General features: G+C 36.4%; 2 protein-coding genes across 3 annotated transcripts in view; both read left to right on the forward strand.

Moving 5' to 3' along the window:
- The window catches only part of edc4 (enhancer of mRNA decapping 4), a 37,943-nt gene extending 33,170 nt beyond the window's left edge, over positions 1-4,773 (forward strand). For both annotated transcript variants that reach the window (XM_073850759.1, XM_073850760.1), the window contains exon 29: positions 2,563-4,773. In XM_073850759.1, coding sequence (XP_073706860.1) covers positions 2,563-2,746 — 184 coding nt within the window. In that variant the 3' untranslated portion in view covers positions 2,747-4,773. The remainder of the gene's footprint in view (positions 1-2,562) is intronic.
- A 2,637-nt stretch (positions 4,774-7,410) lies between these two features.
- Positions 7,411-44,544, forward strand: nrn1la (neuritin 1-like a). Its single transcript, XM_073850666.1, has 3 exons — positions 7,411-7,544; positions 40,535-40,685; positions 44,145-44,544. The coding sequence occupies exons 1-3, from the start codon at positions 7,433-7,435 to the stop codon at positions 44,422-44,424; spliced, it is 543 nt and encodes a 180-aa protein (XP_073706767.1). The 5' UTR covers positions 7,411-7,432; the 3' UTR covers positions 44,425-44,544.
- Positions 44,545-72,089: the final 27,545 nt, after the last annotated feature.

A 72,089-nucleotide genomic window follows, 5' to 3' on the forward strand; every position in this document is an offset into this window, starting at 1 on the left:
TTTATATTAAAGCGTGAAGTAGACTACAAGCTCGCTTGTCGGATCCGCTTCACATTCAGCAGTGGCAGCTCTTAAAGTAATAGCAGCCAAATAAGCTAATAGCCCAGCTGCTGTGATGTCTATTAACCAAAGAACAAAAGAAAAAAGGAAATCAATACACTTTGTAGTTATAAAGGGTTAGTTCACCCAAAAATGAAAATTAGCCCATTATTTACTCACCCTCAAACTTGATCCTGGAGGGCCGGTGTCCTGCAGAGTTTAGCTCCAACTTGCCTTAACACACCTGCCTGGAAGTTTCAAGTATACCTATTAAGACCTTGATTAGCTGGTTCAGGTGTGTTTGATTAGGGTTGGAGCTAAACTCTGTAGGACACCGGCCCTCCAGGAACGAGTGTGTTGACCCCTGCTCTAGGCATCCTAGGTGTATATGACTTCCTTTTTTCTGATGAAAAAAGAGCCGTGTGAGCCAGAGCCATGTGAGGCACTTTTTATTATGGATGGATGCACTTTATTGAACTTGTTTTGGACTGATGAAGAGAAACACCCATCCATGCCGTTCTAAAGCTTGGAAATGCCAAGATGGTTTTTAATATAACTCTGATTGGATTCATCTGAAAAAAGGAAGTCATATACACCTAAGATGCCTGGAGGGTGATTAAATAATGGGCTAATTTTCATTTTTTAGTGAACTAACCCTTTAATGATTCATTTATATTTAGTTTAGTATTTAGTGTTTGATAACTGTATATTTCCTACTTGCTCATGTGCACGGGTGAATAAATAATAGGTTTATGTGAAGATTGTTTTAAGTTGACTGAAGATTTAAAGTCTAAATGTTAAAATTAATAGCTCTCAATTATACTGTAATGTTGAATGAATGTAGTCAATAGTCAAATATTAAAAAGAACAATAACCTAGAGACATCAGTAGTATTGGTATCAGTGATACTCACCTTCAGTCATAAACTCCATTAAACCAGTAATAAAATATACCAACTTTGAATTTGAAGATTGAATGTGACATTTTTGCAATTAATTGCGATTAATTCTTTTTAATCGATTGACAGCACTAATTTTTATTCATTAAGGATTTAAAAGATGTTTATGTTTACCTCATCTTTTAAAATCTGTATATTAGAATGGTTTCTGAAGGGTCATGTGACACTAAAGACTGAAGTAATGGCTGCTCAAAATTCAGCTTTGAAAAGCTCAGACCTCTTGCACTTTTTGAATTTAATATTAATACATTGTTAGAGGTCTGGCCCGGCGCAAAGTGCTTCTAATATTAATGAGAATTGGCTTCAAAGCAAACTGGTGATCGTAACAGGAGAGATTAAAGGAACTTAGCCTCCCTGCCAAAACACTTTGATAAAATAAATGATGTAAACGGTGCCTCCAGTTGAATCAAAGTCTGATGCGAGCAAAAACATTTGCTCCTTTATGACGCAGATGATTGCACGATGCTTGCGATGATGTTAGCAGGTATTTTACACTCGGACGGAAAGAAACTGTAAATACCTGGAGAAAGCAACTTTTGGCTTACATTCGTTTCAAAGGCAATTGTTCGGAAATGGGCAATTTGAAATCTGCCAGTTTTGCTCATAGAACCTCATTCACAATCCTTTTCAGTGATGTAAAAAGCTATTGAAAGGGGAAAATGTACATTTTGTCCTTTTAAAAGGAGAAGTTCACTACCAGAATAAAAATGTACAGATAATTTACTCACCCCCTTGTCATCCAAGATGTTCACGTCTTTCTTTCTTCAGTCAATAATTTCTCTCCATATAATGGACTTCAATGGTGCCTGCGAGTTTGAACTTCCAAAATGCAGTTTAAATGCAGCTTCAAAGAGCTCTAAATGATCCCAGCTGAGGAAGAACTGTCTTATCTAGCCAAATGATCGGTCATTTTCTAAATAAATTGACAATTTATATACTTTTTAACCTCAAATGCTCATCTTATCTAGCTCTGCATGAACTCTTGTGTTTTCTGGTTCTACAGGTAGGGTAGGTCGAAAAACATTTAATTTTCTCCTCCAACTTCTCCTACATTGCTGGAGAAGTACCAGCCCAGTGTTTACAAAGTGAACATGCAAAGAAGATCAAACGCCCCTTAATAAAAAAAAAAGGTAAAACGGTGATATACGCGATTTTGAAGTTGGAGAAGAAAATGAGATGAGAGTATTTTACCTACCCTAACTTTCTTGAACCAGAATACACAGCTAGACAAGACGAGCATTTGAGGTTCGAAAGTATTATTTCACTAGATAAAACCCTTCTTCCTCGTCTAGGATCAATTAGAGCCCTTTAAAGCTGCATTGAAACTGCATTTTAAAAGTTCAAACTCTGGGGCACCATAGAAGAGAGAAATCCTAAAATGTTTTTCTCAAAAAACATAATTTCTTTACGACGGAAGAAAGAAAGACATGAATATCTTGGATGGCAAATGGGGTGAGTAAATTATCTGTAAATTTTTGTTCTGAAAATGAACTTCTCCTTTAAGATCCACTGAAATGTTTTAGATTCAACGCATGACCTCTTTCTTCTCTCTCTTCCTTGCGTAGCTATCTTGAAGATGCTGTAATGAACCTGGACCATGGCGATCCAGTCACCAGAGACCACATGTCTGCAGTGCTGACCCAGGTACGACAAAAGCTCTTACACTTCCTGCAGCAAGACGCCCACAGCCCTCTGAGCAAGCGCGCACGCCGCCTCATGATGATGCTGCAAGGCCTGGTCAACCACTAGAGCCCCTCCGGACGGCGCAGCTGACATCTTCACAACCCCTCCGCCATCGTTCTGCAGTCTCGTAGACGACCATCATGACCTCATCCCACCCTGCTGTTCACTTGCTTTAGCAGCGTATCAACTCTCTCAGAAGCACTAGTGGGAGTTGTAGTTCAAGTTTGGACTTAGGATATATTGGACTACATCTTCCATCCTTCCCTCCCTCCCTCCTTGATTTCATTTCTCTGTGAAAGATCCTGTTTGTATGCACCATCATGAATGCAGAACGGGTCATGGGCTACTTCGGTTTTTTCATTATGCGTTCAATACCAGGAGACGTTTTTTGTTTGTTTTTTCGCTTTCATTCTTGACACATCAAGAACAAGACTGGAGAGCGTAAGAGTATGAAAACTATAATGTGAACACTCCAAATGGTTTCCTGGCTGCTCTGCTTCTTTTCCCTTCTGTTTTGCGTGAACACCGCAGACATGAAGACGTTATCATCACCTCATAAACCGATGTAGGTTGTATTTAGGCCACTTATCTGATATACTAAAATAATTTGGCCACGTTGCTGCTTTTTCACGCCATGCGGAGCATCATATATGCTTCTGAAATATTTGTTAATTGCAAAGTCGACCCATACAGTTAAAACCATGTTTTTCAATCAAAAGAGCTCTGTAAAATATGTAAGAGGGCTTATGTTACCAAGAAATGCTATTTAGAATTTCTTCAAAAGAACCTTGAGTTTATAGCTTGCAGTACGTCTGTAAGTCTCTAGAGGGCAGGCGTTTATGTATCTTCTTTCTAATTTTATATGCCGCTTCTGTGATTTTTCAGTTCGTCTGCAGAACACTACAAGGCTTTTCTCTTTTCTTTTCTTTTTTTCAATTGTTAGTTTCTCTATCGCAGCACCCAAATATTTGAAAGTGTTGGAGAAAGTGGCTGGGAAATGGCTATTTTCTGCTCCGTTCTACTTAGTCTGAGATTGCCAACACTTGTTATTCATTACGAGGGACTATTTGGTCATGCCCTCTGATAAAGGAAGAACAAAAAGAAAGTGCCTTATCAGACTATTGCGTATCGGATATTGGAAATCAGGTCATCTGACCCTACTTTGGGCGCCACGTCGGTGGCAAGCAAATTTTCTTTTCACTAAAGCGGAATTGAAGTTAGGAATGGACAGGTTTGTTACTGAAACGTTGTAAACTGTGATCTGAGTTGATTTTTTTTTTTTTTTTCAACCATTATTCCTCACAAGTTTCATGCTAATGCGAGGAGGAAGTGCCGGCCCCATTGATTGTGTTTGTGTTAACACATTATTTGTTCCCCTGTCGTCTTTATTTTTAGAGCTGTGCATATTATATCCATAGCCATTTGCAGCAGTCAGTGTGGCTCATTAGGACATTCTTACAGGGTGTAGGCAATGTGTCTTCTTTTGCTTTTTTCCCCTCATATGTATAAAAAAAAGCTCTTTAACAGACATGAGCCTGCTGCGCAGTTGAGGGTAAATCTGAGGCGCTAATAAGGATATATTAAACTCAGCATGCTTGCATGCTAATGGTGAGAGCCATGTATTCAAACATAGTTAACCTGTTTTTACCAATTCAACACCCCACTTTTGTTCAAGCTCTGTATTAATCTTTTCATTTTCATTTCTTCTTTTTTTGTATAGTATAGAGTCCAGCAAAGACGACCCGTGATCGGATAGCTTGTCTGATTCAGTTTTATGTTACGTCAGGTTGAAAACGTCCTCTTGTCAGTTTTAAGATTTTGTTGCAGTGCAAGGTTAATTGGTTTTGGATGCTGTTTTAGACACGTCTGATAATGTCGGGGTTACTATACTAATACACAATGCCTTTTGTTTTTGAGGCGTGCAAACATTATTTTTTTTTTTTCGTCGAGAGATTCGCATTGCAGGTTGTGTATGACAATAATTGTAATTTTTTTCCATTGTGTTTTGATTTTTGTTCCATGTGTTTGGAATTCTGTTGTATATTTTACACATTTCTTTCATCCTAGACGTTTTGGAATAAAAAACGAAAACATTGTTCAATGTTCAGTAAGACTTTGTGTGTTTTTTATATATATATATATATATATATATATGAATAAAATCAATTGAAGTTAACATGCAGAGATGAAAGTATAAATGCTTGAGGAAAAAACATCAATGTGCTAAATATTTAAGATGCTCAAATCTGCATTAGGGTTAGTTGCATGTACCTATGCATAATTTACTTTTATTACCATGGTAAATGCATAATGTGTAACAAGGACACTGTTATAAAGTATTACCATGGTTTGGTTCAATATTTAGTATTTAGACCAAATGATAAAAAAAGAAAAAGATAATTTAAAAAATGATCATTTAAAACTGCATTAGGGTTAGTTGAATGTAATTATGCATAATTTACTGTTACTACCATAGTAAATACATGTAATATGTGCAAAAAGGACATTATAACAAAATAAATATTCAAGATATATAAAACTAAAAAATGATCATTTAAAAACTGCATTAGAGTTAGTTGCATTTAATTATGCATAATTTACTGCTATTACCATAGTAAATACATGTAATATGTGTAACAGGAACACTGAAATAAAGTGTTATCATAGTTTGGTACAATATTTAGTACATCAATGTACTAAAAATTTAAGATGTATAAAACTAAAAAATGATCATTTAAAAACTGCAGTAGGTTAGTTGTGTGTAATTATGCATAATTTACTGTTATTACCATAGTAAAGACATGTAATATGTGTAACAAGGACACTAAAATAAACTATTACCATAGTTTGATACCATTAGTCCATCAGTGTACTAAATATTTAAATTTGCAAAAAAAAAAAAAAAGGATCATTTATAAACTGTATTAGGGTTACTTGCATGTAATTATGCATAATTTACTGCTATTACATAGTAAAGACATGTAATATGTGTAACAAGGACACTAAAATAAAGTATTAGCATAGTTTGGTACAATATTTAGTACATCAATGTACTAAATATTGAAGATGCATAAAACTAAAAAAATTATCATTTAAAAACTGCATTAGGTTTAGTTGCATGTAATCATACATAATTTACTGTTATTACCATAGTAAATACATGTAATATGTGTAACAAGGCACTGTCAGATAAAATATTACCATAGTTTGGTACAATATTTAGTACATCAATGTACTAAATATTTAGGATGCATAAAACTTTGAAAAATTTTCTTTTAAAAACTGCATTAGGATAGCTGCATGTAATTGTGCATAATTATGCTATTACCATAGTAAATACATGTAATATTTGTAACAAGGACACTAAAATAAAGTATTACCATAGTTTGATACCATATTTAGTACTGTCACAGCACAGAGGGAAGCAGAGACGGAGGTGAGAGTATAAGATAAAAGGTAAGTTTATTAACAGGTTTGGTAAGTATATTGAAGCAGGTATTGAGGTGATAGTTCTTATCTGAGATGTCCAGCGTTCAGGTAAGTAAATCCAACTAAGGAACCAGGAAACCATAGCGTCCACGGGAAGAGCATGCAGGGGTGTGATCGGTAGATCAGACAAGGAGGAATGATTCAGTCCGGGTATATAAAGGGGAGCTGATTGGATCCAGGTGAGTAATTAGTAATCAGGTGACAGTGAACGTGTGTGTGTGTGTGTGTGTGTGTGTGTGTGTGTGTGTGTGTGTGTGTGTGTGTGTGTGTGTGTGTGTGTGTCTTCAGGGGGCGTGGCTGGTGGATCTTGCTGTGGTAGAACTCTGACAAGTACATCAGTGTATTAAATATTTAAATTTGCCAAAAAAAGGATCATTTATAAACTGCATTAGGGTTACTTGCATGTAATTATGCATAATTTACTGCTATTACATAGTAAAGACATGTAATATGTGTAACAAGGACACTAAAATAGTTTGGTACAATATTTACATCAATGTACTAAATATTTAAGACTAAATAATACATAACACTAAATAATGTTCATTTAAAATGCATTTGGGTTAGTTGCATGTAATTATTCATGATTTACTGTTATTACCATAGTAAATACATGCAATATGTGTAACAAGGACACTGTAAAATAAAATATTACCATAGTTTGGTACAATATTAAGTACATCAATGTCTACAAAACTATCATTTAAAAAATGCAGTAAAGCATTTTTTTCTAAGTTACATTTAATAGCAAATTGCCTTTGTGAGTTTAAAAAACCTTAAACGTGATATCTAAATAATAATTCATAATATTATAATTAACAATTAATAATATATTAACATTAAGCAGTATACAGCTTAAATGTAGTATAATTACATCGACTGTAACATTAAAATAAAGTGTAACCGAATGTAACTTAAGTGTAATAACTATTAGTGTCACTGTACCACATTTTATTACAGAGCATTAGTCGATATACAGTCAAGTAGTTAAATATATATTTTCAAATATTAATGTGTATGTACGTGGGCTACTGACGTTACCATTATGTAATGTTTGCTGATGACTTATTAATGAAAGTGTATGTAGACCAGCGTGTAGTAATGCGTGAGTGAAATGAAAAGTTGTGCTTGAAACAAACCTCCTCTGAGCAGTCAAGTCAGTCGTGTTCCCGCAGCCTCCTCCCCTTTACTACAAGATACGAGCGCTAGTGAATCATTCATCACTCCAGCGCAATGCGAGCTGAAGCTCTGAGTTTCTATTAAATGAACACACATCTGACTGAACTCCCTTCAGTTTCTGTGCACTGGGATCTGTTCAGGATGACACCTCTCCTCTGCAACGCCTGCCTCATCTTGCCTGTTGCTTTACATCTGCGTAAGTTGATGCTAATACATTTACTAACCCGCTTTTCTTTTAAAAACAGAAATGCGGACTTCTAATCAAATGGTTTAGAGGTTGCTCGCTCTTTCTAATCAGGGTACACCTGAGTCAAACCGCATTTCTGTTTTATTTAGGCTGCGATGAATCAGCGTCAGATAGCCTATTATGACAAACACAGATTAGGAGAGGTTACTTTATCGGATTATGTTATTGTACACGAGCTGTTTACTCTATTTTAAATGAGATAAATGTGTAAAACAACAGATAGGAAGACATACTGGTGTATATAAGTGTGCTGCAGAGTTCAGGCTCCATCGCTGGAGGAGTTGAGTCGAGCTCTGGATGTTGCCGGGGCACCGCTGACGTTTGGCTGTTTCTTTGGAGTCAATGCAAATGTTGATGTGACTTATTTCCCCTGAGGATTGAATCTGTGTGTGGGAGAAAAAAACAACAACGATAGTTACAAATCATGAATAAAAGCAGCTGTTCTGCAACTCACAGCTCTTCTCTCCGGAGAGTAACCCCCTTTTGCCCATTTACGGACGATGTAATCAGTCATAACGTGTGTGAAGGAGGAAAAGGTGTTAAAGCCGTGTGTAGGATTTTAAATGATACGCAAGTGAATTGTGATTCTTTTTAACGATTCTGGTTCATTAATTGTTACATTGTCGGTTCTTTTTGTACTTTAAAAGAAGAAATGTTTTAATTAGCCTATATTAAAAAAGTATGAAAGGAAAGAAAAAATATAAAGAAATTGATTAATTCATTATTTGACATTAAGATTTCAACAGAAAAGATTTACCAAATTAGAAATGCGTGTTAATTTTATAAGGTGGGCTTTTTAATGACTTTACAGAGACTTTTAAAGGCTGTATAAATGTAATTTATATATATATATATATATATTACATACATTTGTAATTTATATAAGTATATGTTTTTGTTTTGTTTTGTTTTTTTTACTAAATTTTACTGATTGATCTAACAATGCGTACAAATGTCATATGAACAACTCAGTCTTACAAGCTTTAAATGCAACATAACACACGTCTGGGTTCATTTCAATTCAGACGTCACGAAAGCAAGCAATAAACTGCGGTTCAGTGAGTCAGATTACATCAATACCGCGGCTCCGACTGATTCATAAATGTTTTGATTCACAAAAAAGTGAACCGACTCAAAAGAGTCATTCGTTCGTTCAGAAATCGAACTGCCCTTGTTGCATACTTTGTGGTTTTGCTTCACTAAAAAGAACCGACTCAGAAGAGTCATTCGCTCGGGATTCGAACTATCTGCTTGCGCTGTATGTAAAGAACCGGTGTCGTGACTCACCGGCTCAAAAGAATCATTTGTTGTGACTGCTTTAGTAGATTCACTAGCAGTTCAAATGGAGTGAGTCTTTTTCATGAATAATCCCACTAAGCATTATGCGTATTATATTATCACATGACTTTTGTTTATACAGGCTCCACTTCACAACAAGCCACAGCAATTGTTTATTTATGAGTTTTATTAAACAGGACAGTAGGTAGGTTCTGGGAAAAAGAGGGATGGAACTTTTTATTGCTGTTCTCTAGTCTACAGAATAGCAGGAGAAGAAACTTTACATAGACTTTTTTATACGTAAGATAGGCCTATATTAAAAAACAAAAATCTGAGAATCTGTATCTGAGCTGTTTTCTTGCTTTTTGTTACAAACCTGTGCACTACTGGCTGCACCACAGCTCCTGCTGAGCCAGCCCATTTATTATTAATTTATAATGCTATAAAATATGAGCAAACTGTTCCTATATAACATATCAAACTTATGCAGCAAGTCTAATATAGACCGTCCACTTGATTAAAAACAATCATTATTCTAGGATGTAAAACCACACTGTTTTCAGGGCTACATTCTCACACAGTGTGCATTTAACCTGATGTTTTGTTAGATCATAATTTAGAAACAAATAGTTTAATGAAAAGAATATGAAGCTAAAAAGATACCGTGCATGATTAGACCACAAAACAAATCCACAATAATGGCTATAATGAATTACAACACCTATTTTTAGCATGTCTGTCACATTGCCACACTGTAGAAGGACATATTTTGTTGCTTCAGATGAGTTGAGAGTGAACACAAGGGACTTGTAGAGCAAGTGTGGAAGTGGTTATTTATGTATATACACAAGTGAATCAATGTTGAGTGTGAGATCTAGAGTTAAATGAATAATGAAGAGAAGCGTCTTTGTTGGATGTGACTGCAGAGTCAGCTGTATTGACAGTTATTGTGAGTTCACCCCACCACTGCGGATGGACAAGGTCATGGTTTCGATTCTCAGAGAACACAGTCGCTTTGAATAAAAGCGTCTGTCTTGCTGTTTCCTATTAATGAAGTGACAAAATGCCATAAATAAGAAAATCCTGCATACTGATAATAAACATTGACTTTCACATACAATTATCCTTCTTGAAGATTCCACAAGTAAGACTTGCAGACCAAAGCACTATTCAGTCCCAATGTGCAATTCAGTTGTTTACAGAAAAGACAGGATTTTGTAGTTATAAGTTGTACATTTAAGCAGTTCCTGAACTGTTTTTAAATACCTCACACTGGGTGGTGAGAATTTTTGATTTAAGTTTAAATAGAATAATTTATATTTCGGTTGATTTTAGGGGTAGAAGAGAAAATCCTTCTCAATCTTTTTTGCGCTCTCGGTCTCTCCCCACATCACTTTCATATTCATACGCTTTTGGTTTGAACATTTAAAGCGTGCTCTGTAGACAGTTTGCCGCATTGAAAGGAGCAGACACGACTTCTGAGTAAAGATAGTTTTAAGACTCCTTGAAAACTAGGACACTAATGTTTACCGCCAAGGATATCATTCTATGTAATGTTCGTTTCTGCAACAGTAATTACTCAGTAAATAGGAAGTGGTCTGATTTGCGGATAGACAGAAAGAATACTGTTGATGTAGTGTATGAAGTGCCAAGGTCTTTCACTCTGATGCTTTTACCGAGTGTGTGGCGACTTTTAAAATGTGTTTGAGACGTCAGGCTTTTATTTAATGCATATACGTAGTGGGGTCCACAATTTGAGGCCTCATTGAAAATCAAAGATGAAAAAAATTGAATTTTAAATACACTACCAGTCAAAAGTTTTTGAACAGTAAAAGGTTTCTTCTGCTCACCAAGCCTGCATTTATTTGATTCAGTGTCACATGATCCTTCAGAAATCATTCTAATATTTGCTGTTTAAGAAACATTTTTATTACTATTATTATCAATATTTAAAACAGTAATTTTTTCCAGGATTCAACATTATACACTAAACCATTCAAAAGCTTGGATTTAGTATAATTTTTGAGAAAGAATTGATAGAAATGAATACTTTTATATAGCAAGGATGCTTTAAATTGATTTCTGAAGGACCATGTGATAAAAACAAAATGAAATCACAGGAATAAATCACATTTTAAAATATATTCAAATAGAAAAATTGAATATTTTGAATAATTGAACATTTTTTTAATTGTAAAAACATTTCTAAATTTTGCTGTTTTTTCTGTATCAAATAAATACAGGTTTGGTGAGCAGAAGAGACTTCTTTAAAAAAACATTAAAAATCGTACTGTTCAAAAACTTTTGACTGTTATTGTAAGTAAACAAAAAGGTTCAGCATTTTGAAGAATCAGAACAATTAAAAAAATCTAAATAATTAAATAATATAACAAAATAAAAAATACAATATATATATATATAACATTTACATGTAAAATATGTATAAATAAAAATGTTTATGGTATAATATCAGATTAATATTTGTTAGCCTATATATTGTTATACAGTACTTCTAAAAATACTTCATATTAGAAATCATATTAGAAATCCTAATCAGCTCATCAAAACTTTTTTATTACTTTTTATTACTTTTTTTTACATTAATTAATTCATTTAAAAAAAATATCGCATCTAGTCTGTAGTGTTTTTGATTCACCAAAAAGAACCAGTTCATATGAATCATTTGTTCTTGAATCAGACTACACTGCATTGTTGCATTGAGTTACAGGGCTTTTTTTAATCGCTTAAAAAAAATATACGAAAGATTTGCCAATTTTGTAATCACCCCAAAACATAGACTAACATTGTTTTGTTTTTTCTCATCATATCATATTAAATTAGTAATCATCTCAGACTTTGCTATTTACTTTACTATATACAAATCGACCTTGTCTGAGAAGGTGTCTGGTCTTTCGTTATAGGCTCTGTATATAGCTTAGTCCCCAAATAAGCGCTGTGAAATGAACCAGCAGCTGAGGCTTGACATCCCCTCGACTCCCCACCCCTGTGACACCGGGAATGAATATTCATGAGAAAAGTGACTTACTTCTATTGAAGTTACAGGAACTTGTGTCCTCTAGAACTAATGAATCCTGAGTGATTCAGTGGTGTGAGCATTTGTGTGCATGTGGTTAATGTGTGTGTGTGTGCAGGAGAAAGAGAGAGATGGAGGGAAAGACAATGACCCAACTTGCAGGGTAATTAAAGGCAGCAGAGTTGGACGCAGACTCTGCAGTGCATGGGGAACATTGGAGTTTTAACCGAAAATCCAAGGTCACTGCAGTCCATCTCCCAGGTGGTAAATTTTGTGTGGGTTGCATATCTGCATCAGAGGTAAGAGGCTCGTTGATTCCCTCGGGACATTCTGAGGCTAAATGTGCAGCCAAATACGGTCATCATCCTTTTTTTTGCTATTTTTCAAACTAAAGACTTCTGGAGGAAAGTCAACTGGTACTTTTAAGTAGTGTATTTGACTGACTCAGTGTCTGGTACATACCAAAGTGATTGTGATTACTCTAAGGGAACATCATGTTGTTACAATACAAACACACGGATGAAGTGCAGTTTCAGTTGAGCTGTTGCTGTTTGTTATTATTAGAAAAAATACATCAGCTATCTGAGTGAAAGGACCAAACAGTCCTTTAGGTTTGTCTTTTCTGTTTCAGTGGTGCTGTGGAGGTGGACATAAGGAAAGATTAATATGGCTGTCAGGTTTGTTTGATCACGGTTGACTGACTGTTCCCTCAATGGCTAACCCTTTGAACCAGTTGAGCTGAGACACAGACACTCAGTGTGATTTTCTGTAATTTCAGCCATTATGTGACAAGCATGGATAGTTTGACAGAGATGATCTGAAGTGAGAGGAACACCATAAAACAGGTATCACAGGACGGGGAAAACAACACGCAGGTTGACAGAGAGGAAAAAAAGGGAGTATAGTTGTGAGCAGAATACAAAAATAAAGGAATACAAAATAAGAGATGAGATGAGAAGAGACAAAGTAAGATGAAAGCAAAGAAAGACGAAATGAGAGAAGGGAGGAAGTAGGGTGAAACTAGGCAAAATAAAAAAAGATGAGACAAGAGATGAAAATAGATGAGACAAGATGAGATTAGAAATGAAATGAGAAAAGTCAAGATGAGGAGAAAAGAGACAATAAGGCAAGGCAAGGAGAGAAGAGACAAGATGAGAGAAGGATACAAGAGAAGAGATGAGACGAAATGAGATGAAAAGAGATGAGACTAGAAAAAAATTATGAAAAAGAAAGAAAAATGACGAGGCAAGTGGAGAGAGGAGACAGAATGAGAGAATTCAAGACATGAGGAGACATGACAAGATGAGACAAGATGAGAGAAGAAATTAATCAAGATGAAATGAAATGAGCCATCACAAAGAGAAATGAGTAATGATGAGACAATGAGACAAAATAAGAGAAGAGACAAGATGAGAAAATAAATGAAGTTCCAAACATAGGTTCGGGAGGAGCCTAATCATTCAGTCCTGTCAATCATCATTACGAGCCTATATAAGCAGCTCTCACTGCACTGTCCCGGTGTCAATTTTTCCGGCATCCCTTCACCTCCCCTTCTCTTTCTCTATTTCTGCTATTCTTCCTCTAGGTAATACCGCAATGGGGGGTTGAACTTGCACTCAAGCCGAGCCTCAGGTTTGAGTCTCCATTAAGGACAGCAAGCCAAGTTTAATTACCATTATCCATCTGGACTGGATGGGCAGGTGAACTCGTGAAAAGAGAAAGAAGATATAAGAAAAGAGATAAGACAAGACTAGGTCAAATGAAAGGGCAAGAGACAGATAAAATAAGAAATGAAATTTGAAGAGTCAAGATGAGAAGAAATGAGAAATGATGAGACAAGAAGACAAGGCGAGGAGAGGAGCGACAAGATGAGAGAAGTGAAGAGATGAGGAGACAATAGAAAAGACTAAATGAGATGAGACATGACTAGACAAAATGAAAAGAGATGAGAAAAGTTGAGATGAAAGAAAAAAAATTAAATATGAAATAAGATGCGTCCAGACAAGAAGAAATCAAAGATAAGGCAAGTGGAGAGAGGAGACAAGATGAGAGAATTCAAGACATGAGGAGACAAGATATGAAACTGGACAAGTAAAAAAAAAAAGATGAGACAAGATGAGATGAACAGCTGAGTCAAAGAGACAAGATAAGAGAAGAAATGAATCAAGATGAAATGAGCCATCACAAAGAGAAATGAGTAATGACGAGACAATGAGACAAAATAAGAGAAGAGACTAAATGAGAAAATAAATGAAGTTCCAAACATAGGTTCTGGAGGAGCCTAATCATTCAGTCCTGTCAATCATCATTACGAGCTTATATAAGCAGCTCTCACTGCACCGTCCCAGTGTCAATTCTTCCGGCATCCCTCTACCTCCCCTTATCCTCCTTTATTTCTGCTATTCTTCCTCTAGGTAATACCACAATGGGGGGGTTGAACTTGCACTCAAGCCGAGCCTCAGGTTTGAGTCTCCATTAAGGACAGCAAGCCAAGTTTTATTACCATTATCCATCTGGACTGGATGGGTAGGTGAACTTGTGAAAAGAGATGAAGAAGGTAAAATGAAAGGGCAAGAGACAGATAAAATAAGAAATTAAATTAGAAGAGTCAAGATGAGAAGAAATGAGAAATGATGAGACAAGAAGACAAGGCGAGGAGAGGAGAGACAAGATGAGAATATTGAAGAGATGAGGAGACAAGAGAAGAGACTAAATGAGATGAGACATGACTAGGCAAAATGAAAAGAGATGAGAAAAGTCGAGATGAAAGAAAAAATTTAAATATGAAATAAGATGCGTCCAGACAAGAAGAAATCAAAGATAAGGCAAGTGGAGAGAGGAGACAAGATGAGAGAATTTCAGACATGAGGAGACAAGAGAAGAGACTAAATGAGATGAGACATGACTAGGCAAAATGAAAAGAGATGAGAAAAACGAGATGAAAGAAAAAAATTAAATATGAAATAAGATGCGTCCAGACAAGAAGAAATCAAAGATAAGGCAAGTGGAGAGATGAGACAAGATAAGAGAATTTCAGACTTGAGGAGACAAGACAAAAAACTGGATGAGTAGAAACTAGGAAAAATAAAAAGAGATGAGACCAGATGAGATGAAAAGAGATAAGAATCGAGATCAGAGAAAAAATAAAACAAATATATAATGAGATGAGTCAAGACAAGTAGGAATCAATAATAATGAGGCAAGTGGAGAGAGGAGACAAGATGAGAGAATTCAAGACATGAGGAGACAAGGCAAGAAACTGGACCAGTAAAAACTAAAATAATACAAGACTAGTCAAAATGAAAAGAGATGAGACATAATGAAACAAGAAATGAAATGAGATGAGTCAACACAAAGAGAAATTAGTCATGATGAGACAATGAAATGAGACAAGGAGAAAAGAGACAAGATTAGAGAACTAAAGAGATGGGGTTATAAGAGAATAGATGAGCAAAAGGAGATGAGACAAGAAGACAAGAGGAAGAGAAATGAGTAATGAAAAGTCAAGGAGAAAAGACATGGAGAGAAGAGACAAGGTGAGAGAACTAAAGAGATGAAGATATGAGAGAATAAAAGCAAAAGGAGATGAGACAAAGAGACTAGATGAGATAAAAATGAAGAGACAGGCAGACACAACATGAGGAGAAAAGAGACAAAGAGAGAGGAGACAAGATGAAAGAAGTGAAGAGATGAGAAGACTAGACAAGGTAAAATGAAAAAAGGAGAGACAAAATGAGATAAGAAATTAGATGAGTCAACACAAAGAGAAATGAGTAGAGATGAGACAAGGAGACAAGAGGAGAGAAGATGAGAAAATAAAATAGATGATGATATAAGAGGAAAGAGGAGACAAGACTACGTAATTAGACAAGAGAACAAGACCAGAGGAGAGAAGAGACAAGATGAGACAAGTGAAGTGATAGAAATGAGATCAAATGAGCCAAGAAGGGAAGAAATAAGTAATGAGGAGACAACTAAAGAAATGAGGATATGAGAAAATAGACGGGATGAGCAAAAGGAGACAAGACAAGAAGAAAATATGAGATCAAAAGAGATGAGACAAGGAGTCAAGACATGAGGAGAAAAGAGGCAAGGAGAGACGAGACAACATGAGAAAAGTGAAGAGATGAGAAGACAAGAGAAGAGAAGAGATGAAAGAATACAAGACTAGGTAAAGAGATGAGACAAGAAATGAAATAAGATGTACCAACAGAGAAATAAGTAAAGATGAGACAAGGAGACAAGAGGAGAGAATATAAGAAAATAAAAGAGATGAAGATATAAGAAAAAAGATGAGACAAGGCTAGGTCAAATGAAAAGACAAGAGACAAGATAAGATAAAAAGTGATGAGAAAAGGATGAGAGAAAAGGTGAGAGAAAAGATAGAATGAATTAGATGAGTCAATAAAAGAGAAATAAGTATGGATTAGACAAGAAGACAAGACCAGAGAAGAGAAGAGACAAGATGAGACAAGTGAAGAGATGAGAATACAGAAGAGGAAATAAGATGAAATGAGGAGAGAACTAAAGAGATGAGGATATGAGAAAATAGATTAGATGAGCAAAAGGAGACGAGACAAGAAGAAAAGATTAGATCAAAAGAGATGAGACAAGAAGTCAAGAGGAAGAGAAATGAGTAATGAAGAGACAAGGAGACAAGACATGAGGAGAAAAGAGACAAGGAGAGACCAGACAACATGAGAGAAGTGAAGAGATGAGAAGACAAGACAAGAAAAGAGATGAAAGAATACAAGACTAGGTCAAATAAGAAAAAAGATTAGACGAGAAATGAAACGAAATGAGTCAACACAGAGAAATAAAGATGAGACAAAGAGACAAGACGACAGAAGATGAGAAAATAAAAGAGATGAAGATATAAGAGAAAAGATGAAAAGATAAAAAGTGATGAGAAAAGGAGACAAGATGAGAGAAAAGACAGAATGAATCAAATGAATCAATATAAGGAGAAATAAGTATGGATTAGACAAGAAGACAAGATCAGAGGAGAGAAGAAACAAGATGAAACAAGTGAAGAGATGAGGTGAGATGACAGGAGAAAAAATTAAATAAGCTAAAATGATTTAAGAGGAGAAGAAATGAGTAATGATGAGAGAACTAAAGATACGAGGATATGGGAGAATAAAAGGAGATTAGACAAGAAGACAAGTTGAGATAAAAAGAGATGAGACAAGAAGACAAGACATGAGGAGAAAAGAGACAAGGAGAGACAAGACAACATGAGAGAAGTGAAGATATGAGAAGACAAGACAAGAAAAGAGATGAAAGAATACAAGACTAGGTCAAATAAGAAAAAAGATTAGACAAGATATGAAAAAATGAGTCAACAGAGAAATAAGTAAAGATGAGACAAAGAGACAAGAGGACAGAAGATAAGAAAATAAAAGAGATGAGGATTTAAGAGAAAAGATGACAAGATAAAAAGTGATGAGAAAAGGAGAAAGATAAGAGAAAAGACAGAATGAATGAAATAAATCAATATAAGTATGGATTAGACAAGAAGACACGACCAGAGGAGAGAAGAAACAAGATGAAACAAGTGAAGAGATGAGGTGAGAAGACAGGAGAAAAAATGAAATAAGCTAAAATGATTTAAGAGGAGAAGAAATGAGTAATGATGAGAGAACTAAAGATACAAGGATATGAGAGAATAGATGAGTAAAAGGAAATGAGACAAGAAGACAAGTTGAGATAAAAAGAGATGAGACAAGGAGTCAAGAGGAAAAGAAATGAGAAATGAAGAGACAAGGAGACATGACATGAGGAGAAAAGAGACAAGGAGAGAAGAGATGAAAGAATTCAAGACTAGGTCAAATGAAAAAAGATGAGACAATAAATGAAATTAGATGAGTCAAGATGGAGAAATGAGTAATGATGAGACAAGGAGATAAGAAAAGTTGAAAAGAGAGGAGACAAGATGAAAAAAAGAGATTACATGAGAGGGCAAGAAAAAGGAACAGAGGAATTCTGCAGATGAGAAGAGCGGAAAAGAATACTGCAGCCTTTGGAGAGAAGATTGCCGCAATTGGAAGTGGCCCAGCCTGTATGCCTGGAAGCATGCACTAACCCTGATAAGTTACAGCTGGGAACTTCAATGTTGCAGTCGATAAAAACTCATTAGAGCAGGACTGGGTCACTGTGTTAGTGTCCAGTGCAATGAACCTCGCATTTACTCTCCATCAGAGAGGATGAGAGGAGCGTCTATTGATCTTAGCAGTAAACTCATTTATTTGCTGGATGGAAAATGGTTTCAACACGGCCTGAGCGCTCACCTCAGTCCACAGTCTCTAGGCCTTGCACTCAAGGGAAGGAGAAACACATAGAAAGGGTAGAGAAGAGGGTATTTGTGCTAACAGTGAGTGTACATTTAGAAACACCTCTGCCCCTCTCCTGTGTGAAGTCTGAAGTCATGGGTTTGAGTGCTACTTTTGTTTAGCACGGGCCTCTTGCCAGAATATACAGCCTTACAGCTCCAATTCTGTCATTATTGTAGAACACAATCTACTTCCAGGAAATCTTCTTCTGTTCCTCTGACACTGCTTGGGAGGAAAGAGCTATCCACTGCCCAGAATAGCATCTCCACCTGTTTGAGTTCCCCTGAAAGCCTTCCCCTGATTCCAACTCCAGTTAGTTAGTAAGAACAGCTGATTTAATTGCCTTTGAGTGTTTCTTATTAGCACTAATGTTGTTGCAAGCATGTTAAACTACATTTAAGGTGGCGTCTGATTCCCTGCTATGCAGCAGAAAACATTTTTAACGCAAACTTGACAGACACCTTGTTTGTCTTGGTTTTCAAGTTAGTAGAGACTAGGTCTTGTTCATTAAATGCAGGAGACCTGTTTACACTTATGCATTAGATCTGTATATAAACTATATCATGCCATGAATCTTTAATAGTGTAGCTAGGTGGATTCCCCTGTGAAGGTTCAATTGTAAATAATGTAAAGCTCTGAGCCAGATGCTTCTGTCTAGGTCCTTTAAAAATTCCTTGACTGAATCCATTCTCTAGTCCATTCTCTGCATATATCGTGCAATGAAAATCCCATTTGTGTTACCAGTGAGTCATAAGGCTTACAAAATTGAAATGGGTATTCAAGCATATGTCAGAACTCATCTTTGCTAATATAGCTGTCAAAAATATTAGGTTTTAACAGTGAATGCATATCATGTGGTTTTAGAGAAGACATAATCAAAGCCAAAACAATCTGATTAGCACAATTTTTCTTATAAAAACATCTAATCAATTTTTATAGTCAGCACTAAGTGTTGTTATTACATGGCTGTCTGGAATACTTAATTCTGATCAATTCTAGACAATTGTGGCATTCAGCGCTTAGATATTTTAATGGCAATGCTGTGTATTGGATTTTTATATTGCATCTCTTTTTATTATGTTTATTAAAAAATTTAGTGTCTTATTGCTGAAGTGTTCGTCTTGTTTCTTGCCGATTGATTTTAGTGGGTTATACGTAATGCTTTTACACTACCATACAGATACACTACCAAGATTTTTAATGTGTTTAAAGAATACTCTACTGCTCACCAGGCCTGCATTTATTTGATAAAAAAAAGCAGTAATATTGTGAAATATTTTTACTATTTAAAATAACTGCTTTCTATTTGAATATATTTTAAAATGTAATTTATTTCTGTGATCAAAGCTAAATTTTCAGCATCATTACTCCAGTCTTTAGTGTCACATAATCCTTGAGAAATCATTCTAATATGCTGATTTGCTGTTTAAGAAACATTTTTACATTATTATTAATATTTGAAACAGTTGAGTACATTCTTTGATGAATATAAAGATTTAAAAATTTGTAAATATGTAAAATTATGTACTGTACTATTCAAAAGAATGGAGTCAGGATTTTCTTTTTGGTAAAGAAATTATAGAAATTACTTTATTCAGCAAGGATGCTTTAAATTGATCAAAAGTGATGATAAAGACATTTATAATGTTGCAAAGTATTTATATTTCAGATAAATGCTGTTCTTCTGAACTTTCTATAAATGTTTTTGAGCAGCAGATCAGCATATTAGAACATGTGACTGGAGTATTGATGCTAAAACAAAATAAAAAAATCTGAAATAAATTAAATTTTAGAAAACATTCAAATAGAAAACAGTTATTTTAATTAGTAAAAATATTTATGAATTTTACTGTTTTTGCTGTACTTTGGATCAAACAAATGCAGGCTTGGTGAGCAGAAGAGACTTTAAAAAAAACATTAAAAGTCTTACTGTTCAAAAACTTTTGACTGGTAGTGTATGTTTATAAAATCATTTCAACTCAAATCAATATTGCATGTCTACAAATGTATTTATTTGATGTCTAGCAGTTTAACAGACTCTGCATTGGAGTCCTATCATGTTTGTTTGACCAATGATAATGACCAAATGAAGCACATTTTTTATTATTTAACCAATAAATCACAATCTATTGGTTTTGTTAGGTGTACCATTTACAACGCTCATCATTTCAAACTGTCGTGCTTATAATTTTTTAAATATTTATCATCATTTTCTTTGATCATCCTAGAATAAAGCATTCTGCTGATTAGATTTTGTACTGTCCCTGCTATGATTTTGTTCAATAACATAATTGCTTTTTCTACCATTGTCCCAATTGTATGCCAATGCCAAGTGGTCACCAAAAGAGCTTCAATTATTTCGTGGCCTACTTCAGAGAGCAGCGTTGCAGATTTCTATGAAGAATAAAAACGTGTTCTATCTCTTTCCTGGTAAATAGCATTGAAAAATATTATGACTCACTGGCTTGTATAGTATGGAGTTCTTAGGATTCGGCCTTGCTACCACTTTCACCGGCTGAACATCTATTCAGAATTTTTAATTTTCTAATTTTAAACCCGGTTTGTGAATCTTGTCTCTGAGAACACAGGGACGGAAAGGTTCAAAGGTCAGGTGCGTATAATCAAAAGAATAGTAGGTCAAATTAATATGAATGAAGATTTATATTAACTTATAATTTTTTAGTGGCCTTGGTTTCATATGTACAGTAGTTTTCCTATTGATTTTATTTATACGGATTTGAATGATTCTTAAGTAAGATTTCCAGGCCTTGAACCAAGCTAACAAGCTCTAAAGAGAATCACAATATTTGATTCCAAGTGTTTGAAAATTGTATTAAATTCATTAATGAGACAAAAACCCATTTCATGAAACGTAATCAAATAGAATAGAAGTTTATTCTAAATATTCAAATTTCTCCACCTTATTTTTCCTGTAAGAGCGGGCACGACCATTTGTAAATTTTATGCCTCTGGCTTCTGGTCTCATCCGCCTCCAGCTATTTTTATTTTTTACTTATTTTTTACTATTTTTATTTTTAGCTGTACAATACAGCTTGTTTTGTTGCTTGATATTGTATATTGGTGTGTCTTACTATATTATTAGGGCCCAAGCACAGATGGTGTGAGGACCCTCTTGGAGCAAAATCCAAAACTTAACAGGAAGTTGGTTATTTTTAATTTTCTCAACAAATTTAGTCATTTTTGCCATTTTCAGGCGTCGTACTTGAACGAACTCCTCCTAGAGATTTATTTGGATCAACACCAATTTGGTCAGTCTGATCTAAAGGCCCATGTGACTTTAAATTGTGAAGATCTAGAGTTTTCGTTGGAGGGTGTGTCCATAGAGGCCTGCCGAATTTCGATGTTTCGCCATGAAACAGGAAGTTGCTTTAACTTAGGCATACAATGTCCGATCTGCTCCAAACTTCACATGTGTGATAACACTCCTGACCTGAAGATATCTACATGCCCAAATTCAGTTATAGTCATAGCGCCACCTGCTGGCAACAGGAAGTGCCATGCTTTACGCTGCAACAAACTCCTCCTAGAGATTTATTCAGATCAACACCAAAACCGGTCAGTCTAATCTAAAGGCCTTAGTGATGTTAAATCGCAAAGATCTTGAGTTTTTGGTAAAGGGCGTGTCCGTGGCGGCCTGACAAAATTTGATGTTTCGCAATGTCCAATCTGCCTCAACCTTTACATGTTTGATAAGAGTCCTGGCCTGAACACGTCTGAACACCAATATTCTCTCATAATCATAGCGCCACCTGTTGGCAACAGGAAATGACTTGTAGCAAACTCCTCTTAGAGATTTAATGATATCAACATTATATTTGGTCAGTCTAATCTAAAGGCATTAGAGATGTTAAATTGTGAAGATCTTGAGTTTTCGTTAAAGGGCGTGTCTGTGGCGGCGTGACAAAGTTTGATGTTTCGCCATGGACATAGAAGTTGTTATAACTCAGCCATAAAATGTCCGATCTGCCTCAAACTTAACAAGTTTTGAAAGAGTCCTGGCCTGAAGACACCTAAAGGCCAATATTCAGATATTAGCATAGTGTCACCTGTTGGCAGCAGGATATATCATATCTTTCACTAACTCAAACATACCAAGGTCAGTCTGCACCAGACTTTATGTTTGATAAAAGTGCTGACCTGAACACATCTACATGCCAATAATCAGTTATAGGCATAGTGCCACCAGCTGGCAGCAGAAAGTTTGGCACATTTAAATGACTTTGACATATTTCTCCTATATTTACTGTATTAAAAGCATACTGCCCACCGTTAGCTGTGTTGGGCGGTGAGCCCGGGTGCGAGGGCCCTTTCATCGCTGCTTGCAGCTTTAATTTCAATGTATTATCTTAATTATGAACACACTGGTTTTACCGTTTACTGCACGTTTTCTTCTTGTTATTTCCCTATATCAGATAATAAACCGGAAGTCTTGCCCATAGGCTTAGTTCTGCAGTAAAGAATAAGGTGGATACAAATATATATTGATTCAAGAATGTAGGAAGACCGACTCAATTATATCATTAGCTTGTGCTCTCTTCCGGATTATTGGCAGTGGTGTTACTAGCATGCCATCCTTGGATGGGAATTTAGATGGGCAACTAAAGTCAATATGAGAACAAATAAAATTAAAATGGAGACAGGAATGGTGTGAGTTTCAGATAGTGCTATATACTGTGTGTGATACCCAATACTACAACAAAATAGACTAAAGAAAATGAGGATATAAAAAAGAAAGAATATAAAGATATAAGTTTTATAAGTCTTAGCTAAAACTTTTTCTGAATTACTACTGGCTGGGCAAACTGCCCTTGGTTGGCCATCTTTCTGCCCAATTAAGCATGTTTATTATATATATATACTGTATATGACTTAAGTTCAAATCGCACTGACTTACTTGTGCAAAAGCATATATCATCAATTACCAACCTCGGAGCTCATGGTAGGTCTGTGCAGAAAGGTTCATAAGTTAACATTAAAAATCAATTTCTCTATGGAGAAAATAAATGGGATCTTACTTCCTGAACCCTACTGTTGCGCTCTATTGTAATGTAATTGAGAACCACTTATCCCGGCTCACGGATCATCTCTAATCCCTAGCCTGTTTATTTATTTATTTATTTTTCCTGTCTATACACCACAGCAAAAATGTGCTCTCATCAGCATCATATAATCTGCGTCTGAAATCACAATGATTATTTTTGGAGTGTAAATTTTTGCTGTGTATTTGCTTTAGCATTGCAGACTCCTCCTTAATGAAGTAAGTGAGGTTTTCATGTTCAGTGTAAAGAAAGCTGACTTCACAACATGGCCAGATGAAAGAATATTTTAAAAACAAAATTTGCATATGATCAAAAAGGCTCCTGGGAATCTCTCCTCCTTCATATTGGGAGTACAAGGAGAGACGGATATTAAGGCCTAATATGAGAGCTTTAATGCAGTCATAATTTTTCACCGTCTGACTGAAATGTATGTGAGAGCATCAAGCGTTGAGTTAAACATGACTGATGCGTTCAAGGTTCACATCCTAATTGTGTTTCGCTTCTAGATCGCACCCCACCCCAAAGCCCCCGCAGACTGCGCCTTTTGATTGTTTGAATATTGTCTTGTTTAATCACTACCCTATTTCTTGTTCTACCAAGAAGATTAGATGTTGGAATATTACATACTGGTTTGTTTATTCACAGCTTTTGGAGGATTTCTGAGTGTAGTTATTAGACTCGGGTGAAAAAGAGACCGGGGAAATCACAGCGACCTGTCAAAGGGTTTTTGATTTAGCATAAAAACTATTATTCTTTGTTCTCTCTTCCTCTGTCACCACATAAAGACAGGTCCCTGTTAGCTTTTTACAGACACTACATTTAAAATAGCTGAGAATCAAAGAAAAGTTTCTGTCTTGAAGACACTTCTAAGACTTTCATGTGAATACATGATTTGTTCTTGTAAATGGGGCTGAAAGAATGATGAACTGCACAGTTTGAGTGCTTTGATGCCAAATATCAGCCATTTTCAAATTTCTAAATTCTTATATTCCTTCTTTATATCAATTACTTACTTTCAGTTAGTGCCTGGTCTTATAGTGAATGATTCATCTAAAAATGTTTCTTATCTTTCATCAAAATGACTAAACCAACTATTTTCATTTGCCATTTAGATCATATTCACAAAGAAGCTGTATACAGTTTTCAATCCTGTATTTGAGTGCTTATTAAAAAGGTTAAATTCACACAGTTTGGTTATCTCATGATTGACAATTAGATCATTCACACCAAGGACGATAATTATATTAGCTCTGTATATTGTATGTATGCACTGCACTGATGACGCCTGCTGCTTTAATGCTCAAGCTCTTTAAAGCTGGATGGATTCTGATTGGCTGATTAGCTGGAAAAATGTGTTCTGAAAGTGATTCCAATCATTCTTCTGTGTCGTTACTGTTATAGCTGTGGTGTGAGCTTCCCTGTTCTAATAGAATTAAAAGGATTATTAAAATATTATCTGTTTTTATAGCTATCACGCTTGATGCGAATGGCTAATGGGAGAAGGGGATTGACATACTCATGCTTGGTGGTTTGAAAAACGCATTATTTTTCACATAATTTACATTATTACAGTAACTTTCTTCCCAGGCTGGCACAAATGGCTCGATTAGTTCCAGGTTTGATGAAGGCCCGCCTCCTGAAATATTAAATGTGTTGTGATTGGTTAGCAGTCCCACTGCACTGCAATTGGCGAACAGCTTAGATGGCGATTCAGTACTGCCACGCCCCTTTCCAAAGCAGCAAGCTAGTTTAATGATTCTCATGTTTTAAATATGGATATTTTTCTTACAAAAACACATTGGATCACAAAAGGAGGCTTTTACTCACTCCTTTGGAGTGGACTTTGAGATTTGTATCTTTGTAGATATTTTTTATGCCTAAACATACACACCACACACTGGGTAAAATTCAAAAAGTGAAAAAGCATAATAGGACCCCTTTAAAGGGATAGTTCACCCAAAAATGAAAATTCTGTCATTAATTACTCACCCTCATGTCGTTCCAAAGCTGTAAGGCTTTGGTCATTTTCTGAATGCAAATTAAGATATTCTGACTCTGCAGCTTTCTGACTCTGCATAGACAGCAATGAAACTATTACGTTCAAGGCCCAGAAAGGTAGTAAGAACATCAACAAAAAAAAAAGTCATGTGACATTAGTGGTTAAACTGTGACTTTATGAAGTTACGAAAATACTTTTTGTATTGTAACAACTTTATTCAACAATTTTTTCTCTTCCCTGTCAGTCTTCTCTGGATGTTCACGAGAGTATCACGACGCATTTGTTTGGTTTGCGCTCTGGCATAGAACCCAGATGTGATTTGCCTTGTTTACAAGCAGAGGAAGATGCATGCTGTATATAAATAAGTTTTCGTAAACCTTTCTAAAGATTTCGATAGGGAGGATTTTTTTCCCAGCCTTACTTATTTGCACCAGAATATACAGACGATGAACTAAAAGAGATGGAAGTTTTATGTCAGTTCAATGTCTGTCTTGTCCTTACTACCTTTCTGGGTCTAGAATGTGGTAGTTGTGTTGCTGTCTACGCAGGGCCAGAAAGCTCTTGGGTTTCATCAAAAAGGTCTTAATTTGTGTTCCAAAGATGAACAAAGTCTTACAGGTTTGGAACGTTCCATTTTTGGGTGAACTAACCCTTTAAATACAGTATGTCAATCCCCTTCTCCCCTTCTCACCATTCACATCAAGCATGATACCTATAATGTGGACTAACATTTTAATCAACACAGTTTATTCAACACAGTAAAATTATATGAATCACTTTCAGAAGAAATTTTTGGAATGACATGGGAATTAGTAATTAATGACAGACTTTTCATTTTTGGGTGAACTAACACCTTTGATCTGTTGTGTGAGGCCCTGTTTACACAGTGTTTAAAAAAAAAAGCTCTTCCTCTACACTGGTATTTTCAATGCATTTCAGAAATGATCTCCGCCTACACTACACAAACGAAAATGCATATCACATGACCATTCAGCCTGCATATGTCATTAAGGATGTTTTAATTTAAGAGAAGTAACCGTAATAAAATTGACTGTTATTCCTTGGTATATAAAATTACAATAATTTATTTGTTTACTTGCAATTTAACTGTTACCTTTCTTAAATGATCCTCTGAAAAGAGACGCAAGGATATGCAGAGCAAATGTGAGCAGCCACCCCATCGTTTTTTAAACGTCTCAGTTTTGGTCTGTTTAAACTGAAACAGCATTTTAGAAAGTCTCCATTTTTGAGAGTTGAAAACTTAGCAAAGGTAATGCATTTTAAAATGAAAACACACTAGTGTAACCGTAACCTGAACAGGACTGTGAAACAAAACGGCCAATGACCCTAGCCCACATGCAATACAACTTGAAATATATGTTACTTCCATACCTAAAATACATATTTTACTGTCACTGTTATCCATTGCTATATGCAATTTTAACTTAAAAAATCACTAGTAGTAATTAAAAGTATTAAATGAAAAATACCAAATTGCACTGGAAAACTGTGGACTTGGCAACCCCGCGTGAGAGCATCAACTATTGTTAAAGGGGTCATGAACTGCCTTATTTAAAATTATTTTGCACTGCTTGTTGGGGCTCACTTATAATAACTTCTCAAAAGAACATAACTTAGAGGTATTAGGCTATTTTCTGTGCTTGTTTTGACCCCCCCATCAGAATTCTCTGTTTGAATAGATGAGGCGAATTAAAAGTTATGTATGTTTGACGGCCTACATCCTTCATAGATAGACGCTGCTGTGATTTAGGTTAAAAATCCATAAATACTCAGTACATAGTAAACGATCTGTAAAAACAGACAAAGCAATAGTGACCACATAATAAAACAGTTATTCTCACTTGTGTGTTGCCATATTACTGTCGGATCCAATGTAGTCGGTACAGCATCGCCTTTTAGTTTCAGTATTTCTGAAAATCCTGCTTCGTTTGTTTTGTTTGTAAACAATTCCATGGTAAAATTAACTGAACAAGGACCAAGTTACTGACGTGGTCTGGAACATCATTAAAAATAAAGTTTATCCACTCTTTTCTAATGTTGGAATCAGAAGGAAGGCAATGCAAAGACTGTTTTCCACAACTTGGCACTGAACAGCATCTTGTTGTCTTTGGAGCCATCTTTATCGTTTGGTTTCTGCGTTGACCTGCGTTTGCCTCTCTTGTTATTTACACTACATGTGTGAATCGGTGGGCGGGGCTAAAATTCAGTGATGTAGAAACAGGCATTGATCTTCTTCTGCGGAGGTGGAGTTTAGACACACTATTATGCCATAAGGTGGCACATTTCACAACCTGTTGTTTTGGCAGATTGCCTTCAATATAAGCTGTTTTAGACTAACAAGAACATTATGAGTTCTGAAACTTCCAGGATGTTTTCATAGTACAATGACCAAAAGATTAGGGGAATTTTGATTTCTTAACTCATGACCCCTATTAAATTAAATAAGGTTTTCAATCTCAAACGCTGACTGTGTGAAAGCCCCAGGGTGAAAGACCCTGTTTAGCTGCTCTTGTCCTTTCTGGTATCAACTACCTTACATTTCTTGTGGGATATTACTATGAAATGAGTTAAATTACAGAAGTAAAATGAATTTTAATGCTAAGCAGTAAACCTGAAGTCAAATGCAGACCAGAAAATTTGCTCTCTCTTTTTACATTTATTGATTTTTTTTTTTTTTTTTTTTTTTGGCTGATTAATTGAAACGCTGCTGTGGTGGTTTAACAGATTAAAGTTGTATTTGATGTGGAAATTATTTTAATTGGGTCTTTACTGCTAAGCTCCTCCAACAAGTCCAAATCTGAATCTAATTTAAACTGCATTTAAGGGGAGCGTCTCTGTGAAGGAGTTCCTCCATCTGTGTAGGTTTATCGGTGACCTTGTTCTGGACAGATAGCAGCTGTCAAATTAATGCCAATGCAAGTATGATATCTCTTTTCCAGACCTTTTTGTGAGAGTCTCACTTTTATCACATGAAATCTCTGAACCCTTGTATCTTCTCCGTTCCGAATGAGATAATGAAGAGATACAATCAAGAGCAGGTCTTGTCTCATTTGGTCCGTTACTCCTCTACCTTCCACTTTTTTAAAGTGACACATGACCGCACGTGTGAGTGATTGCGTTATTGTGGCAGACGCATCACCTCCTCATGATCAAAGCCGGTGCTGAGCACATTAGCGCTGGGAAAGCCTGGCTTCGTTTCTCTCATCTCTCTCTCTCCCATCTCCAAATGAAACCACACTCCCATGGGGCCTGCAAAATTTTGCAAACTCTTCTGGGAATTGCATGTGTTACTTCTCTTTGAGTGTTTGAGGGCATGTGCGTGAGAAAAACATCCGTTAGAGCAAAATAAAAAGATTCCTTTTAAGATGCGTCTTTCCACCACTGGCTTTTGAAATATCCGGCTAGCAAGGATAAGTTTTATTTCTTTTAGGTTGTGCTGCTGGTTTGTCTCTTATGCCACACAAAGTGTGAAATGAATCGAGCTTTGCTGTTGTGGTGGATATAACTCGCTGCCACAGCTACTGAACACAATAAGGAGAAAAGGTCTGTGCTAACAAGCAGAAACCTGTCTCCCACCTTTTTTTGAGCTCCATTTTGTTCCAATTAGTCCTCCTCACCTGGAGGATGACCTGGGATATGAAAACCACCTCATGGTGCGGGTTATGTCACCGAGTCAAACTTGATTTTTGGTCCTCATTAAAGAAGATTAAGTTTGTACTCGCTTTGCCTCTCAGTTTTGAATTCAAATTCAATAGCAACATGTTCCTGTCCCAATTTACAGTGCATATCTCTGTACTGCTTTCCTCCGGGTTTCATGAAAGAAATTAACAGCTGGCGAATGCACTTCTACTCCTCCCCCGCAGCCTCCCTCCATTCAGTGTTCTGGGAGTGAAGGTGTGAATGGAAAACTGGAGAGGTTAACCAATCACTTGGAAAGGGGACTTTGCTGGCATGAGCTAATTATCAGAATTTGTTTGTGCTATTGCAGGCGGCTTCACTGGAAGCCCTGTTTCAGAGTTAGCTCGGGGAATAGAATCTCTCCTCGCCTTTCGCACGCTATGCTGTCACCGCTAGGCTTATTAGCCTGTCGCCCCTAACGATGCTACGCAAGAGAGGGCCACAGTTTCCATAGAAAAAGTTGCCATAGTGCAGCAATAAAACTTTGCAGCAATGCCCCCACTGCCTCTACTTTTAAACAGTTTAAACAGTTCTTTTCTGTGTTCAGCATGTGCCTAATGTGTCCCACTGAAACTTTGTTAGATGACAGCGAATTCAATTTGCACCAAACAGGAAGATTTATCTTTAGCTTTATCTCAGGTGCTTCTATTAAATGTGTAATAAATGGGAACTATCTATTTCTAAATGATAAATGCATTACACAATATCCCAGCTAACAAATTTAGGTTATAAAATTGATGTGGGAACATTGAAAAATGCTGAAATGTAAGTTTTTTGTTGTGAATATAATGTTATTTAAAGGTTACAAAAACATTTATTTCTCAAAACCTTTCGTAGAGTTAAAAAAGCATTGTAAGAACATTCTGAGAATGAACTTTTCTCTCAAAGTTATGAGAACGCATATCAAATGTTAATAATCCATTACTTTAAGAACATTTTGTACTAACATTAGTGTCAAAATTGTGAGAATATTCCCTGTTATCTTGTAAATTAAGTCTGTTTAGTACTATTATTAGTTAATTTACTAACTGTGAGACCCTTGCACTTTTAAAGCCTACACTCTTAAAAATAAAGGTGCTTTAAAGGTTCTTCAAGCAATGCCATAGAAGAACCATTTTTGGTTCCACAAAGAACCATTCAGTCAAAGGTTCTTTAAAGAACCATCGCTTTTATACCTTTTTATAATCCGAAGAACCTTCTTTCTTCAAAAACAGACAGGTTCTTCAGATGTTGAAGGTTCTTTATGGAACCATTTAGACCAAAAAGGTTCCATCGTGAAGCACCTTTATTTTTAAGAGTGTTGGTATTAAGACTTGTATGGCTTAAAACAAAAGGAAATGATGTCTCTTACTGAAATATGTAGTAGAAAACCCATGAAAGATTGACGTTGTTTAAAAAAAAAATTTACTTGGACTTTGGGGGCAGCCATTATTTTGATGATGTAAAATGGTTGCACTCGGTGAGCTACTGGTGCTAACTGTTGCTATTTTTACCGCAACACAACTAAAATACTGATATGATGACCACAACTACTGAAATCGCTTATAGGTCACGGTGGATATAAGCGTAGGCCTAAACCAAATGGCGTACCATCGAGTTTTCCCTACAAGGAGAAACACTAACACTCCCGAATATCAAGTGAAATCCACACTAAGAAACAACTTCAGTGTCTGCGGCATCATGACAAGCATCAGCATGTTTACATCTTGCCAGGATGGCATCTAGCATTTCTTGTCTCTGCTGTTTGTAAGCTCTTTCAGTAGCTATGGTCTACTAAAAGCTTCAAGGCATCAAGGATAAAGTGGAGAGAACAAAGACACGGGTCTTTAGCAAGTTTTATTCATTCACAGGCATCTTCCCATTCTTTTCTCCTCTTCTTATTGCTGATGTGGCATCGTATCAGTATTTTATTTTCCGAGTTATATATTCCAAGTTGTGTTGCGGTAAATATAGCTCACCGAGTGCAACCATTTGACATCATCAAAATAACGGTGCCCCCCATAGTTCAAAATGTGTATTAAACAATGCAGATTTTTAAAAATAACGTAAATCTTTCATAGGTTTTCTACTACATATGTCAGTAAGATACATCATTTATGTTATATTAAGCCATACAAGTCTAAAGGGGTTCCCTTTAAAAATAAAGGTTCTTTAATGGTATCTGTGGTTCCATGAAGAACCTTTAACATCAATTGAACCGTTTCACTCCACAAAATGTTCTGAAAAAGTCAAGTCAAGATTATTTATACAGCGCTTTTTTACAATACAAGTTGTGTCAAAGCAACCTTACAGTATTAAAATAATAAAATAAAATGTCAATAATAATGCAAGAGTTCCATATTGCCACAAAGTCAAATTGGGGAGGACTCATCTGGTTCCCATGGCCTTGTGCCGGTGGCCGTTTAGGGTAGGAGTTCTTTCTTGATGATCTGTCTCTGGGGCTCATCTAGTTGACACGATTTCCGCTGACATTCGGCTGTAGGTGTTGATCCACCATCTGCTCTAGGTTTGGACTGGATCCGGGGGACTGCAGTGACCATCTGATCTGGATACGGACTGGATCTGGTGGCTATGGTGACCTGGGCTATGGTGACCTGGGAGAAACAAACAGACTAATATTAATGTAGATGCAAGAGTTCCAAGTTGCCACAAAGTCAGATTGGAGAGGACTCATCTGGTTTTCGCTGTCTTGCGTCGATGGCCGTCAAGGTGATGAGGTCTTCACTGATGATCTGTCTTTGATGTGGTCTCTGCTGACATTCAGGGCTGTAGAGGATATCTCTGGGTGCTGATGGGTACGGACTAGATCCGGGAGACTGCAGTGACCGTCTGATCTGGATTCAGGTGGCTACGGTGACCTCGGAATAAGAAGGAAAGATGCTAATATTAGCGTAGATGCCATTCTTCTTCTGATGCACTGAGTACATCAGGTGTTATAGGAAGTGTCCCTGGTTCCGGTTGACCTAAATAATGCAGCCTAACAATCCTTTAACGGATTTGGATTATGAAATGTATTAAGTGTAGGCCAGGTTAAAGAGATGGGTCTTTAATCTAGATTTAAACTGACAGAGTGTGTCTGCCTCCCGAACAGTGTTAGGTAGATTGTTCCAGAGTTTGGGCGCTAAATGTGAAAAAGATCTGCCGCCCGCAGTTGATTTTGATATTCTAGGTACTATCAAATTGCCGGAATTGTGAGAACGCAGCGGACGTGAGGGACTATAATATGATAAGAGCTTGCTCAAGTACTGAGGAGCTAAACCATTCAGGGCTTTATAAGTTATTAGCAAGATTTTGAAATCTATACGATGTTTAATGGGGAGCCAGTGCAGTGCTGACAGAACCGGGCTAATATGGTCATACTTTCTGGTTCTAGTAAGAACTCTAGCTGCTGCATTTTGGACCAGCTGGAGTTTGTTTATTAAGCGTGCAGAACAACCACCTAATAAAGCATTACAATAATCTATCCTTGAGGTCATAAACGCATGGATTAACGTTTCTGCATTTGACATCGTGAGCATAGGTCGTAATTTCGATATTTTTTAGATGAAAAAATGCGGTTTTGCAAATGCTAGAAATGTGGCTTTCGAAGGAAAGATTGCTATCGAATAGCACACCTAGGTTCCTGACTGATGACAGAGCAGTCATTGAGTAATAGACTGTGTTTTAGGTTATTACATGCGGCTGTTTTTTCAGAATTTAGCAGCAAAACATTTCTTGCCATCCAATTTTTTATTTCAACTATGCATTCTGTTAGTTTTTCAAATTGGTATGTTTCGCCAGGCCGTGAAGAAATATAGAGCTGCGTATCATCAGCATAACAGTGAAAACTAACACCATGTTTCCTGATGATAAAAAGTCTTTACAATACGAAATTTTAAGAACTGTTCACTCAAAGTGGGTGATATATCAGTTCAAACTCTTTACTAAAAACTTTTAGAACTATTAATAGCACACACTTATTTCTTTAACTGGGCAAATAAACCAAGTATAAATGGCTGTTAACAGAACCCATAGATGCTAAAGACTTTAAATTTTAAATACTGAACTGGGGGTGAGGGGTTTTATATGAAGTAATATCTGATAGGAACAGACTATCTTTAAAAAAATGTAGATGGCATTTTTGTTTCCACTTACCTTAGTATAATGCGTGTTTATATAGTATTTAAAAGCACAGCGCTGTTTGTTTACAACGGTAAACAAGAATGCTGCATCACTGCTGTTCCATAAGCGCCACCTGCTGATGAGTGATTTTTTCAACTTAAAATTTTTTTCAAATACACTACCAGTCAAATGTTTTTGAACAGTAAGATTTGTAATGTTTTTAAAGAAGTCTCTTCTGGTCACCAAGCCTGCCTTTATTTAATCCAAATTACAGCAAAAACAGTTTTTAAAATAACTGTTTTCTATTTAAATTTCCTGTGATTTTAAAGATACTCCAGATTACTCCAGTCACATTATCCTTTAGAAATCATTCTAATATTCTGATTTGCTGAAAAAAAGTATACTGACTTTGAACAAAGCTTTTGAATGGCATAGTGAATAATGTTACAAAAGCTTTTTATTTCAGATAAATACTGACCTTTGGATCTTTCTATTCATCAAAGAAAAAAAATCAAGCTTTGATCACAGGAATAAATTACTTTTTAAAATATATTTAAATAGAAAGCAGTTATTTAAAATAGTAAAAACAGTTCACAATATTGCTGCTTTTGCTGTACTTTGGATCAAAAAAATGCAAGGTTGGTGAGCAGAAGAGGCTTCTTTAAGTAAACTTAAAGTAAAACATTAAAACTCTTACTGTTCAAAAACTTTTGACTGGTGGCTTATACAATCTAATTTACATCAAAAACTGCTCATGCTATATGTAGCATGTTGTAGTGCCATTTGTTACACTTTACATAAATGCTTTAATATTTTGAATAACTTAGCTGCGTCAGACAATACACTTGTATTGTATATCCCCATAAATAAAGGCATTACCCCTAAATATTGAACCACCCTTATACTGTATATAATGAAGTGTCTGTCTAGAGCTGTACTGCTAGTGCTTTTGATTGAGCTGTGTTCCCAGTAGGCACTGAGGTAAAGTCTAAATGAGATCTGCCCAATGCAGTCTCTTACATCACACAAAGTATCAGTGTTGCTTGTCTTCCAGAGCTTTGTCCTGATCCCTCTAATATTCGACTGGGTCTGGGTTCAGCAAATGTAGACTCTTTATTTAATTTTATCAGGGCAAAGATATAAACATGCATATATTTCTTTCCACAAAATACTAAAAATATAATAATAAGATCATAAATTTCTTAATTAATAAGATAAATTCTTGGGTACAAAAGTATCATTCCCATATGGGAACTATCTGTACCTAAAATATAATCATTAACAATCAAAGCATTGTTTTGATGTTTGTGTATCGAGTTTTCCACATGGATTTGATCATCCGGAAATTCCACATACACCCTCTTTACTTCCTTCTTCCTTCTTGAATGGTTTAACTATGAGCATAAAGAGCAGAAACTGTCGAAAAAATACTTTGGCAACCTGCCTGCATGTCTGCTTACACCACTGAACCTTATTTACATGCACTACTGTGTTTGTGAATGCAAATCTTCAGAAACCTACAAATAAAAATGGTTTTCATTTATTTTGATGTGCTCCCTGTGGGATGTCTGCGAGAGGCACATGTAGCAAACCTCAGCATCAAATTTGCTTGCTCAGCTTTGGTCTGGCTAAAGCTTGCATATTCAACATCATGAATAGAAGATGAGCACATATGTGGCCTAAACCTCCATCATCACTTGCCCATCTTATGCTCCAGAGGTCATCTAGATTTAGCATCCTTAATCAGTAATGAATTTAAGGTTTGAAGTCAATAAATCAATAGATAGACAGATAGTACTGTTTTTCTAACTCATGTTTGAGTCACGCTAGAGACAGGAAATTATGTAACTACTTTGCTCCAAGCACTCTTAACACACAACATTATTTATTATGACGTTTTTGTTTCAAGGTTTCATAACTTATTTCTTAAAAGGATGACACTATAGTGCTTAATTATGGATTATGTAATGGTCTGAGTACCTGTATTGTAATCTGTGGTGATTTCTACAACTAGAGAGAACTATTCATATTGCATGAACTGTATTATGCTTTTAAAGGGATAGTTCACCCAAAAATGAAAATTCTGTCATTAATTACTCACCCTTGTGCCGCTCCAAACCCATAAGATCTTTGTTCATCTTTGGAGCACAGATTAAGATATTTTTTTTATGAAATCCAAGCATTTTCTGACTCTGTATAGACATAAGCGCAACTACGTTCAAGGCCCAAAAAGGTAAAAAGGAAATCGATAAAATAGTCCATGTGACATCAGTGGTCCAACTGTAATGTTATGAAGCTATGACAATATTTTTGTACACAAAGAAAACAAAAAATAATGACCAAAAGTATTCTTGTACCTTCATAAAATTAAGGTTGAACCACTAATGTCACATGGACTATTTTAACAATATCCTTACTACCTTTCTAGGCCTTGAATGTGTCAGTTGCGTTGCTGTCTATGTAGGATCAGAAAGCTCTTGAATTTCATCAGAAATATCTTAATTTGTGTTCCAAAGATTAATAAAGGTCTTACAGGTTTGGAAGACCATGAAGAGTACTTAATGACTGCATTATATTTTTGGGTGAACTATCCCTTTAACGTTACTCATATTCTCTCTTGGATAACATAGTATGTTAATTTTCAATTGATACACCCAATTCAACTGCTTCAAATTCAATTCCTTTTTTTCATCTTTCCCAGTTTCTCTTCCTTCTCATTCACTCTCTGCAGTCCCCTCTCATGCAAGTGCCCTGTTTTATATAATTTATTTATTTAAGAACCCCGTGGACTCCCCGTGGATCTCTGGCACCACCGATTAAAAATTAATGTTGTGGTTCAAATAAGCCCTGTGTCTGCCGCCTGGGTCATAACGGCTCGCTGAGCTGAATGGGCCAGGCCAGATCACGCTGTGTGTGGGTGGACAGCACTCAGATATATCAGAGCTTGGATTACACAACATCAGTAATAACATTACTAATGCAGGCAGTGGTACAGACTACTCTTCAACCCGCTTGAGCGCCGGCCAGAGATACAAATTCAGAGATATGTAATTGGACACAGTAAGTTCTTGTCTCCGTTTTGATCCGATGAGACTTTTTGGATGATTTCATTTTCCTCCCAGGCTGCTCAGTTTTGTTGTTTGTATGTGAAGTCTGTACTGCATGTAAATGTTTCTAGACTGCTTAATATGTATTATTTTAATTTATTTGTGAAATAAGTTACCCTCTACTTAACATTTACCTTTAAAACAAAATTGAATGAATTAATAAATAATAAATTGATATACCTACAGTTGAGGTCAAAGGTTTATATACACCTTGCAATCTTGCAAATTGTTTTTTGGCATTTTTGTGTATTTGATCCCTTTCCAACAGTGACTGCATGATTTTGAGATTCATCTTTTCACACTGAGGACATATGAAGGACTCATATGCAACTATTACAGGAGTTTCAAATGCTCACTGATGCTTCAGAAGGTAAAACGATGTATTAAGGGGTGTAAACTTTTGAACAAAATGAAAATGTGTAAATTTTGACTGAATATATATATATATATATATATATATATATATATATATATATATATATATATATATAGATATAGATATATAGATATATATATTAGTACTACTGTTCAGAAGCTACAGAAGATACATGTTTCCCAGAAGACAAAAAAAAAAGTTTCCACCTCTCGGCTCTTAATGCATCGTGTACCTTCTGTAAAATTTGCATATGAGTCCCGCAGTGGTCCTTAGTGTGAAAAGATGGATCTTATAATCATACAGTCATTGTTTGAAAAGGTTCAAATACACAAAAATGCTGAAAAACCAAATAATTTGTGGGACCTGAAGGATTTTTCTGAAGAACAGCAGGCAGTTTAACTGTTCAGGACGAACAAGGGACTCATGAAGAAAAAAACAAACAAAGAAAAAAAAACACAGCTGTGGATCATTCAGGTAACAACACAGTATTAAGAATCAAGCGTATGTAAACTTTTGAACAGGGTCATTTTTATAAATTGTAAACTTCTTTAATGTTCAACATTCAGGTCTATACTAAATAAAATATAATATGCAATTTGTATGATCCCTCTTATTTTGGTCAAATAATTAACATTTTGCAGATTCTGCGAGGTGTATATAAACTTTTGACCTCAACTGTATGTACTGAAACATATGACAACAAATATAGTTCTTTTTTAATTTTGACAGAATTATTGGTATTAAAATACACATCCATGACCGTATTGTGTCTGTTTTGTATTAAATATAATTGTTTTTTCATACTGAAAAAATATATATTGTTGCAGTGTTCATCTTTTTGCTGGGCCAATTTTAATAATAGACAATTTTTTGGAAGCTTTCAGGATTAAAAAAAAATTATTTAAACTCAAATCAATACATCATGTCCATATATGTATTTAGTGAGTAACCTTTTTTTAAATATTGCGATAGACTTACTTACTTTACATTATCCCTTATAACTTTAGTATTGATAGTGGTATTGAGTCTTGTATTGAGTGATGGTTGTCAAAATTTCCCCTTGGCATAATCAAAGCGCTTCAGTCTTTCTGATTTCTTCAGTCATTTCCACTTACGTGCAACGCCTCAGTGATTGTGAAAGAGTTCTTTGTCTTCTCCTCCTCTAATGTACGACTTGGTTTTCTCTCCTCCTCTAGATCTTCATTAAATGTTGATGGGGATGAGTGAAACCAATAATCCTCAGACCTCACTGCAAAAACATAGCTGAAAATCAATAGGTTTGCAGCAGTGTGGGAATAAAGCTAGCAGGGGGACGGGGATTGGGGGGAAGAGAGGGAGAAAACTCTATCCTATCAAATATTAATCATTCATTTCCTCAAGGGAATTAGGAGAGTGCTGGTGATTTGCTGTCTGACCCAATTAAGATCCTCCTGCATATCTCACTTAGGTTCTGCGTTACTTCCATCTGTGGTTTTATTGTCAGTAGGTATATAGGTTAAAGAGATTGAGAGACAACAAAGAGCAATGGAGGTTGGAAGGACACTGGCACATTCACAGACCTATCTAACAAAGATCTGCTCTAAAAACACTTTGCTAATGTTCCTGTCAAGTTATAAAAACTTTTTTTTCTGAATGTTCTCTTGGTGTTCAAAACATCCATTTCAAAAATGAACTTTTCATTCTGGCATTTTTCAAAAATTATTGGAACATTACTTAATTATAAGAACATAAGGTTTATTTCAGAAATAAGACCATGAATTCCATGAATGATGTATAAGTCATGAAGTCAGAATTCCATGAATGAAGTAAACGTTCCATTAATGATGTATGCTTTTTGTGCTAATGTTTTGAGAACAGATGTCCTATTAACATTAGGCTACTGGAAGAATAGTTTTTCATAAGTTTGAAATAACCTTATGAATGTTACACCGTATCTACACTGGACGCGACAAAGTGACGTTGCAAATCACTTGGAATTAGACTTTTTTAGCTCGTTTTGCTGCTTGATATTGCAAATTGCTGCGTATTGCTATATTATTTTAATGTATTATCTTAATTACACATTGGTTTGTAGTGAAATCAGTTTTACCGTTTATTGCGCATTGTTATTTTTCTATAGCGGCTAATGAACTAGAAGTCTCGCCTATAAGCTTACTTACGCACTGAAGAATAAGATGGACAGTATTTTGTCACATCCACTACCTTAGACACGGTGTACCTAAGTCAAACATTTACAGTTAAACTTTGGTAGCTTACAAAAAGTGTAGATATAAGCAAGCAAAATGAAAGCTCAGAGGATCTCTATTGAATTTTTCTCTATATCCTCAAGGTTGGAAATGCATTACCTTGTGTTCTGTTCTAACAATGAACCGTAGAACTATACTCTTTATAAACTATTTATAAATAACCAAGAACCCCACAAATCCAGCAGTGGTGGCACTGAAGGCTTTTGTGTACTGCTGTGATTGTTTTTCATCAGGTCTGTAAAGGATGTGGTGAAAGCAATTCAACGTCCCCCTGCTGGTCTGTTTATGACCTTGTCTATGTTTTGGGGAATGAGTGTATTTTTATTTATTCATTAAAATATCTAATTTGTATTTGAGCTTGTGAAAAAAAACATAACAGATTTGAAAGTTAGGCAAACTGAAATGGGAAACATACTTATTTAAAGGCATAGTTTACCCAAAAATGAAAATTCTGTTATCATTTACTCACGCTCAAGATAAGCACAAAAGAAGAAATTTTGAAGAATGTTGGTAACCAAATAGTTGTCAGTATGGACGTCAGTGGCTATCATCAACTGTTTGGCTGCAAAACGTGTTCAACAGAAGGCCGACATTTATACATTTGTAATGACACAAGGGTGAGTAAATGACAGAATTTTCATTTTTTGGGGTTGTGGCAGAACGGAAAAGGTGGAAATGCTAAAATGAAACAACTGTCATGACCGACTATCCCTTTAATTTTACATCTTAAAGGAGACCTATTATACCCCTTTTTATAGGTAAGTCTCAGGTGTCCCCAGAATGTATCTGTGAAGTTTAAGCTCAAAATACCCTACAGATCATTTATTATATCATTCTGAAAATGCCTATTTTGAGTGGAAGCAGAAACACGCTGTTTTTGTGCATGTTTCTTTAAATGCAAATGAGCTGCTGCTCCCCACCCCCTTTTCCAGAATAGGGGTGTGCCTTTACAGCTCATATCTCAGATACTGCTAAAAAACAACAGTTTGGTTTTGATTATCATGTCTATCACGCTGAAATCATGCATTTTAAAGCTATATTAGTTTAAACTTCAAATATAGGGTTTTCTCAGTGCACACATCCAAAAGACACGCACAGAAAGTTCTCTTTCATGTCTTATTGCGCTTAAACTGTCAAATTCACAGATGTTTATGTTAAAAACGCACATGAGTTACAAAAACAGTCGGTTATGTCTGTGAAGGTAAACACCTGGGGAAGAAATCACGTTTATATTAGATCTATGTGGCAGCAGTGTAATATACAGTAAATAAATCAATAAATTCACTGCTCTCTTGTCTCCTCTGAGGCTGGGACTCTAAATTGTGTTCTGTGCTCATCTGTGCAGACAATGACAAAACAGTTAGCATGCTTTGCCATGGCGTTACATCACTGGTGGTGATGTGGTTGGAAACGTGCAGATTAAGGAGTGGTAATTTTACAATAACATCCCCTTACTACGTCACAAGGGAGCAAAATCTGAACGGCTCATTTTATCACACGCTTGCAGAGAAAGGCTTACCAAAACAAAGTTGGTAGATACACCGGGAACCCAATTATAGCACCTAAACATGAAAAAGGTCAGATTTTCATATGTCCCCTTAAAGTTACATCTTGAAGGTTATTGTTCTGCATTCTGTTTAAATGCTAACATTTCTGAGTTTATTTTCAAGATTACATTTTTTTTAATTGTGTCTCTATTTGTTCTAGTGCTTGTCCCCAGTCCCTGTTCTGCTGCAGCCACAAAGAAATGCAGCTCCATCTATAAAGGGTTTGCCCAGTGTCTGCTTGCCCTAGGAGACAGTCTGTCTGTCAGCTCCCCAAAAGACGAGGATACGCAGGAGATCGACTCTATTTGCAAGTAAGGAAAAAACTTGGGCACAAACGCAAACATCGCTATATATACTGTACATATGTAACCCTGGACCTTAAGTAGCACAGGAATATTTGTAGCAATAGCCAAAAATACATTGTATGGGTCAAAATGATCAATTATATTGCTTTTAAGCCAGAAATCATTAGGATATTAAGTAAAGATCATGTTCCATAAAAAATATTTTGTAAATTTCCTACCATAAATATGTAAAAAAATTTGATTAGTAATACGCATTGCTAAGAACTTCAGTTAGACAACTTTAAAGGCAATAGATCCTCAGATTCCAGATTTTTTAAATAGTTGTATCTCGACCAAATATTGTCCTATCCTAACAAACCATACGTTAATGAACAGCTTATTTATACTATAAAATTTAAATTGCTTTTATTCAGCAAATATTCCATCCTGTTTGACAAACTTGCATAGACAGCAACGCAACTGACATGTTCAAGGCCCAGAAAGGTAGTAAAGGACATTGATAAAATAGTCCATGTGACATCAGTGGTTCAACCGAAATATTATAAAGCTATGAGAATACTTTTTGTGCACAAAGGAAACAAAAATAAGGACTTTATTAAACAATTTCTTTTCTCCCATGTCAGTTGTGCGTTCATGAGAGTACCACAACATGTAAAAAGGTCAAAAAGTCCTGCATAACAGGAATGACACACCAACATATTTACTCCTCTATATAGCCACACTAAATGTCTTGCTCACACCACAGGATTATTTTCTCTACACCATTCATTGTGTTGTCAGAGGGAGAATGTGATATAGAGTATCACAGTTCACTGATATGACACCTCATTCATTCTCTATCTCTCTACATTGCCTTTCATCTCATTTTCTGTTACTCCCTTCTACTCTTTTCTCTATTTCTTCCTCATCTTTCCATTCCTCCCAAGTGTTGGACATTCTAATTAAAGACTAGATCTCTCTTTATTTCCCTGACTGTCTTCTCCTGTCTGCCCCTTCATAGATCACGGATCTATGATATGACTTTATATTATGTCACACACTTTAGCTGCAGGAACTCTTTAAGTATTCATTGTGTAGCAGCATGATGTTGTTAAAGAACTGCCTCCTGTATATCCTCCAGTCAGACTCAATCCGTTACACATCGCCCGTTTACGCCACTTACTGAATGAATCATGATCCACGCAACAGCCTTATATGGATCTGCGTTTAGCATTCAAGGCATACGCATGCAGGCAATGAAGACGGTGCTTACTTTAACACAGCTATTTAAGCGTTATTCCTCCAGGTACCAATTAAAGCTGCCACTGAGCTCACTGTTCGCGTGCACACATGCATAAACACAGGTATGCACAATCTCGCACACTTGTACATTCACATGAGGGTTCTCAGGAAATGTATCTGATCATCTGTCAGGGGATCTCTTGGAAGAGCAATATTCTCCTAGCAGATTGCGAAGTGTTAGGCTTAGGCCGAGACTGAGAGATCTGAGAGGAACATTTAAGAAAAGAATTGGTTGTGAAGGACATTCGTGGTGTTGAAGGACAGACTTCCACAGTGAACTGCACACAATACATCACTGTTCAATAAGTAACAGTCTTGCTGTGCTTCAGTCTATTTAAGAAATAGCATAAAAGGGTGTTTCTTCAGTGGGAACTTTTATGTCCCTGGGGTTGAGTTTTATCAAAACTTACAGATTTTTTTCCTTTTTGTTATATGAAGGTCAAAATGAACTTGTGGAACTCTTGGGAACTTTTACTTTTTGCCTTCATCATTTATTTCTGCTACTTTCTGAATGCCTTTTTTGCATGTAGATTGTTTTACGCAGACCTTAAGTGTTAAAATATGAAAATCCATCATAAAAATATTAATACAATTTTTAAAAATTACATTCGAGAAACAATGATAATTTAATGAAGAGTAAAATAATTATAAACCATTTTAACATTTAACATTGATAATGATTTACTGTCCATCAGGGTTATCCATTGTGTTATTTCCAACACAATTATTCCGCCATGAAGTTTATTAATAAATTAGTGTACTTGGTTACCAAGGAAACAACAGTGTCAGGGAAGAGCAAGATGTGTGAAGAAAACAAAGGAAAATCTGAAAGGAATATTTTTATTTATCTTAGAACAGGCTGTAGTTTTGTCTTATTATGAAAAAAAAAGTGTGAAAATGTATTTTAATTGTGTATTTTCAGGGTAGGCTACATAAAACACTTAAAAATGTTTGCGACTACATTTTTCACCGCTATCATTTTTTTTAAGAAACATTTAAAAAAATTACATTTTGGGTTGAGCTACACTCTGAAATGACCATACATCAAGATTATAAATCAAGAAATCAAGAAAAATCCTTCATGTCCCACAGATTCTTTGGGTTTTCATCATTATTGTGTACTTGAACCCCATCTTTTTACACTGAGGGACTCATAAGCAACTATTACAGAAGGTTTAAACGCTCACTGATGCTCTAGAAGGAAAAACAATGGGGTGTAAACTTTTGAACAGAACAATGATGTGTACATTATTCCTACTTTGCCTGAATATTGTATATTTCAATTTAGTACTGCATTTCAGAAGCTACAGAAGACACTTACATGTTCCTCAGAAGACAAAATAAGTAAATTTTACCCTGATCGTTAAATTCAAAAACTTTTCACCCCCTGGCTCTTAATGCATCGTTTTTCCTTTTTTGAGCATCAGTGATCATTTGAACCTTCTGTAATAGTTGCTTTTGAGTCCCTCAGTTGTCCTAAATGTGAAAAGATGGATCTCAAAATCATACAGTCATTGTTGGAAAGGGTTTAAATACACAATGCTGAAAAACCAAAGAACACTAAACAAACAAACAAACAAACAAAAAAACAGCTGTGGATCATTCTGGTAAAAAATTCTTAGTATTAAGAATCAAGTGTATGTAAACTTTTGAACAGGGTCATTTTTATGAATGTAACTGTTGTTTTCTCTTGTGGACTATGTAAATGTCTTTTATGTGAAATTTTTTATTCAGGTCAGTGCTAAATAAAAAATAGCATGCATTTTGTATGATTCCTCTTATTTTGGTAAAATTAACATTTTGCAGATTCTGCAGGGTGTATGTAAACTTTTGACTTCAACTGTAGTTTAATATCTATGAACTTGATCTTGATGTATGATCAATTCAAAGTGTAGATCAACCCAAAACTTTATTTTGGCTGCAAAGTTTTCAAAATATAAAACAAATATAGTGCTTAATATGTGTTATGCTATATATGGTGTGTCTAAATGTAAGAGAGCCTGACAATAAGTAAGTTTATAATATTAAAAAGCCCTAGGGTTACTTTGCCCTTCATTTTAAACTATGGCTACAAGAGGGATGTTTCAGGTTTCAGATTTATTTTTATCAGACTCCCGCTCATTAGCTTGTAGATTAGGTATTAAATATTCAGTACGTTTAACCTTAAGCTTGTGTCTGTTGCAGATCCTGGGATGATTTTCATGACTGTGCAAATGTGGCCATGGCCGGCTGCCCTGAGGAGGCTGCTGTGGTGTGGGAGTCTCTGAGACAAGAGTCCAAAAAGATGCAGTTTTCTGGAAACTTGTATGAGATGTGCTCCAGTCGTAGCCAATCGGCAGCTGCCTCCGATTCCCAAAGCCCCGACGAGACCAATCAGGAGTCGTTAAAGGGACGCGCTAGTCATACAAGCCTGACCTTTCTGATCTTCTGTTTGCCTGTGCTACTACTGTTTCCATGGATATAATCGCATCTCAAGACTCAAATATTCAGCACATAGACAACGATACTGACTGGTTTGGTTCTGACATTTCCATGATAGTAAAAAAAGATTAATTTTAAGCTTCAAATCAAATCAAACAGATTTTTTTTTTTCAAACTTTGTCAGAACAAAAAGAATGTCATTTCCACATAAAGGACACAGCAAACACATGTTTCAGGTCCAAACCATTTACTTTTATTATTTATTCACTGTATATTTAAAATCTTAAAATAGCAAACTTAATTTTAAGCACAATCAAGGCACAAATTTCATTCATAGGAGGACCAAAATGCACAACTCCAGGCCTGATGAGGACGACTCAAAGATGGTGAAAGACATTTCATCTGTGTCTACTGCAATACGTTATCACATTGGTGAGCTATGAGTATCAAAGCAATGTAAAGAGCCCTCAAAAATGTTATTATTTGACTCTGTAGTGTAATCTTCTTTTGTAGGATCCTGAGAGGATTAAGTTTAAGGATTACACCAAATAAAAGTAAATCTAAGCAACACGGCTCACCTACAGGCTTTGCCTGGGAACAGGCTTATCAGACTTTGTAGTCTGTAGTCTGAATGCCTTTGGGTGACAATTTAAACCCAATTTATTAATGACGGGTTCATTGATTCAGTTTAACGAACAGCACAGCATTAGGCTTGAAGGTGTTTTTGTACTTGTCTGTATGAGTATGGAGCTGCTGTTGATTTGATGTTGGTCAGAGTACTGTGTATATACTGTATAGTCTTACATTATACATTCCTCATAGCTACTTTTTATTTTTTCAAATATGTGTATTTGTAATGACACAAGATGGATTCGCTTCAAAAAATCATGATGGTACAGTAATGTAAATATGACCGATATGCTGTAAAGAAGAGCTTTATGTGAATAAGTATATGTGAAACACATTATTTAGTGCATAATGAACAGATGAGGCAAATCAATGGAGGTGAACTCATTAACATCAATAATACCGTGTCTACACCGGATGCGAGTTACGTGACACGACAAAATAGGCTACTACAGAACCCATTATAATCAGCATTAATGCGGTCTACATAGAGACAGAGTGCCACGTGGCATAATCTGAAGGCCACGCCTACCGGGGGAAAAACAAACCAATGCTCTCCATTGACTTTGTATTGAAGGGAAGCTGTCTCTTTGTCATTTCTGACTTATAACAAAAAACAGAACAATGTCTAAAAGCTGCTAAGGTGTACAGTAAACAAGCTAAAAAACATAAAACTACATTTTATAAGCTGTTGACCTAAAAAAAACGAGTGTTTAAGAACACAAAGGTAGAGCGCAACGTGTCTTATTACTCCGAGAACTACGCCCGCTAGAGGGAAATTTAACGGCCACAGTAAACATTCATTATTTAATTAAAATAAATAATTAAAAACATTCATTATTTAACCATGTCAAAAGATTATTTCACCACCATGAAAGGAGGAGATATATTGAGAAATTTTATTGGTCTATGTCAGTACACCTTTTCCTTACCTTCCTTTTGTTGGAGAAATGATCCAACTGAATGGCCCAACGTGAAATACAACTACCCAGCCAACATTCTACCATGAGCCCCATGTGGGCCCCATATGGGCTGAAAATATGGGCCCTATATGGGTTTGTCCATGGGTTCCATGTGGGCCCCATCTGAATCAGCCTATCTGAATTTCATATGGGGCCTGACTGGGACTAACGTGGGACCCAACTGGGCAACTCATATGTGACCCTGGACCACAAAACCAGTCTTAAGTCGCTGGGGTATATTTGTAGCAATAGCCAAAAATACATTGTATGGGTCAAAATTATTGATTTTTCTTTTATGCCAAAAATCATTAGGAAATTAAGTAAACATCATGTTCCATGAAGATGTTTTGTAAAATCCCTACTATAAATATATCAAAATGTAATTTTTGATTAGTAATATGCATTGGTAAGAACTTATTTTGGAGAACTTTAAGGGGGATTTTCTCAGTATTTAGATTTTTTTTGCACCCTCGGATTCCAGATTTTCAAATAGATGTATCTTGGCCAAATATTGTCCTATCCTAACAAACCATACATCAATAAAAAGCTTATTTGTTGAGCTTTCATATGATGTATATATCTCAGTTTTGTAAAATTTAACCTTATGACTGGTTTTGTGGACCATGGTCACATATAAGACCCATAATCCAGTCAACAATTAAAGGTGGGGCCAGTATGAGGCCAAGATATGTTTGTCCGCGGGTTCCACTTGGGCCCCATATTAATTATATATTTGTGTCCTTAAACACTCGTTTTTTGGGTCGACATTTTATAAAAACGTAGTTATGTGTTTTTAGCTTCTCTACTGTACACCTTGTCTCATAGCAGCTTTTAGACATTGTTCTGTTTTTTGTTATAAGTCAGAAATGACAAGGAGTCTGCTTCCCACAATACAAAGTCAATGGAGAGCGTTAGATTGCACTCCGCCCCCCCCCCCCCCCCCGCGTGGGCGTGGCCTAAATGCGCTCTGTCTCTATAGGATGCGGCGCGACGCGACGTGACAAATCCCTGACAGTAAACTAATGCCTCCTTCTATTTATGATTCATATCTCGCATCGCGTAGATATGTATAGATCGTAGATATGTATAGATACAGAGCCGTTCAGAAACCTTTTTCCTGAGTAAACGATGAGCGCTGCCATTACGAATTCTAACGTCAGATTGAATGCTTTTCTGTTCCGGTTTCCATAGGAACCCATTCAAATAGCGTCCATCTGTTTTTAATGTAGCTACCTTCCGCTGCTTCGTGTCATCTACCCACTTATTAAAGTGAGGCACTGACAAATGACGCTCATTGCGACATTGCCAAGTGATGGCGCTATGGAGCCATGTGCTTTTTAAAACATTTTAATAGGTTTAACATTAGTTTATTAGCTCGGAATATACCCTAATTTGACTAGAAACAATGCAGACCGGAAATGCCAAGCATTCTTTCAGTTAAGAGTCAGACTTACTTCGGTGTTTAGGAAAAAGATTCCACATTCGATCGCTACAGACACGTTGACGCGTCCGCCATCTTGAAACGGTCTATGTCGTCATTCACAATAACAATCAATGAGTTTCAAGATGCAACAACATGTTCAGCATCTAGTTGTAAAATCCGCCTAAATTTAAATTCCTGAAGAAACTGGATAAACTTTCACAGGTAAGAATGTTTTGGTTTGTGTTTTTAATATGGATTAAGTCTGTATTAAAAGTTTTTAAACTATATATCTTTTAAATGCCTTGTTAGCTAACGGCTTTGTGTTGTATTGTGTAAATTGTATGGGTCTGGCTTGTGGTCTCATCCACGTCCAGCTATTTTTAGCTGTACAAAACATTATTTTAATGTGGTATCTTAATTATGAACACACTGGTTTGTATTGTAATGCAAACAGTTTTACCATTTACTGCACTTTGTTATTCTTCTCGTTATTTCCTACGGCGCCTTATGAACCGGACGTCTCGCACATTACCAGAAAACTTACTTCCGCATTGATAGATATGGACACATATCTATGGTGTAGACAGCCTCAAGCTGTTGCGATGCGATGCGACAACTGTCGCATCCGGTGTAGACATGGTGTAAGATCAAATTGTGAATGATTATCCGCATTAATATAAGCATACAGTGTATTCCTATGGATACATGACTTGTGTGTAAAGCGAAGGAGGATTTTCCCCAGATCAGCTTTCATTACTTCCACTCAATGCTGTGCTCTGCTCCGCTCAGCGGATTCCTCAGTCAGTGTGATTTAATTTTTTAATTTTTAGGCTTAATTGGCAATCAATCATGTTTGCCAATGCAGTGAACTTATTAGGGAGGGCAAAGGCCATTTATTTAGTCAGAAAAAAATTTAAAAACACTTTAATAGGGGAGGGTTGCCACTTATGTCTCAAATTTTGCTTTTGTGTGGTAGACTGACTACTAACACATGCTTTTCTTTAATTGCAAATGCAATTCCACAATTTTCATAGCCAGTGAATGTAGTACAATCTAATAAAAAAATATGTCTAAATAATATAGTAAGGGCTAATATGTACAAATTTTAACTGTACATCACTCCTTGCTACATAGAGCTCATTAATACCTCCCTTATTTATAATATGGAGACAGTCATAATTTGCTTGAGATATGCATTTTATGAATTGCATGTATGTTTTATTTTTCATTTTGATATATTCTCATTTAAAGCTGTGCCCTGATCTCTACAAAACAGGATCTCATGTTGTTAAAGGTCTAAAAGAATATTTTAAATGCTTCTTGTTTTCTGTCTGTCTGCACAATTATTTGCTATACATACCAGTATATTCTATACATTATATAAATAAAACTCGCTATTACATAAATAAAAGGTGCTGGTCAACTAGTTGAAAATATCTGGGATTTCCCTCTGCTTAATGCTGGATAAAAACGTAGCTGCTGTTACAGCAGAAAGTGTGTAAATCTCTTGTTCTCACTGTGGATGGCAGTTTTTATTCCTCTACCTCTTCCAGATATTAATATTTCATGCATCACAGATGCCTCTGTAAACACAGACACACCTTCAGTTAGCAAGACGGAGGTTAACTCCCAACACAGCTGAATCCTGCTCAGAACATGAATATAAACACTTAACGCTGGTTAAGAACAACCATTTTTGTGGGCATTATTCTCTTGAAATCATGAATTTCGTTTGTTCATATAGAAAACATAAACAAACATAAAGTGGAGTTGATTTTATTGGCAAAGTACAACTCTTTGGCTTGTGTTGTACTAGGGCAGCTAGAATACTTATGGATGTTGTCTGTGTACTCTGATGATATATGGTAATCCAGTAACAGTTTAAAGACTTATGGAGATGCGCCGTGGTTTTATTGCTCGTAATGTGTTGTGTTTACGTGGGCGTTTTGATTGCAAAGACGCTTACTATTTTTCTTCTTCCTGTAGATACATTTTAATACTCTATCTGTGGCAGAAAACTTGGCGTACAGCAAAATTCTCTAATGAAATTGACATGATGTTTTAAATGTCCCCTGCTGGAAAATCCATCTTAAAGGGATAGTACATCCAAAAATGAGAAATTGTCCTTATGTTGTGGAACACAAAAGAAGATATTTTGAAGAATGTTGGTAGCCAAACAATTTTGGTCCCCATTGACTTCTATGTATTTTTTGTTCATACAATGGAGCCAAAGACGTGAGGGTGATTAAATGATATGCTAACGGTTTTTATTTTTGGGTGAACTATCCCTTTAAGCTTGATTTAAAAAAAAAAAAAGAGTGAAAACGAATGAACCTCAAACATAATTTGATTAAAAACAGGATGCGATCAGATTTTAATGAATTCAACTATATCTGATGTCATTCAGGAAGATGCTGTCACTGGAAACCACAGCATTCCCATCTCAGTGTTGATGTCCTGATCATTAATCAACTCATGGTGCTGCAGACAGTTTGTGCTTGATTTAGGTGAGAGATCTGCTGGGCCACTTGCCCTCTGTGCAGATGTTGCACAGTCACACAAAGCTTACAGACACCAACACACACACCTAAGACTCATGCCAAACTATAACACTTGCTTGCATTAATCAGACCCTTCCTGATTGATCGGGGGAGGATGAGCTGTTTGATCACATCCCGCCCTTCACTTCACCCCCTCACCTTCCTCTCTCCACCGCTCTTGGCAACTGTTCTGATCTGACACATTACCACTTTAGGGAGGGCCAGGTGATATTTTATGAATCCTCTGAAGAAGAGTGTAAGGGAATAGAGGTGTTAAGTACACTCAGATCATGCTCCTACTTCAACTACTCCATTCTTATCTTTATGTTTCTTTTTTGTTTTCTTCAGTAGCTGATATTGTCAATTTATACAACAGTCACATCCCGAATTAGATTTTCTAATAACTCTTTCTGAAGATAGCGTCATTGCTAATGCTGTCTTTATGAAGAAGTCATTTGAATCATTTACACAAAAAGATTAATTCAAAAAGGTGCATTTTAATCATTTCAGGGGTAGTTCACCCAAAAATTAAAATTCTGTCATTAATTACTCACCCTCATGTTATTCCAAACCCATAAGACCTTCATTCATCTTCAGAACACAAATTAAGATATTTTTGATGAAATACAAGAGCTTTCTGGCCCTGCAGAGACAACAGCGCAACTACCATGTTCAGAATTTTCATTTTTGGGTGAACTATCCCTTTAATTAGACCACAATTAAATTGTGTTGTCTGTTAGGAAGTACTGAACAGACATTTTATTTTAAAGTGCAATATACTGAAGGTCAAAATGTCTAAATACAGGGCAGGGGTGATTCAGTGGAACATTAATTTAACTGATTCATTCAAAACAGTTGATTCACTCAGGAATGAAACTTGTGAGTAATTGAATCATGTGCTGAAAAACTCTAGTTTGTATAAAAATTAAATATGTGGCTTTTGTTTTTGGAGTGATTCAGGGGATCATCCATTTAACCGATTCACTCAAACCACTTAATTCATTCAGTGATGAGTCATTGAATCATATACTTAATTTATTAATTTAAAACACTTGATTCATTCAGGAATAAAACATGTGAGTAGTTGAATCATACACTCAGTTGATTTCTTAAAAAACTCCAGTTTATTTAAGAATGAAACATTGGCTATTTATTTTTGGAGTGATTCAGTGAATCATCCAATTAACCGATTCACTCAAAACACTTAATTCAGGAATGAAACATGTAAGTGAGTAATTGAATCATGCACTCAATTGATTTACTTATGAATGTGTTTTTTTTGTGAGTAATTCAGTAGATCATTCATTTAACCGGTTTACTCAAAACACTTAATGCATTTAGCAGTCATTGAAACATATACTCAGATTTACTCAAAACACTTGATTCACATTCACTCAGGAATGAAACATGTGAGTAATTGAATTATGCACTTAACTGATTTGTTTAACAACTCCATTTATAAATGTGTTTTTTTTTTTGGAGTGATTCAGTGGATCATCCATTTAGCTGATTTACTCAAAACAGTTGATTCATTCAGGAATGAAACGTGAGTAATTGAATCATGCGTAACTGAAACATTGGTTTGTTCAAAACCTCTAGTTTATTTAAGAATACAGCTTTTTGGGGGGGAGGGAATCAGTGAGTACGTTTACATGGACAACAATATTCCGATTTTAACGCGATTAAGACAATACTCTGATTAAGAAGCAACCATGTAAACTGATATTTTTTATTAATTTAATCCGACTAAAGTCATAATCGGAGTAAACACAAATCGAATTAAGACAGGTGGAGTATTCCTATTTTAGTCGCATTATGGAAGACATGTACACACCTTAATCACACTATTTCCCTTGTGTAGGACTTTTCACCACATTTTGCGACAGGATACACACTAATGCTGCGTTCTAGGCAGGATTTTGAGCTCGTAAATCACGTCTTCAAACCACGACTCAGGACTTTGTAGCGTTCCAGGCAAGTCACGCCAAGTATTTATTATTTTTATATTATTAATAATTTGATTGCAACGTTATATTGTCCTAAACTATTTTTCCACCGTGTGCCACTTGCATAAACACCGCACCCCTAGAGGCTTTATTGTTGTTTCACGGGCTATATCACGTCAGAACTCAGAACTGGGAGTACGCCGATCTAGTACGAGTTCACGGGTGGGAATTCACGGGTTTGAGTGCCTTTCCAGTGCACTTTCACGGGTAGAAATTTGGAAAAACATGGGTAACGCTTAAACAGCATAACAACAATAAAATAAAATAGCTTATATAGCATTTATTAACAAAAACTAATAAGACGAGGCATGGACTCCATCACATGCTGTGTTATATGCCGACTAAACAATTTATTACAGGGCGTGTAAACACTGAGCAATCAAGTTAATTAATAAAAAATAAATAAAAGAAATCCTCCAAAGCATATTGCGAGGTAAACGGCAAAGATAACAGGGTTTTCAAAATGAAAACAAAACAAAACAAAAAAAACTAAACTGGCTTTCGTTGACTGTACTTGCGTGTGTTTTTTTTCCTAAAAAAAATAACTGGCTAACTGGCTGTATGGAGCAGACGCTTTAGAGCTGTCACGGTGAGATAGAGGAGGTCAGGGTCCAAATGCAGGGAAGGGAAATTTATTAACAAAAACACAAATAAACAAACAAAAACCAAACCAAAAGGCCAACACGGCACAACACGACTTGAACAATAAAAACATAAACTTCAGGAACGAGAATCACTGAAAACAAACCACACAGAAGACAGGTTACAGGAAACAATGCAGACTCACAAGAGTGGTGGGAGAGTGGAGATTATAAAGTCTGTGGTGATAGTGAACAGCTGTGGAGGAAACGAGTGTCATAATCAAAGAAAAGACAGGTGTAGACAATCAGGGAAGTGCAGTGCAAGATGAAGGGAAACAGCGACCTCAGGTGGCTGAGGGAAAACCCGCAGCCCAGAGTCATGACAAGAGCAGCGCAGCATGCACTCACACAAATGCGACCACGGCAAATTTTAACTCACACATTCTAAAAAAAATTGTTGCATATGTCCAGAGCCACTTCAAGCTTTTGTAAAATTAAAACCGAAACATCCAAAAGTCTATAACAAAGATGAACTGATAGCGTTGCGTGTGGACGTAATGATGTGTATCATTAATCGATCTATGTACTATAACATGTAAAACGGGAACATGAAAGGAATATTCTAAAAGCAACTCATGTAAACAGCTTAATCATATTATTGTCTTATTCAGAATAAGGTCATTAATTAGATTACTGGTGTCCATGTAAACGTAGTCACTGTTACGTTCCCAATCCCCAGTCTAGGGTTGGGGCAGGAGTAATAAAAACGAAAACGTGGAGGAATCACTCCAGTCCTCTGCCCCAGAAATGTGCTACAACACTATAATTAGTTTAATCAGTTTTATTTAGTAATTCACAAAAATAAACAGGGAAGCAACAGTATTCAGGAGAGAGCTAGGCCAAAACAACAAACAAAACAGCAGCTAACTAACGGGTGGAGTACTAAATAACCTACCTGGGTAAAAGAAAATAAATAAACAACAAAGACTTTCCTCAACGGTCCGTGTAACGGTTTGCAGTTCTTTGTTCAATTTGCACCATCAAAATTAAACAGATAAAAATTGGCTTCAAACTTTCATTTTTTTCAAATACTTCAAAAACGGATAATTGTCTCTCTGTTTAATTTTCTGTTCTACAATTTTAGCTTGTGGCAGATTTTTTTTTTAACAAACATAAAACATAACTCATTATTCTGATTTTCCATTTTTTGTGTTTTGCGCTCGCAGTTGGTACGTACCAGAGCCATAGTCCGTACAATTACCGGCGGGGGAGGAGACGGGGTGGCTGGATAGCCTACAGCCAGAGCGCTGCTGCTTTGTGTGTATAGTATAATTTACTGTCTAAATCAGAACCCCGTAACTGTGACTGCGTTAACAGCCACAGATTGTCTGTATGATTGTGGTAAAGTTAGTTTTAGTTTCGATATTCGCCGTATTGCTTTCATTTGCCACTGTTCAAAGATATCACTATCACGATTAGTTGTAACAATTATATAGACATGAAAAAATATTTTAAAACTGTTGTAATGCAACAGCAAACTTAAACTGGAGAAAGCTTTGATGCGCTATTGCAGCACTTGATGTGTAAGGGTGTAAGGGACCATCTGACAAATCCACCGACTGGATTAAAACGTCCAATGCATTTTAATTAAAATGACTTTTAACATTGAAAAAACACATTGTTAAACCATAAAGCTTTTAATACTTATAATGACTTACAACAGGTGCGATTTTGCCAATACCTTCCTTCATATATGTACACTAAAATCTACTGTAAGTACATAGAAGGCTGTTCATAAAGGCTGTAGGTGTCCAACTCCAGACTGACTTACTACAGTTGAGATTTTGCCAATATCTCCTTCACTGTATGCGCACAGTATACACATTTTTATTTAAAAAAAAATACTGTAATGCACCAGAAGGTTTTTAAAGGTCCCATATCGTACACATTTCTGGAGGTTTATTTTATTTGTTGATGTCCTTAAGAATATATATTTGCGGTATAAGTGCCAAAATCCATCTCAATATATTTTTACAGCTCCTTTTTTAGGAGCTCTGTCAAAAACAGGTCGATTTTGGCCCATCTAATTAATATTCATGAGCCTCTCTTCTGATTGGCCTGTTGTTTTCTGAGTGACGCACAACCAGGCCAATCACAGGTAACTACGGTCATGTATGCTGTAAGCGTAAGCGAGCTCAGAGCAATAGAGAGAGCTGATACTCAACAGGATATTTTAGAATGATCATTAATGTTTTTTCTTTTACAAACACCGAATGCAGTAAGCTACATAACTGTTGCTTTAGTAAAGCCCCTTTCACAATGCGCGCTGATTCTGGAAAATTACGGGAACTGTGTGAACCAAAGCCAGAACCTAAAGGCAGTGTTGTAGTAATGATGCACGTTATCAAGCGACTCTTCACAACGAAAAATAACGTTACGTGCAAAGTGGAATGAAGCAGCGATCATCGGGCAGAGCCAGCTCCTCACTATCAGCGCTGAAGCACAGTTTGTTCAGGTTAGTTTCAGTTTAGTGAAACGTACGCGCCGCATTACATCTCACATCCAAACGTCACATGTCTTTATGGTTTGTGTGTAAAGCACGCACAGATTCCGGAAAACAACTGTGAATGAACCAAATTAAACAATTCCGGAACAAATCGTGGGACACATTATCCGTGTATTTACCGGAATCGCTGTGTGAAAGAGGCTGAAGTTGACGTGCCGCTGGTCTCTTATATTAACGTTGTTCTGAAGCCTGTGTAATGATCGTAGCTTGACATCTATCGACTGAACAGGGTTTTCTCCACTTGTTTTCGTGTTGTTGTTGCTCAATGGAATGGATGCGTTGTTGTCTGGGGGTTTGACAAAAGGAGGGTGGGACGTTGGTTTGTGACTGAAGGCGGTGACTTGAGTCGATCGGACGTCACATCGTTACGGAAGTCACAGCTGCTCATGAAAATGAACAGCTACTTTAAGCAGGCTGTGTGCAGTGTACTGTGGATTGACTGTTTTGAAACTCATATGGTAGTTAGATAGCCCCTAGACCTTAGTTATCATGAAAAAAGCCAGGAAATTTTGATTTTGACGATATGGGACCTTTAATGTTCCAAATGTTGTAGTACATTCCTGGTTACAAGACTTATTTACTAATAGTGAAATTTTGCCCAAGTCTCCTTTACTATTTATACAGCAGACACATTTTTTTAAGTACAGTAATTTACCAAAAGTTTTTTTTAAATGTTCCAAAGGTTGTAATAAGTTACTAGCAGCCAGAATGGCTTGGGCTACAGGTGAGACTTTGTCAATATCTCCCTTACTGTATGTACAGTATACAAATATTTTCAAGAAATAATTACTGTAATTTACCAAAAAGGTTTTATGTTCCAAAGGTAATTGTGTACTTCACACATATGAAGGGAGGTATTGGCAAAATCTCAAGTTGTGTATCTTGGAACATACATACTACAACTATTTTTTTCTAAATGTATTTTTATTCACTGTACCTACAGTAATGGAGGTTTCAGCAAAATTTCACCTTTCATAAGTCAGTCTTGTAACTGCAAAATATTACAACCTTTGCAACATGAAAGAAAACTGTAGGAAGATATTGGCAAAATCTCACATGTAGTAAATTAATCTTGTCACTAGGAACATACTACAACCTAGAACATGAAAAAAAATATTTTGGGAGTGTATAGTCGGTTTTTATGACAATGTTTGAACACTGTACATACAGTAAGGGAGCTATTGGCAAAATACCACCTATACTAAGTCTGTCTAGTCACTATAAACATATACAACATTTGGAACATAAAAAAAAACACTGGTAATTTACTGTAAGTTTTTCATAAATTGTGTACTGTACATACAGTATAAGAGAGATATTGACAAAATCTCACCTGTAGTAGGTCAGTCATGCAAGTAGGAATATACTACCTTTGGAGCATGAAAAAAACTCTTTGGTAAACTACATTTGTTTTCTAAAAATTATTTGTGTACTGTTCACACAGTAAATGAGCTATTGGCAAAATCTTCTGGCCACTAGGAACATCGTACAACCACTGGAACATAAAAACTGTTTGCTGTTTGTACTTCTTTCTTACAAGCTTTACAGTTTAACAAAGTGCTTTTTCAATGTTAAAAGTCATTTTAATTAAAATACTTAGACGTTTTAACCCAGTCGATGGAATTGTCAGACGGTCCCTACACATCAAGCGCTGCGAAAGCGAGTCAAAGCTGTCTCCGGTTTAAATTTACTGCTACAATACACGTGGGCAGTTTTGAAATAATTTTTCATGTTTATATAAATTGGTTGCATATTATTAAAACTAATCCTGATAGTGATATCTTTGAACAGTGGCAAGCGAAAGTAATCCAGCCAATATCGAAACTAAAAATAACTTTAAATGTGGCTGTAAACACGCACAATGCACGTTTCCATGACATAGTTGCGTAAAACTTTGGCAAAACTTTATACATTTTTTGCGTTTCTAGCCGCCTTTACATTACCCTTTTGTCATGATCTGGGCTGTGGGGCTCCCCTCAGCCACCTGAGGTCGCTGTTTTCCCTTCCCTGCACACACATCCCTAATTGTACACTCCTGTCTAGTTGTTATCACTGATTACACGCACACCTGTTCACAATCACATCTGGTCTATAAGAACACTCATTTCCCACTACTCATCCTGGCTGCATTGTCTTCGTATGTGTGTCTCTGTGTTTCTGGCTCCTGGATCTCCTGATCGTGTTTTCGGTTCAGTTACTTTCTTTTGGTTCTAGTCGTGTCTGTGCCGTGTTGGCCTTTTGTTTGCTTTGTTTGTTCTGTTTTATTGTGTTTTGTTTCATTAAAATCCTTCCCTGCATTTGGACCCAGATCTCCTTACTCCAACGTGACAGAATGCAGCCAGCACAGATGGGTCCAGCAGGGAGGAATTTTTTTTTCAAGGAGGCGGCGTCCCCCCGTTCTGTTCCCGAGACGGGGGGGATGTCTTTTGATGAGGCGTCGGCCGCTCGATTTGAATTTATCTACGCCTGCCTGGCTGAGATGGACGCTTGTAGGGCCGAGACTGCGCGGATGCGTCCCTGCTTTGCGTTGGGGGCGGAGAGGCTCTTCCGTGGGGAGACGGCGGTGTCCGTTAACTCCGTTCCTGACGCGCAGGTGATCACACCCTCTGTTCCTGACACGGCGGTGTCTGCTGTCTCTGTGCCTGATGCGGCGGTGACCGTTCTCTCTGTTCCGGACGCGGCGGTGACCGCGCCCTCTGTTCCTGATGCGGCGGTGACCGCTCTCACTGTTCCGGACGCGGCGGTGACCGCTCTCTCTGTTCCGGACGCGGCGATGACTGCTCTCGCTGTTCCTGATGCGGCGGCGACCGCTCTCTCTGCTCCTGACGCGGCGTTGACCGCTCTCTCTGTTCCGGACGCGGCGGTGACCGCGCCCTCTGTTCCTGATGCGGCGGTGACCGCTCTCACTGTTCCGGACGCGGCGGTGACCGCTCTCTCTGTTCCGGACGCGGCGATGACTGCTCTCGCTGTTCCTGATGCGGCGGCGACCGCTCTCTCTGCTCCTGACGCGGCGTTGACCGCTCTCTCTGTTCCGGACGCGGCGGTGACCGCTCTCTCTGCTCCGGACGCGGCGGTGACCGCTCTCTCTGCTCCTGACGCGGCGTTGACCGCTCTCTCTGTTCCGGACGCGGCGGTGACCGCTCTCTCTGCTCCGGACGCGGCGGTGACCGCTCTCTCTGCTCCTGACGCGGCGTTGACCGCTCTCTCTGCTCCTGACGCGGCGTTGACCGCTCTCTCTGCTCCTGACGCGGCGTTGACCGCTCTCTCTGCTCCGGACGCGGCGTTGACCGCTCTCTCTGCTCCTGACGCGGCGTTGACCGCTCTCTCTGCTCCGGACGCGGCAGTGAACGCTATCTCCGTGCCTGACGCGCCGGAGACCGCAATCTCTGTTCCTGACTCTGCGGCGACCGTGCTTTCTGTTCCTGACGCGGCGGTGACTGCGCTGCACGGACCTGGCCCACCGTCCCTCCCCCTGATTTGCCTTCCCCCGTTCCTCCACCCTCCAGACTTGTGGAACGTCTGGGAGCCGTTCCGTGGGGAGGGGGTAGTGTCATGATCTGGGCTGTGGGGCTCCCCTCAGCCACCTGAGGTCGCTGTTTTCCCTTCCCTGCACACACATCCCTAATTGTACACTCCTGTCTAGTTGTTATCACTGATTACACGCACACCTGTTCACAATCACATCTAGTCTATAAGAACACTCATTTCCCACTACTCATCCTGGCTGCATTGTCTTCGTATGTGTGTCTCTGTGTTTCTGGCTCCTGGATCTCCTGATCGTGTTTTCGGTTCAGTTACTTTCTTTTGGTTCTAGTCGTGTCTGTGCCGTGTTGGCCTTTTGTTTGCTTTGTTTGTTCTGTTTTATTGTGTTTTGTTTCATTAAAATCCTTCCCTGCATTTGGACCCAGATCTCCTTACTCCAACGTGACACCTTTAAATTGCGCAAATTGAAACTGCGAATTGAAAATACGCTTAATGAAAACGCGCCTTATAATGTTACTGAGTTCTGACCAATGGGTAGTATACGCATAATTTATCCCTCGGTATAAATTATTCACTAGCTGGTTTAAGAAATTTAAGTGAAAAGTTTAAGAAATTTAAGTGAAAAGTAAAAAAACTGCTTCTTTTCATTGTTAAGGTAATGTTTTCGTTGCAATATACTGATCCAAATTAGTAATCGATAATAATTATTATTTTACGCGCCTCCCCTGACCAGAGCCGTATAGAGATCTCTCTATGGCTCTGCCCCTGACATGCTCTGTACTATGAACACGCGTAGAGTGGTCGGAGCGGGCGCATTAGGCGCAAAAAAACTGCTTCTTTTCATTGTTAAGGTAATGTTTTCGTTGCAATATACTGATCCAAATTAGTAATCGATAATAATTATTATTTTACGCGCCTCCCCTGACCAGAGCCGTATAGAGATCTCTCTATGGCTCTGCCCCTGACATGCTCTGTACTATGAACACGCGTAGAGTGGTCGGAGCGGGCGCATTAGGCGCAAAAAAACTGCTTCTTTTCATTGTTAAGGTAATGTTTTCGTTGCAATATACTGATCCAAATTAGTAATCGATAATAATTATTATTTTACGCGCCTCCCCTGACCAGAGCCGTATAGAGATCTCTCTATGGCTCTGCCCCTGACATGCTCTGTACTATGAACACGCGTAGAGTGGTCGGAGCGGGCGCATTAGGCGCAATCATGAATTAGCTATTCATGTGGTGCACTGTCATGATTTTTGGCTAATGCAGGATACTGAACCATGCGCATCTGAGTGACTTAGAAGTGGATATATGGAAAGGCCACTGATAAAGTGGGTATACGCCGTATACCCTGCACTACACCACTAGTTCTGAAGTAGGCCTATCCATTAAATTGTTGCATGGTCAAATCCATGAACCTCATTCCAATACATAAAGCGTCAGCGCTCTGGCTGTAGGCTAATCCAGCCACCCAGTCTCCTCCCCCGGCGGTAATGGTATGGACCAACCGCGAGCGCAAAATCAGAATAATGACTCATGTTTTACGTGTTAAAAATCTTATTCGGATGCTACAACCTAAACCTGTAGAACAGAAAATTAAACAGAGACAAATATCTGTTGGTGAGGTATTTGAAAAAAAAAAAACGAAAAAATGAAAGTTTGAAGCCAATTTTTATCTGTTTAATTTTGATGGTGCAAATTGAACAAAGAACTGCAAACCGTTACACGGACCCTCAACTCCCTCACTAACCAAAAACAGGGATAAACGTTAAGTACAAAATAAAATAGCATCCTCTCCCTACAGCTTCCAATTTAAGTTTAGTATAAATGTTCAAACAAAATTACAATACCTTCTAATACCTTAAATTTTAAATTAAATTAAAGTGAAGTAAAGTTATACACACCGTGTGCAGTATATTCAACACTTCTCATCAACCAGATTTCAATTCACACTTTAAAGTTAGAGTTCAACAATTAACTCTTCAAGAGAGTGCACCACAGTCAACAGACAAAGAGAAAGTCAACATAAGTCTGGAGCAGGGGAGAAGTGAACCTCACTCCACATTGCTTGTTTGCTCTTTTGTGTGGTTTGCCTCTCTGCAGCACACTCTCTGATGAGCACCACCTGTGGCCAATCTGCAGCTGCCAAGCAAGCAGAGAGAGTGAGAGAGAGAGAGGGAGACAGAGAGCACACACAGGGAAACAACCACACCCAAAATGGGAGGGGAAATCACACCTTTGTCATTAATATTAATATTATACATCCTCAGGATGTAACAATAAGTAAATTATCCATTTAACCGATTCACTCATTCATTCAGCAGTCATTAAATCATATACTCAATCAATTCACTCAAAACATTCATTCAGGAATAAAACATGTGAGTGAGTAATTGAATTATGCACTCAACTGATTTGTTTATTTATGAATAAAACACGTGGCACCTTTTTTGCGTGATTCAATGGATCATCCATTTAACCAATTCACTCAAAACACTTAATTCATTCAGCAATGAGTCACTGAGTCATATACTCAGTCGATTCACTCAAAACACTGGATTCCCACAGGAATGAAACACGTAAGTGAGTAATTGAATGATGCACTACATTCATTTGTTTAACTCTAGTTTACTTTTGAATGTGTGTTTTTATTTTATTTTATTTTTGAAGTGATTTAGTGGATCTTCCATTCAACCGATTCACTCAAAACACTTAATTTATTCAGGAGTCACTGACTCATATACTTAACCAACTAATTCAAAACACTTGTTTCATTCAGGAATGAAACATATACAGTGGTGTAAAAAAGTGTTGGCCCCCTTCCTGATTTTTTTATTTTTTTGCATGTTTGTCACACTTTAATGTTTCAGATCATCAAACAAATTAAAAAATTAATTAAAGATAACACAAGTAAACACAACATGCAGCTTTTGAATGAAGTTTTTTTATTATGAAGGGAAAACAAAATCCAAACCCACGTGGCCCTGTGTGAAAAAGTGTTTGCCCCCTAAACGTAATAACTGGTTGGGCCACCCTTAGCAGCAACAACTGCAATCAAGTGTTTGAGATTACTTGCAATGAGTCTGTTACAGCGCTGTGCAGGAATTTTGGCCCACTCATCTTGGCAGAATTGTTGTAATTCGCCAGATGTAATGGGACCCACACCTTCCAAAAAGTTCAACTTTTGTCTCGTTAGTCCACAGAGTATTTTTCCCCAAAAGGCTTGGGAATCATCAAGATGTGTTCTGGCAAGACTGAGCCTTTATGTTCCTTTTGCTCAGCAGCGGTTTCATCCAGGAACTCTGCCATGCAGGCCATTTTTGCCCAGTCTCTTTCTTATGGTGGAGTCATGAACACTGACCTTAACTGAGGCAAGAGAGCCTGCAGTTCTTTAGATGTTGTTGTGGGGTCTTTTGTGACCTCTTGGATGAGTCGTCGCTGCGCTCTTGGGGTAATTTTGGTCGGCCGGCCACTCCTGGGAAAGTTCACCACTGTTCCATGTTTTCGCCATTTGTGGATAATGGCTCTCACTGTGGTTCGCTGGAGTCCCAAACACCTTTTCACACAGGGCCATGTGGGTTTGGATTTTTTCCCCCTTCATAAAAAAACCCTTCATTTAAAAACTGCATGTTGTGTTTACTTGTGTTATCTTTGATTAATATTTAAATTGGTTTGATGATCTGAAACATTAACGTGTGACAAACATGCAAAAAAATAAAAAAATCATTAGGGGGGCCAACACTTTTTCACACCACTGTAAGTGAGTAATTGAATCATGCACTCAATTGATTTGTCCAGCAACTCTGTAGTTTACTTATGAATGCCTTTTTTTCATCCATTTAACCAATGCACTCAAAACACTCAATTCATTCAGCAGTCATTAAATCAAAATCAGTTAATTCAAAACACTTGATTTATTTGGGAATGAAACATGTAAGTAAGTGAACCATGTACTCAACTGATTTGTTCAACAACTCGATTTATGAATGTGGCTTTTTTTGAGTGATTCAGTGGATCATCCATTTAACCAATTCACTCAAAACACTTAATTCATTCAGCAGTCAGGAATCATATACTTAATCGATTCACTCAAAACACTTGCTTCATTCAGGAATGAAACTTGTAAGTAACTGAACTTAACCAATTTGTTTAAAGAATTGGTTTATTTAGGAACTATATCAGTGGCTTTCTTTCAGAGTGATTCACTGGATCATTAATTTATGCAGTTCACTCAACACTTAACTAATCAGGAAAAAAAAATAACTGAATCATATATTTAACAGTTTCATTCAAAAACACTGATTTACACCAGAACTGCTATGTGTTGCCCAGGTAAGTAGGAGATGTGGTGTCAAAATGTAACATATTGACTGTTGTCACAGTATATGTTATGATGGATGATTCTTTTAAATTGTGTGGTCTCAAATTGTCTAGTGAATACAAGGGCAGAACAGCACATCTATGTCTACAGTGATGTATAAAATCATGAATTCTTTCAGTTTCACTCAAGATATTGTTACATCAGCAGCTCTTCCCTCAGCCAGCAACAAATGTACCATGATAGATAATAGCCCTTAAAATCCTTCTCTATGTTCACTCATTAAATTCAGGAAGACAAAAGGTAATTTATCACTCAGGAAATCCTGATATTGCCCATTCCAGCTCCAAGCAAAACTAGCACATGCTCCCTTATTAAAACTCTGCCCAAGGGGCCGAATCTAGTTTACTTTCTGGAATTCTCTTTCTCTTCACGCAGATTGCTAGAGAGAGAAAATGTATATAAGCTTCTCTCTCCCACATTCCTTCATTTTTGCTTGTCCCTCTTTCTCTCTCCTTTTCCCTTTCTCTGTAATAGATTCATCAGAAATGAATCGAGGGTCAATCTGATGTGTTGAGGTAGAGATACAATGAAATGTGAGACAACATGGGCAAGGGGGACTGATGGAAAAGGAAATAGTTGAAAGAGATAAAGAGGGAATTTATATGGAAAGAGGGTAAATGGATAGATATAAGATTGAAACTGTTGTAAAAAAAAAAAAAAAAAAAAACAGATTTATTATAGCTGTATCAGTAGAAAATACTAATATGTGAAAGTTTGCACATTAAAAATTCAGCAAAAACACATTTAAACTGTTTGAGTTTGGTTCCCACAGAACAGCTAAATGTACATTCGCAGCAAATATGGTATGTATCAGATGCAAATAGGCAGGTTTTATTTATTAAACTGTACAAATTATTCTTAAACTATTAAATAAACATTTCCTTTTTGCTTTTACAATGTTATTTCTAAGTAATGTAAAAGTTAGTTAGAATAGTGTCTAAATTAACTGCAATTTCTTTCTTTCTATCTATCTATTTTGGTACATCGTTATCAGACATCCATTCATGTATCTTTTCACTATCTGTGCATCGTCTTTAAAGGATTATTTCATGAGTTGCTAGTAAAGACTGGTTTCTTTTTACAGTGATCGACTTGCTGGGTGCCACTATATCCTACAATCAATACCTGCTTACACATATGGCTCTGTATCTCCCTACGGGTACATTCTTATGGCCAGATGAAAGTCTACTGCTTTTAGTTTGCATTTCTTTCCACCTGATTAAAGGTACAGGTTTGAATAATTATACATTTTTAAATAATTACCACCGAAGAGTTCCAAAATAATTATGTATGGTATTTTATGTTCCAAGAGAGCCCATGACTGCAGATATATTGCTTTTTAATTTGGTTTCGATATTAAGTTGGTATTATTCCTTAAAATTATCTATTTTTTCTCTATTTTTTTTTAAATGCAAAATGTTTTAATTATCATCTTTCCTGCATATCTTACACATCAAAAAGAAATGACTACTATTACAATTACAATACATATATAGTGCATATCAGTATCATATCAAATGTACAGTTTTTGCTTTTATGGATCTCATAAAATGCAACACTTCAACAGATTATACAGCAGAGCTCTCATTTCAGGAGGACAGGGGGTTACCCTCTGTTTGTGTGTGTGTGTGTGCATGTGTGTGTGTGTGGGCGGGTGTGTTTATGTGTGTTTGCTCTTACAAAGCTGTGATTCATTTTTCACTGCTGCCATATTTTAATTCCCTGCTGAGATAAGAATGGTCCCTGAAAGAGTCCCTGTGGAAATCACAGGAGGCAGTGGTGGGCTTGCAATTGCTTTGCACTCAGGAAAAGAGTAATGAATAATCTATTGGCACTACAGGAGGGGTGGGTTAAACGGATATTGGTTAGGGGGAGAACATTGAGAGGATCGCCACACATTGAAGTGTGATTCCAACACATTTTGCACATGGTAGTTATCATTGACATTGATAAATAATTACCTGTTTTGTACACACATTTGATCCCACTGGTATTAACCTACTTTTTACCCTTTTATTTTTTTCTATATCGTCATTAGACACCATTTTTAGCCACTATTGTTTTTACAGAAACATAAATCTTGGTTGAAACAGACACAAAAATTAGGAAATAGTAATGCATGAAAATCCCCTATGTTCAGGCTCTATGATTTGTCTTTCATATGACTGGGGCATTATTTCTAGTGAATATTTGTCAGGGTGGGTTTATATTAATTTCTTTATAGAAACAGAATAAAAAAAAGTGTTAACAAAAAACTAAACAAAATGAAGCAAAGCTAAACGAAAAGCAAAACAAGATGAAGCAAAGCAAATTAATTCAAAACAAAAAGCAAGACAAAACGAAGCAAAGCAAACCAAAACCATTCAAAAAAACAAAACAAAAAAAAAACAAGACAAAACTAAATGAAGCAAAGCAAAACAAGTTAGTTTTATAAAAAACATGACAAAAAAAACTAAATGAAGTAAAATGAAGCACAGCAAAACAAATCGATTCAAAACAAAAAACAAGACAAAACAAAAAACAAATTGAAGCAGAAAGAAGCAAAGCAAATCAATTCAAAACAAAAAACAAAGCAAAACAAAGCAAAGCAGAACAAAAGAAATCAATTCAAAACAAAAAACATGACAAAACAAAGGAAAATGAAGCAGAACTAAACAAATTAAAAAAACAAAACATGAAACAAAGCAAAGCTAAACAAATCAATTCTAAACAAAAAGCACACAAAACAAAACACAGCAAAACAAAAACAAGACAAAACTAAATTAAACAAAGTAAAAAAAGCTAAGCAATGCAGAGCAAAGCAAATCAATTCAAAACAAAAAAACAAAACAAAGCAAAAAACAAGACAAAACAAGGCAAAGCTAAGCAAAACAAAACAAATCAATTCAAAACAAGACAAAACAAAGACAAAGCAAAGCTACACAAATCAATTTTAAACAAAACAAAAACAAAATCAAACAAATCAATTAAAAACAGGACAAAACAAAGCAAAACAAATCAGGGGCCTGTTTCAATAAGGAGGTTCAACCAACTCTGAGTTAAAACTTGAACTCTGAGTTGACTTACCCTGAGATGGGAAACTCTGAGTTTTCGGTTACAGAACAGCTGAAATGAGTTAGTTCAATCCACTCTGAGTAGGTTGACTCTGAGTTTAGTGCTTGCAGCTTGACTATGAAAAGCCCTGATCAATGGAGCTCTGAAATTATGATTCACCATGGCAACAGCTCCCGCCAAAAAGACCTCTGCATATTTCGAGCCAATGCTTAACTTTAATTATTAATAATTATTAAGAATATAATTATTTAATTATTAATAATTAGAATATCAAAGGTAAAAACTGGCAGAACGGTAAGTTACTGAACTATTAATTTTCATGGTATCAAACAGGCAAAAAAATAAAATAAAATAAAATAAAAAATAATAATTAGAAGAAGAAAACAGCTAAACATGGAAGTAAACATAATTCAACCAGGTAAAGCTTTAAGCATAAAGGGTTCATGAGTGTAGGCTACATGATTTTACAAATATTTGACATTAAAATATGTCATATAAAAAAACAATTATGTGTCTAATTTCACTTTGCAGCAGCTTTTTCCACATAGTCTAATGCTCTTTCACAAAATGAAATGTTCTCTAATCCAAACGGTTGCATTTCTTAATTAGAGTAATGAAATGAAGCCAACAGCATGAAGGCTCGCAAAATGATGAAGAACAGATGAAGAGGAGATGGAAGTATTGGAAGAATATTAAAATCCAACATGAAAAAAAAGAATAAAAGTTGCATTTGTGCATTTATAGGAAAAAAAGATGACCTAGTAAATTTAACAGCTGTGGTGGTGGTTATATATATATATATATATATATATATATATATATATATATATATATATATATATATATATATATTATACATTTTCATCTGCCATTCTTCCATTCCATACAGCAATCAGCTTCATATTTGATGGATTTGTGCTCAGTAGGCAATGACACTAAAATTCTCAGAAAGAGCATTAGAGCAAGGCACACTTTCTTTACCGCTCTGCATACAGTGTCTGTACTAAACTACTAATGTGCTCTGACTACCATTTAAAAATGACACAGGTCAAATAAATACACATGTCTAATCAAAATAATCCTATACTATATGATAAATAATAATCGTATTTATGAAAGGACATGCCATTTTTGTCACTTTGACAGTGTCTGCATGATGAAAATATGTGCAATAAATTAATGCACCTAAAAATGCTTTTCTTACTTAGTATTATTGTCTTGTTGTTTCCAATTAAAAAAAAAAAAATCTAAAGATTCTTAAATCAAAATGTCTTTCTTTTTTCTGTCAAAAAGGTTTTTGAAAAAAACATTCCAGGATTTTTCTCCAATTTTCGATGGGAGCCAACAGGTTGAAGGTCCAAATTTCAGTTTCAATGCACCTTCAGAGGGCTCTACATGATCCCAGCCAAGGAATAAGGGTCACTGGAAACTTCAACTTCAACCCATTGTAGTCCACTATATGCAAAAATCCTGGAATATTTTCCTCAAAAACTTTACTTTTTTTTTTATTTGAAGAAAGAAAGACATGAACATCTTGGATTACATGGGGGTGAGTAAATTATCAGGACATATTTTCTCTGCAAGTGAAGTTGTCTTAAGTTGAATATATATTTAATTAAACATTCTGATGAAACTGTTCCATGTTCTTCATCAGCACAGTATTTTAAATGTAATTGTGCTGTATTTCTTTAAAAAAAAAAGCTAAAAATTTAAAATGTACATTTTATATGGCATTTGTAAAGACTTTGTATTTTGTCTTTTAAATAAAACTGTCCATTTTCCACCTTGAGCATGCTTTGAAACTTTATTGAAGGTTTTTTTTATTTTAATGATTTGTAAAATAACAGTGTTTCTCTGTAGAACATTTAGTGCTTTTATTGTAGTAATCTAGGTAAAATCTGTCAAATAAGGGTTTTACACTGTAAAAAAACAGTCAAACCACCGGCAGATACAGCTGCCAAACAAAAACCACAAAGTTAAGTAAAATATTGTAACTGAAACAAGGGAAATTTTGTAAAATAAAGGTTTTATACTGTAAAAAAGGTCCCGTAAAAAAACGGTCAAATGACTGGAAGCTGTGTCTGCCAAACAAAAAATTTAAAATTAAAGTTAAATATCATAATTGAAACAACGAAAAATCTGTAAAATAACTTTTTTCTGTAAAAACTTCTCTCTGTAAAATTATTGTTTTTGCACTTTATTTCATTTTTTATATATTTTTTTTACAGTGTACAGTGTAAGGTGTTTATTTAATCTTTTAAGTGTATTTTTCTTATTTTGAATATTATCTGTCAATTGGGTAAGAAAAATAATCTTGTTTCCAGTTGCATTAAGATTATTTTTCATGTTTTAAGTAAAATGCACTAAATTTACATTCCAAAACACTCATTAAGAAAAGCATTTTTGAAGCATAAATGAATGAATGATGTATTTAAACATCACTTGCGCTTTAAAAAGGGGGAGGAGACCGAAAGAAACTCTGGGTTTACCGAAGAAAACCTGCTCCCGACCAGGTTAGGTTCACAGAGTAAGTTGCCATGGTAATTGACTCTGAGTATAAGTTACCTCTCTTTCAGAAACGGGCTTGACTTACTCTGCTTTCTCAGGTTTAACATACCTCCCATTCTGAAACCGAAAACCCAGAGTTTCCCTCATTTCAGGGTTAACATACTCAGAGTTTTCACTTAACCTCCTTTCTGAAACGGGCCCCAGTTCTAAACAAAAAACAAAACAGAGCAAAGCAAAACGAAATGTAACAATTCAAAACAAAGCAAAGCATATCAATTCAAAACAAAACTAAACGAAGCAAAGCAAAACAACAAAAAGCAAAGCAAAACAAAACAAAGCTATAAACATAAATAAGACAAAGCAAAACAAAACAAATCAATTCAAAACAAAAAACAAGACAAAACTAAAACAAAACCAAGCAAAACAAGACAAAAACAAAACAAAACAAAGACAATCAATTCAAAACAAAACAAAATAAAGCAAAGCTAAGCAATGCATGAGCAAAGCAAAACAAAACAAATCAATTCGAAATGAAACAAAGCAAACAAAAATACAAAACTATTCATGAAACAGCAAATATATAAAAAGTAACAAAATTTTATGAAACTAATTTTGGAATTAATAAATTATTGTAACATGTTTTGGGGGTTTGTTTCAGGTTTAAGTCTTTTACTTTGTAATTTTTCTGTAATATAATCCACTGAAGGTGATCTGAAGAACCCAAGTGAAGCTTTAGTCACAAATGTGAATAAGATAACGAAGACCTGACTTGAAACTAAACCGAAAAACACGTTACAAATATAAATTTTAATGTTGATTTAATTACAATTTGACAACAAATATAGATAGTAATTTTTTACATTCAAATATTAGAAGGCAAAATTCAACAACAACAACAAAAAACTCCTAATAGAAAAAAACATATTTATGTGACTAGACTTCTAACTCAAAAACCTTCTAGCTACTAAGACAAAGCCATTGTCATTTCCCCTTTGTGACAACTAGCCCCACTCTCCACTGCATTAATCCACAGAAATGAGAAGCTCAGCTGAAAATAATTGTATTCTAAAAATAGAGCCAGAATGTTGGATGTTAGCTTTTGAATGGTTATAGTCAATGTGGAGGACAGATTCCTCATGTTTAATAGCCTGTCCTTTGAGGCATCCATTCACCTTTAATAAGCCCCGGAAATAGTATGTGGTTGGTATGAGAAGAATGTCTCAGATAAGATTCTCTGCACTTATAATAAAAACTGACTCAGATCTCTGGAATTTTGAGACTGGATAATGAATACATTGTAGTTAATACATAAATAAAACTCTTTTTAAATTCCTATATATTTAAGTCACCAGATTCATTCAGTTTTTAATTATTTTTTTATGTCTGAATTTCATCATGAGAACTGCAAGTATCCTGTTCATGTTCACATGTGTTAGTCAAGGCCTTGACATAATATTTTTAATGAAACAGGAATAAACCACAGTTTCGCTCTTCAAGCTCGTCAACTGCCCACAATTGCATAACTCTGACTATACAGAAAGTTCTCCAAACTCAGAGGTCATTGAACATGACATGATTTCAGCGCCAAATTCTGAAATTAGATTTCACTTCGCAGTTATTGAATCACTTTGACTTCTTCGCTGTATCCCATTAGTTCCTGAAAGCAAAACCAGGGCATGAGGTTTCCTTCCCAAAGAATCTTTTCTTCTGAAAGCTCCACCATCTCTCTGTTCGACTCTCTTGTCTGGGGAGCCACCAGGGCCACCTTAGAAGTTGAGAAATACGAGTGGGAACCAAGAATAGCACGGCTGCAAGAAAATGTGTCTAGAATTTTATATCTTTCTAACAACAGATTTGTAGCAAAATCACTATGCGGCTCCTCTGTGCTAAAGTTTAAGATTTCAAACAGATTGTAATGGAAAGCTAAATCGCGGGTCTACTCTAGATGTTCAATCACAATCCTCCAAATATTTGGACATGTTCACTTTAATCTCCATGAGTAATGAGCAAGGGGAATTAAAGAAGCAAGGATGTCTGCTATCAAAGATCCAAGGGAAGCTCAGTGTTCTTGGACAAACTCAAACTGGACTTTGCACTCAGACGACTGCCAAATTTAGTGCCCATATTGCCTGTTCCGACGCTCTGGCCCTGACAGCCCCACAGGGTAAGACTGATTATCATGAGAATAATTGAGAGAGAGGAAGAGTCAGTGCTGCTTTTAATAGAGCTGTTTCTATCTTCATACTGATAAATAATGCACGGCAGTCAGCATATTTGGATTTAACGGATGATATTGACCTTTTTGGGCAGATAGTGAGTGGGGTGTGAGACGAGGATAGAGAGAGAGAAACAGAGAGAATAAGAATGAATTAAGAGTGAGAGAGGGATGGAGAGAGACAGCCTTGAAGGCCAAGCAATCAATCATGCTGATATTGTTGATTTGCTTTGCATATTGTTATGAAAATAACAAACAAACATAGATTATAATGTGACAAAGCCAATTTAACACTGAAGAAATCAGTCACTGTTTACTTGGAAGCAGCTCAACAAAGCCTTTATCCATCATTTGTTGCCACATTGCATGAGCTATCACGTGAAATATGGGTTTGATGTTTTATAGTAAGTAACCAACCATTATTTTGTCACTTATAATGCTTAGCATGTTATAAAACACTCCCCAGATCTGATTGGCCAAGAATGCTGATATATAACGATCCAAAAGAAGAGAGTGGTAAGGCTTTTAAGTGACGTTTTCTGCAGGTTGCATTGTTACGCCAATAGGTGGTGACATATGAATCAATTAATTGTTAATTCAAACGATTCGTCTATAACACGTCCAGAAATGAAACACGTTTTGATTCATTCAACTGATTCTTAAAGGAACACTCCACTTTTTTTGGAGTTAATAAGTTTTACCATTTTGAAATCCATTCAGCCGTTCTCCTGTTCTGGCGATATCACTTTTAGCATGGCTTAGCATAAATCATTGAATCCTATGAGACCAATATAGCATCCCATTCTATGACCAACTCGTTGGTCAAAAATGACCAACGAGTTTCGATATTTGTCCTATTTAAAACTTGACTCGTCTGTAGTTATATCGTGCACTAAGACTGGCGTAAAATGTAAAGCAGCGATTTTCTAGGCCGATAAGATTAGGGACTACACTCCCATTCCGGTGTAATAGTCAAGGAAGTTTGCTGCCGTAATATGGACGCAGCAGGCGCAGTAATATCACGCAGCGCCAGAGTTGAAGAATGAGCCTATTTCCAGAAAAAGTTAAGTGTTCCTTTAAAAAAGAACAAAACTTGGCTGCATCCAAAATTGTATACTATCCACCTTTTTTCTGAACGGCAAAGTCTCATACCGGAACGATGCTTTACTTTTCCGGGCTGTGTTTCTAGGTAAATAGACCCTTTTCACAAGACTCTCCCTGCGTTCCATTTGTAAGGGGTCATCCCTATGCCCTAATCCCTTCAAAGGGTTTACTCTCCAGAGTGAGAGCTTCGAAGGATTGAAGGTTGTAGGGGACCAAAGAACTGTTTCTAGAAGTGCCCTTTTGTGACCACATGGAGGC

This window comes from Garra rufa, chromosome 11, assembly GCF_049309525.1.
Source record: "Garra rufa chromosome 11, GarRuf1.0, whole genome shotgun sequence".
Taxonomy (NCBI): Eukaryota; Metazoa; Chordata; class Actinopteri; order Cypriniformes; family Cyprinidae; genus Garra; species Garra rufa.

Excerpts from the sequence above, each read along its gene's own strand:
- nrn1la (XM_073850666.1), top strand. The coding sequence starts at position 7,433 with ATGAACACACATCTGACTGAACTCCCTTCAGTTTCTGTGCACTGGGAT. Across the intron at positions 7,545-40,534 it reads GCCTGTTGCTTTACATCTGC|TGCTTGTCCCCAGTCCCTGT; the intron begins GTAAGTTGATGC and ends TATTTGTTCTAG. Across the intron at positions 40,686-44,144 it reads GAGATCGACTCTATTTGCAA|ATCCTGGGATGATTTTCATG; the intron begins GTAAGGAAAAAA and ends TGTCTGTTGCAG.